The 72,089-nt window shown below is 36.1% G+C and overlaps 4 protein-coding genes and 1 long non-coding RNA gene across 7 annotated transcripts; 2 read left to right on the forward strand and 3 right to left on the reverse strand.

Annotated features, from left to right (window-relative positions):
* Positions 1-308: 308 nt before the first annotated feature.
* On the reverse strand, positions 309-746 carry LOC306855741. Its single transcript, XR_013782955.1, has 3 exons — positions 652-746; positions 513-551; positions 309-405 (listed from the first exon to the last, which is right to left on the reverse strand). It is a non-coding gene; the product is annotated as an uncharacterized lncRNA (long non-coding RNA).
* A 3,747-nt stretch (positions 747-4,493) lies between these two features.
* LOC306855731 (nuclear protein AMMECR1-like) lies at positions 4,494-34,177 on the forward strand. 2 transcript variants are annotated; one of them, XM_079394561.1, is made up of 7 exons: positions 4,494-4,544; positions 4,651-6,002; positions 11,428-11,538; positions 16,414-16,528; positions 25,884-25,974; positions 26,468-26,564; positions 29,896-34,177. In XM_079394561.1, the coding sequence occupies exons 2-7, from the start codon at positions 5,572-5,574 to the stop codon at positions 30,008-30,010; spliced, it is 960 nt and encodes a 319-aa protein (XP_079250687.1). In that variant the 5' UTR covers positions 4,494-4,544; positions 4,651-5,571; the 3' UTR covers positions 30,011-34,177. The 2 variants fall into 2 exon arrangements, with proteins under 2 accessions (XP_079250687.1, XP_079250688.1); XM_079394562.1 differs by lacking the exon at positions 4,494-4,544 and having other exon boundaries at positions 4,555-6,002.
* Positions 34,178-34,256: 79 nt separating this feature from the next.
* On the reverse strand, positions 34,257-52,500 carry LOC306855734 (transmembrane protein 164-like). The gene is made up of 6 exons (XM_079394565.1): positions 51,506-52,500; positions 45,850-45,899; positions 40,866-40,932; positions 40,691-40,769; positions 38,339-38,439; positions 34,257-35,613 (listed from the first exon to the last, which is right to left on the reverse strand). Exons 1-6 carry the CDS (start codon positions 51,941-51,943, stop codon positions 35,407-35,409), a joined length of 942 nt encoding a protein of 313 aa, XP_079250691.1. The 5' UTR covers positions 51,944-52,500; the 3' UTR covers positions 34,257-35,406.
* Positions 52,501-65,504: 13,004 nt separating this feature from the next.
* LOC306855739 (FUN14 domain-containing protein 2-like) lies at positions 65,505-71,498 on the forward strand. 2 transcript variants are annotated; one of them, XM_079394571.1, is made up of 5 exons: positions 65,505-65,592; positions 67,395-67,542; positions 67,623-67,698; positions 67,794-67,922; positions 70,027-71,498. In XM_079394571.1, the coding sequence occupies exons 1-5, from the start codon at positions 65,580-65,582 to the stop codon at positions 70,102-70,104; spliced, it is 444 nt and encodes a 147-aa protein (XP_079250697.1). In that variant the 5' UTR covers positions 65,505-65,579; the 3' UTR covers positions 70,105-71,498. The 2 variants fall into 2 exon arrangements, with proteins under 2 accessions (XP_079250697.1, XP_079250698.1); XM_079394572.1 differs by having other exon boundaries at positions 65,511-65,592; positions 67,428-67,542.
* Positions 70,853-71,217, reverse strand: LOC306855531 (cx9C motif-containing protein 4-like; the record flags this gene model as incomplete). The annotated part of the gene is made up of 2 exons (XM_079394286.1): positions 70,853-71,064; positions 71,160-71,217. The coding sequence occupies 2 exons, from the start codon at positions 71,215-71,217 to the stop codon at positions 70,853-70,855; spliced, it is 270 nt and encodes an 89-aa protein (XP_079250412.1).
* Positions 71,499-72,089: the final 591 nt, after the last annotated feature.

Consider the following 72,089-nt stretch of genomic DNA (forward strand, 5'->3'; position numbering starts at 1 on the left):
AAGGATCTTCCCCAAAACGAGCCGCCGCTTGGTGGAGGAGCCTCAAACGGCAGCATTCTGTGCAGAATCATGGGAGAGACATCTGATTATGACCTGAAGCATTTACAGTTGCAAGATCTAATTTTGGAAGAACATTTGTATGATGATTGGAATCAGACCTTTTTAAATGAAGATCTCACCTTTTGACCATCCAGGCTCTGGCATCCCCAAGCGAGCAGTACCACCAGACTCAAGTACTGCTGCTTCAAGCCATGGCGCAAGACGCAACCATGGGCCGCCAGCCCCGCAAGACACAGAGGCTTCACGGAGGGATGGAAAGTCTCAGACCGCATGACGCAAAGCTGACAGGAGACTGGGAAAATGTCTGGGGTTGGAGCTCCTTTTCTCCATGACTTTTATGGAGACCTGAGACAACACACCATACAAAACATTAGCCTAAAAACATTACATTACAAAAGCAAATGTGGCTGATCCTAAGCTCAGTTCCTGAAACCAGATTTAGCCCTGCTTACGTTTATGCTGCAGGAGGCTACAGATCAAACGGCAGCAGACTGTGCAGAAACACAGAAGCAGTATCTGATTATGACCTGAGGATTGAGCAGTTGTTTGATAAATGGATTCAGATTTATTTTCTTGTGATGAAGAGCTCACCTTTTGACAATCCAGGCTCTGACCAAAGGTTTAGTTCAGTTTTGGGTAGGTCCTCGCCAGTTGGAAAACGGCCACACAGCATTGTGAACAAGATGACCCCAAGAGACCACGTCATTACAGACTTGCCCTGCATGGTACTTGCCCTTGACTCTTTACTCAGGAGGGTAGAACTCCATGGTGCCTGGAAGAAAGAGATTTCATCTCGTATGCAAGTTTGCATTACCAAAGCATTTTCTCTGTCAGCTTTGAGGAATAATACATACCATACAATATTGCGTAGGCAGACTTTCTCATGAGATCTCCACACCCAAAGTCAATCAATCTGACCTGCTGGGTGTCCTTGCTCACGTTGAAGTTTTCCAACTTTATGTCCCCATGGAATATGCCACGGAGACAAGACGGCCCCAGATCTACTATTTAAGCTTCTTCTTCTTATTATTATTCTTATGAGACTAAAATTTCCGAACGCTCCTCCTCCTAGAGCTTTCAAGCTAGAACCACCAAACTCAGACTGATCTGACATGTGTGCTTTATCTTTTCTAACTGATCGGACCTATAGTTTTCATAAAACTGAAGAATATAAATCTAGCAACATGCTAATCATGCTAGAAACATGCTAGCAAACATGCTAGTAACTTGCTAATCATGCTAACAACATGCTAATCATGATAGAAACAGGCTAGTGACATGCTAGTCATGCTAGCAGCATGCTAGTCACTTGCTAATCATACTAGAAACATGCTAGTGACGCGCTATTCACTTGTTAATCATGCTAGTAACATACTAATCATGCTAGAAACATACTAGTGACATGCTAGTCATGCTAGCAACATGCTAGTCACATGCTAGCAACATGCTAGTCACATGCTAGCAACATGCTAATCATGCCAGCAATATGTTAGTAACAGGCTAATCATGCTAAAACATGCTAGAAACATTATCAACATCTATCTAAATTTTCAAACTTCAGGCTTTTAACAACTGCTTTAAACTTTCAGGCTAGGCTTTCTCAAGCAAACCTAAAGTTTGTCTTGACAACATTTCTATCTAGTTGATACTGCACTGTCTTGATGATTTCCTTTCAGGAGAAATTTCTATATTAAAAGTATATTTAAAAATTATATTAAAATTATTATTATTATTCATTTTTTTCTGGCACAGATAGATTTTAAAACGTTGTACATATGTTGAAAGTATGTAGGCCTATGATATGTCTCTTATTTGCTTCTCCCTGGAAAAATAATAGGATAATATGATAAAAAAAAGTAATGCAGGCAGCATCTGTTTGGGTGTTTCCACATATTTTTTCTTAACCAACAAAGTAAAACATTTCTTACCAAATATTTTACAAACAGCCTACCCTGCAAACTGTTATGCCTATATGAGAAAGTTTTAAAACAATATTTCCTCTTTCCTCCTTTTGTGATGATTCTGTTGAAATTGTCTTTCATCATTTTTTTGGATTTGTCCATTTATCAGAAGTTTTTGGCTAGATATTTTAGGATTTATCCGATATATCCTACAGCTTAATGAGAGGTAAAATCTGGAAATCGTCTCAAAAACGATCACTGTATGCATCTATAAGGGATCTGCAGCATTTTAGTGGTTAAACAATGACATTACGTTTGACTTTGAATTTTTACCCCACCAGATGGCACCACGTTGTAAATTTGGCATGTTTTAAAGGGATAGTTCACCCAAAAATGAAAATTGTGTCATTATTTACTCACCCTCAAGTAGTTCCAGACATGTATGAATGTCTTTGTTCTGCTGAACACAAAGGAAGATATTCTGAAGAATGTGGGAAACAGAGCAGTTCTGGGGCACCATTGACTTCAGTAGGAAAAACAAAATACTATGGAAGTCAATGGTGCCCCAGAACTGCTCTGTTTCCCACATTCTTCAGAATATCTTCCTTTGTGTTCAGCAGAACAAAGACATTCATACATGTCTGGAACTACTTGAGGGTGAGTAAATGATGACACAATTTTCATTTTTGGGTGAACTATCCCTTTAACTTAATTTTATACTTAACTTTAACTTAATGCATTAAGTATTAATAATACATCTTTAAATATATTTTAAATACAATTATAAAAGCTTCTCTGAACACTGTACAACTCCCTTAGCAACATAATCCATGTGCTACAGTCAAAACCGTTTATTATGTATTTCAGTAAAAGGTTACTGTTCGTTAGTTATTTGATGAAGTGATGAGTGACCGCTGCTGGTGTTTTGTCTGTCATTCACCTTTCATTTTGAGGCTGTGTGAAAGCCCACAGTTTAAATACATTATGTGTAGTTTAGAGGTTAATATAGTCTAAATACCATAATTGTTGTAGTTACATATTACATTTTTTTTTCTAAAAATAATATTATTGTAAGATTATAGTTTCTAGTTATATTTAGCCACAAACAACACATGATTTTTAAACATAGATTTTAATACTTAACAGATTATTAGTTCAAATAGTTCATAATTTCATCGCTATTCATTTTGGATGTTCATGAACTATTTTAATATAATGCATACTGTGTTAAGTTATAAACTAATTTACAAAAACAGAAATATATATTTTTGTTTTCTTTATTTTCACTTTTTGGGAATAGCTAAGTATTTCAATTTTTTATTTTTTTTTAGATTAGTTTGAGAATAAAAGTTTTTTTTTCATATGAAGTATTTGCTTATTTTTTTTCTTTTATTTTTATTATTATTTAAGAAAACAAATATCACGGGTTTCTAGACCAATTCATGGCTGTCTGGGTTTTCTGATTTTCCAGTCTGTGCACCTCAGCTTGACAAAACAACTCAAGAAATGGAAGGACATCTGCATAATGTTTTCTTAGTGCTTTAAATGTCTTTCCTTGTCAGCATTTTCAAAAAATGTCAGGTAGCTCAGTTTCATAAGTAGCCTAGTTTGTTTTGTTTGTGCTTTGCTGCTTTCATACAACAAAAATCATTTTATGGCCTACATAATCATAAAGATATAACATTCTCTTATTTTTTTTTGGCTCTAGCAGTAATGCATTTATTTATAAATGGTCTACCTATAGACTGTTGTGATCACCAAAAACCACTACATCCTCCCTTCTTCATCGTCACTATCATAATATAATCAATGTAATAAACAGTGACACGTAGATTTTTGGCATAACAAACAGGTCACTTCAGTATTATAGCAGTGTGCCAAATGATTTTTAATAGGCTACAAATATAGCTTATCTGTAGGTGTCCAACACAGAAGCTGCAGAAAACCTTTTTTGTGTTTGTTCTGATTTTCTTAATGACATTTTCTGCCAGGTGTTTGATAAAAACAAATGTGACCCTGGAGCACAAAACCAGTCTTGAGTCGCTGGGGTATATTTGTAGCAATAGCCGATAATACATTGTATGGGTCAAAATGATCGATTTTTCTTTTATGCCAAAAATCATAATATTAAGTAAAGATAATGTTCCATTAAGCTATTCCATAAATATATTAAAACTTAATTTTTGATTAGTAGGGCCTAATATGCATTGCTAAGAACTTAATTTGAACAATTTTAAAGGTGATTTTCTCAATATTTTGTTTTTCAGATTCCAGATTTTCAAATATATCAGCCAAATAGTGTCCTATCATAACAAACCATACACCAATGGAAAGCTTATTCAGCTTTCAGATTATATATAAATATATTTTATTTTATTTTTATTTTAAATGACCCTTATGGCTGGTTTTGAGGTCCAGGGCCACAAATGTTTTAGATAAAATAAAGACATTTTTACGTAGTACTAAATTCCATTATTTTTTTCTGGAAAAATAGTCGTCATTTTAAAATCCCCTAATATTTCCAAGGTTTCCATTGCCGTGGGTGTACGCGTTTAGACAGGGTGAGGACATTCCCATTGTCTGGTGAGTTTGGAAATAAAAAAAAAACAGAAATGAGTGCAGACTCTAGACATCACTTCGGCTTGCTCGGTCACGGTGCTCTCTAACAGCTCCATTCTTTCTCCATCAGGACGAAGACTTGAAGCAAGGATGACGAGACCATAAACCGATTTATGCGAATAACACATGCGGGGTGTCTGCGTCCCTCGGCGGAGAAACGGCGCCGTGATAACGTAGTTCGTGAATAGGGAGAGATGCGTATGACACGCAGGAATCTGTCGTAAACTACGTCCTGGGCTCTGTACTCCGGCGTGAAAGTAGAGAATACTAGTCTGAGCGCTTCAGATGATCGCATAGGATATTTTCTCCACCGCAACCGAGCTAATGTTAGCAGCCGCGAGCGAGACCGCGTCTGACGGAGGCCATGCTATCATGCCGCGACAAAATGCACCCAAATAATCGGATGACAGCGCTCCGATCCGTCGAAGGAAAACTTTTGGGCTCGGTTTACGCGGCGGGCTTGCATTAAAGCAGGTCGTGTGGCTATGGTGCTATCACGCACGCAGCCGAACCGCATCGACTGAAAGCCGCTCTGACTGCGTCGCTTCTCGGGTGAGGCGTGTATGGGTCCTGCGTACTCGAGGTCCCCACTCCCTCAGAGGGAGACCTGACTCTACAGGCCGTATATTTGCCTGACTGTCGTTTCATGTATGGATGGACGCGTGCATGCTTTGATCGTTGCAGTTGGCACAGCGCATCCCAAGGAGGGGCTGTTAATCTAGCAAACACACTTTGGGTCCGTCGAAGCCTTTAATTTGTCTCCCTAAGAACATTACGTAAGGCTGCAGCGTACGCTACGTCTTTTCGAAGGAAAAACATCGGGTGACATTGCAGTCTCTCCCCTCGCAGAGATATATATAACGTAAGCTCCTCTCGGTTATTACGTCCGTCAAAGCAAGGGAAGGTGGAGCATTGTCCGTCGTACGTGCTGACGCAGTGGGATTTCTACGTGTGGTCTGCGTTTCGGCCCGCCCTTCCCGCGGTGACGGTGATGGGTCGGAAGCGGTGTGTCGGTGCAGATTGTTCGAAGATGGCGGCAGGGTGCTGCGGGGTGAAGAAGCAGAAGTTGTCGGGATCCCCCGGGGCTGGGGGTCCCGGCGGGGCGGGCAGCGGAGTAGCCGGGACCGGACATTGTGGATCGGAATTGGGGATCGGGTCGTCGTCGACTGTTGTGGCCGTGAATCGGATGAACGGCCTGGGGGGTCCGGGGGGTAGTAGTAGTAGCAGCAACAACACCAATGGTCTGTCCCCAGCTCCAGGAGGCTACAACTCCACCGGCCTCTCCCCGACTCCCAGCCCCGGCTCCGGAGGCAGGAAAATGGTCGTTTCGGCGGAGATGTGTTGCTTTTGCTTCGACGTGCTTTATTGCCATCTATACGGATACCAGCCTCCTCGAACACCCAGGTTTACAAACGACCCCTAGTAAGTAGCAAGATGGCTATTTTGACCCGCTTTGCTACAACAACAGACGGTGTGTTTCCTGTTCGCTGTGCTCGAACCGTGAAGTTTGGTCTTCGTGATCACGGGCGAAGTTTTGCTCGTGTCTTTCTAACGTTAACGCCGCCGTTGTCACGATAGTGACTTTGTTTTTGTGTCTAACGTTATACCAAATGCAGTAACGTTAAATAATAGTTGACTCGCTAATCCAAGCCCTCTCGATTGAAAAAAAATATTTATATATAAAAAGAGCTAATGTCATATTTCCAAACTGAAAATTTCGAATCTTTTCTGTAAAATGCATGTTAATTAATACATACTCTCTCAAATATAATTGTATATATAAATTTTATTAATCGTTAAATTACCGTTGGCGGTATACATATTCGATAAAAAAATGTGGGTTTTTAAAAGTTTTTTTTAAATGTATAATTTCGAAGACCGAGAGTAAAATGAATCCATCATTAATGCGCTCGTTAATTAGGTAAAGCTGCGGTTTCTCTGAAAGAGATTAAATGGGTGTTAGCTTGCTCTTCTTTATTCAAGCTTCTCTGCAAGCTAACATGCTAACCAACAAACACATTCTCATTCGCTGAATATGTGCCTTTTTTCTATTTAGCTCTGTTCTCTTTCTTTTCCTATTTAGTGAATTTGTCCTAAAACACCGAGTGATATTTCTTTTTTATTCAATTTGAAGCTGCTTTCAATGATTAACGTAGCTGAAGCGAGCTAGTAAGCTAACAAAGCCCAAGAGTTGTTTACTTTTCCCACAGATATTTTCATTCGAAACCTCTTACACAATTAATTTAATTTACAGTCACAAGCTTATTTGAAGGTACAACAGTAAAGTGACACGAAATAATATTTGCATGTAAAGTGTTAAAAATACAATGGTTTAATTTTCTGTTATTTTGTCGCTCGCTAAACACTGATTCTGTGTTATGTAGGACATTTTCAGGTAACCTTCTCAATGACATCCGGTGTGTTGTAAATGATTATGTATTTGTACGGACAAACAAAGCGATTTACTCGAGCCACAGTTTGAGTTCTGGGTTATAAGAGCGTTAAATAGATCTTTATCTGATCTGGTTAGTCAGGGTTTGTCGAATTAGGCAATGAATTAATGTCTTCACTGCAGTTTTATAGTAACACTGCCCCTATTCGGACTGTGCACACATATATATTTAGGCAATGTATGCAATTGTTTTGTTAACACAGTGGTGTTGGCCATTTATGGACCCCTGCCATGTTATAATATACCTTTTTTGTTTGTTTTCACAAATGCGAATAACTAACATTGATAATTTTACATGTATTAATTTAGCTGACACCTTTTTTCAACGTTTTACAAATCATGAAATAGAAATTAGTCATAAGAGCCAACGATATGCATTCCAACTTACAAACAATATAATTTCCTATAGATTAAAAGAGAAGAATCTAGCACTTTATAATAACTTCATTGATAATTCATTAACAAACATTATATAATGCAGATCATTTGTTAATATAAATTTAAATTGCTACAAGTATGAAATAATATGCTTGTAAACTTATTGAACATTACACAATTAACAAATCATTTATAGTTTTCATGAACAAACATTATATAATGCTTTAGAAGATCACTAGTGACTTGCTTTTTAGAATGCTTATAGCTTTCTACATGTTTAACATTTTTTATTTGCCATCCCATTGGTTTTGTCACTACTCCGTTGCTACAAATACAATGCATTTATTGTTTCCTGCAGCCTCATATACTTGTGTGTTCATATCAATGCATAAAAAAGAATGGGCTGAATGAAAATACAAATTCACTTGCTGTCAGTGGGGCACTTACAGAAAAGCAGAAATACCTTAAACAAAGCTGTATGCATCTTTCCAGTTCTAACACCTGCTTGTTGCGATGGAGATTAAAGCGGAAAAGTAATTACATGTTTTCAAACGGCCATTCTTTTCTCTCTTCTTTTTTTTGCTCAAACAACACCACATACGAAATGGTCACCGGTTTGAAGACAAACCACGTTAAAAAGTCAGTATTACGTTTAAAATTTTAAATGATCATTAAAACAGTATTTAATTATCCCAATTTGAAAAAAACTTAGGTTACTGCTCACTTTGTAGGAAATTGGCCCCCGAGGGCCAGAGTTGAGAACCTGCCCATTTGTGTTTAGTGTGTGTAACGGATAGTGCTAATTGATTTAACACACACAGAAGGTATATTGTAGGGTGTTTTTGTTTTGCAACATGCTGGAGTATTTCTGAGGAACTGTCACTGATCCGTCCTGCTATAACGAGCTCAAGAATTTAAAGCAACAGATGCATGTACGCTTAGAATAAACACACAATATTGTTCGCTGGTGTGAACGCAATTCTGCAATTACATTTATAGAAAGCTCAGGACACACCTCCTTGCACACAACTAAATAAAAGCCTTTATATCTGCAATAAAACACGCTTATTATGGCATCTTGATGCTATTCTAGTTTTGCAAGGCACCAATACATTTAATTTCCTCAGTTATGCCCACTGATTCAGAATAAATGCTTGGGATGTCCAGGAAAAAGTGCTGCTCAGAGCTGACGTGTCACTGTCCCTGGATTTAAGGGTCAGGAGAGGAAACCTGATGCTGGCAAATGTGACTGAAAATCCAAGTGTGGATGCCAGATGGTTAGGTGGGATTGTGTTTATGCAACAAAACTCCTCTTTCCGTCCAAGGGAATCATTTTTAGGGATTCTTAGCTATTCTTTGATGATTTTTTTTTTTTTATTATATGCTAAATGGGTAAAAACTGATTTTAGTAGTTGTTTGTGTATTTGTGTGCGTGCAAATGTGCTCACTGAGTTTAGACTTTACCCTGATTTTTCCAGCACATTAAAAGACTGTTGCCAGCTTGTTCCTGGCCAAAGGGCTTAGTCCTTACATTTCCATCATGGTCAACTGATATTCAACTGGTGCTTTAAACAGTGGCCTAAATGTTCTGTCATGGGAGCAGTTAAATATTCACAGTGACCGTAGGCCATATATTGTTAATCCTTTCTCATTAACTCCACTTTAATGTTAAAGGTACGATTAGAAGTCTTACTAGGATAGTAACCATTGGATAGATTGTAAATGTACAGAAGAGTGAGTTAGAATCAGTTGTTTGTTTAATATCAATAGTCCAAGTTTGCATCTCCTGAGAGTATTGTGAGGTATGTCTGGAATTATAGCTCAGTAGGGAAGTGACCAGTATGTCAACAGCCTGAAACTGACTGTTTGGCCTGGTGCATACAATCATCTTGGCTAATATAATCAATAACATTGTAAAAGTGTTCTCTGTCTATATTGTGCCTTTTACTTTTACAAGTTAATGAGTTGCATCAAAATGTACAGAAATTTTGTGATCTACATTTAAAACATTGAAATTTTTCTGTTGTTAAAGGGGTTAATTGCATTTTTCTGTATTTTGTAATGTTCCCTGAGGTCCTCCTCAAGATTTTTTTGGTCATACTTTAAGGTCCAATTCTGACTACTAACTATGACCTTTCCTCAATAATAAACTCTTAATGTGCTGCTTATTAATAATTAGTAATGTAGTTAAGTTTAGGTATGGGGTAGGATTAAGGGATTTAAAATATGGTCATGCAGAAAAGACAATATGTTGTAAAAACAGCCATCATGCTAGTAATATGCATGCTAATAAGCAACTAGTTAGTAGTGAGAAGTGGTCCTTAAAATAAGGTAAGTTTTTTTTTTTTTGCCACAATATCGCCGCCTTGCAATACTATAACCTGTGACGTCTCGGGGTTGGTTGAGTTCAGCAGATAACAGTAGAGACGGTAAGTCAGACAGTAGAAGACAGATGGAAACTGGAGAGCCACAGGGCTAGGGCTGAGCCTGTTAGCATAACAGTCGCATACGGTTGAGAGTACCACCGGCAGTTTATACTCGTTTTGCAAAAAAAACAAATGTTTGCTCATACAATGCCTTTTTTACATTAATCTCTGGACGCCAGTGAAGTACAAAGCTTTGTTTACAATATAATTGGTTAGCAGCCAAATGTTACATTGAGGCCATTTCTATTTTTGCTGAAGAAAAGCGGTATGTGAGCGCATACATTTTAATTAAGTCATACACTGCTTGGTTTTGTTTTGCTGGCTGGGCACTCGTTTTTTTTCGTTTTCCTTCAGTAAGTTTCAGCCTATTCAAGTAATTTGTTGACACATTAGACCTTAATGTGCACACTATTCACAGGAACTGATACCTTGTGTCATTGGTTTCAGTCTTTATCTCTTGAGGCATTTATAGTTTGTACTTGTTAAGCCCAAAACACTCTACACTATTTTCTGCTGTCCCAGACGAAAGATTGGCATAGTGAAACAATCGTGGCGATTTCTGTGATCGTGGCTCCTAATCGGTGGTCCTGTGTCGTACAGTGAGAGATTGCCTGTGATACATCATGATCACAACACGGTGTGTTTGCTGGTACGACCCTCGTTTACAGACCAGCCAATCAAAATGCGATATGAAACCAGAGCGACATGGTGCTGCTTACCTCAAGCTCTAATGCCTTCCTCTTTTGCTGCTTCCACATTTTTTTTAGCGCACACAAAAACTACACCTGCTAAAGTGGGATTTATCATGCTCTTTTTATTTACCACTAGCGCATGCTGATGTTTTATTCTTCAATAGAATCGTGTGTCGTATCGTACGAGTCGGTAGGTGCCATCATCGTACAGTCTACACACACGTCGTAGCCAAGTTTATTAGATCCATGTGTGACATGCAATGATCTTATAGGATTTCTAAAACTGTGCAGTGTATCTCAGGCTTTAGACAAGGAAAGGCAGTCGAGTTTATTTGTACGGAGCCCTAGACATGACGTGGGGGGAAAATGAAAGCTAATGTGGCCACAGATTAAGAATTTGTTCCCTCGTTTTATTTAAATCATGGTCGAACTATGAATTAGAAATGCGATGAGTATGCGTTTATGGATGCATCCCATGTCTTTATGAACGGATCACTGAATCATTTGCTCACTCGATTAGTTCAAAAACAGATTCATTTAGGAACAAAACACCAAAGTGTTTCCCTGAGATGCACAAATACTCTGCTTCATTTTCAACACTTTATTTTACAGTTACATCTATTAGTTGCTTATTAGCATGCATATTAGTGTTAATTAAGCACATATTAATTGTGCTTAAAATGTAACTCACTCAATATTAACTACTTGTTTGGTGAACTGTTATACTCGTGCTTATATTTAGGAAAACTGCACTCTTGTTTGTGTGTTAGTACTTAATTATATCATATCTAATATATATAAAATACAAAAACCTTTACAGGGATATTTTTGCTTTCATAACTTGAATTATATGCGCATTCTCACTACCTTCTAATAGATGTTCTTTTCTTTTCCAACAGCCCACTGTTTGTCACTTGGAAAATCGGCCGGGACAAGCGGTTAAGGGGTTGTATAGGTACATTTTCTGCCATGAACCTGCACTCAGGACTCAGGGAGTACACCCTTACCAGGTATGCCACATCCCTCTTTGAAATTCTGCTTTTTGTTTTCTAATGTGTCTTCTAATGTGACATTTATGATATTTAATACCCAAATATTAGGATTTCCTGTTTTAACGCACATTACTACATATTAATTTCACTTTTCTTGAAAAGAGTTCACTCAAAAACAAAATACTAATTAAAAGTAGTGTTTTTTTTACTGCACCTCAAGTGGCATCAAATGGAATTGCAAAAAATAAAGAAATACAAAAAATAATTAAAAGTGTCTCTAAACAGGTTTCCTACAGTTTTTAAATTTTTCCAATCCATCTCCCTTTCTATTATTCAGTTAACACATTGTCCCACCCAAAACTCACACCACTGGTTGACCCAGAATTTCATTTTTAAAATGTTTTGAAGGCACCACAGTGTCTATACCAGGGCTGTTAAAGGCTGTGTTGGGACTGCAGGCAAAGGTGGCCCAAATCTGAATTTTGTGAGTCACAAATGTGACTTGGATAAATGTGAATAGCACAAACCACATGAAATCTGACATTTTCTTTTCTTTTGATTAGTTAGAATTTGAAACCTAAATTTAACATGCAACAAATATTGTAGCTACGTGATTTTTTTTTGTTTGGTTTTGAGGTTTGAGTCTACTTTAAAGTTTTCAGATTTAGGCATTACACTTGTAAACTCGATTTAAAACAATTGCGAGTCTCGTATCCAACATGCCATTTGTTTTTTGTTTTTGCTTTTTTTTTGTAATTTGAGCAAAATTGCAGTCTGTACTGGATTGACACCAGTTTACACTTTTCCGGAAGAAGTCAGGCCTGCTTGAAGTTGCCTATGCATTTTAACACTTATGCATTGCCTGTAAAGAACATAGATGTCTCTTTCTCAAGCAGTCGCTTGACCTTGCTTCCAGGCTAGTCATCCATCTCTAGAACTACAGCCACATTCTTCCCTCAGCAGGAACGGAGACACCAGAACAGATGCTTGGGTCTTGGCTCGGCTCAACCCAGCATTCGCTGCCAAAATCCCACTTCTCCATCCTCTCGTTAACTTTGAAGCAGCTTATGTAACCAATAAAATGTTGTTAACCTCCACATTCGGTTTGTGAATCAGTCTGATATCAAAGGTGGTAATGAGTATAGTAATGCGTTGTTGTGTATAGAATTAAGCATCACGAGTGCTGCTGCCATAAACTTTTTAATCCATACAATACAAGTCATTTTGGTGCATGCAAATAAAATGTTGAAATTCTCTGTAATAATCATTTACAAAATAAATTCCATAAGGCCATCAATTGGCCAATCAGAACTAAGTATTATAACAAGTCTTGCACAAGCTCATGCATGCATTTCATATCCAGATAGTATTTAGATATTTTTATTTAAGATGACTTTAATGTGGTCTTATTTGATCCGATCACAAAAATGCATGATAATTCCAGTCGCAAATGAGGTCAATAAGTGCAATTCCATGTTCAATTCCATTGTCAAATTCTTAGAATTTTTTCCAAGGCCTGTTGGATATTTGTCAGTCATTCATGAGGAAATGTTTTGTTTTTATATCCTGCATGCCTTTTTCCTGAATATGCCTAAATGTGCCAAGAGCTTTCCAAACAGAACATGACAAGGCACTAAAATGTTTTTCAGTTTTTGTAGACTGTGCACACACTGACACAGAAATAGTGAAGCTTTAATCAGCTTAATTGCTTCTCATGGGTAATAAGTAGTGGTGAAAAACACAAGCAACGTCCCTACGGGTGCTTATACACACAAATGCATTTTTTTTTTAGAGTGGCTGGTTCGTTCTGTTCCCAAAATCAGTCACTAATCTTGAAAAATGCAAGCGTTGAATCAGACTTGTCATTAATGCTATTAATCTTCAGTCATTTATTCCAAGATTGATGATCAACCCACAGACATAATAGAGCACATCAAATGTGTGATATCTGGCAACCAAAAAGCTGAATCTTGTATCATGGTATGAATAATTTCTGATAATAGTTTATATTGCAATAGTTAATTTGTTGTAAATTTAAATGTTAATAAATAAATACTTGCGTAATAATAATCCTAATAAATGTAATATATGGGTAGTTGACATAGACAGTAAAAAATGCTTTTTTTGTAAAATACCATTTTTGAAGAAGAAATACATATGTAGTGTTAAGTCTGATCTTTGAGAAAATTTAAAGAGTCACTAAATTCGTCAATTCTTTCATTGTTTTTTTTTTTACATTTATACTGAACTAAATTTGTCCTATGGTGTGACATAGCAAACATTAAGGGAAGAAAAATGTATAGATAATTATTTTCTTATTTCATTTGAAATTATTATTAACATAATTTTTTACCCATGACTTTGACAACAAGATAAACTTTGCTGTCATCCATTTAAAACTGCTGAAAATTAAACCATTAAGTTTTTTTTTTAAAGATATTTTGAGATAAAAACAAATCATAATGTGTGTCACACCATAGGACATTACATCCCACTAAAGGACAGAAATGCTAGTTAAAGTATTTCTATTTAACTTTGAACATGTCAAGAAGAAAGCAAGGAGAACGAAAGCTTCATTTTGATATAAACCATATCAGCATGTTTTTTAAACAAAACAAAATAATTTTCATCATCAAAATTCAGTCTCTTTCAATCAGTATGTTACTAAAACTCTTCTAGCCCCCCTGCATGTGCGGCACAGCTAAATATGATTGATATGCCAATTATTTTCATTAAGATGTGAATCAATTTTTTAACACTATGTAGCTACTCATTTTAATGCATCATTTTTGTTCTATTTACTTTCTGCATTGATCTCCTCCCTTCAAGTGGATCCCTGTTAATTTTCTGTCTATATTTCCGTGTCCACTCTCTTCCACTAATTTCTCTCCCTCAATTCTTTCTGTTTCAAAAACAGATAACATTTTATAATTATCATGACACTTTCAGTGTATAACATCAGAAAATAGTTGTTGAAAATGTAATTATTGCATTTAAGAACACTGAAAAAAAGAATAAAATCTTATTTAATTATTTAAAATGCTTTTTAAAGAGACCTTGTCCTGTGGTGTGAAACCTGTAAAACCGAACAGTAAAATGAATTAAAATAAATGAGTTTTCACTCAAATAATAATGAAAGTTCATTGGACTTAGCCGAGATAAGTTCTGTAAACTCAATGTCGTTGTAGTAAGGGGAACTTAAAATTATTGCGTTTTCTAGTTCCCAGCATGCTTTGCATCAGACAACAAGGAAAATAAATGTAGAAATTAAGTGTTATTTTGTGGGTTTTTGCACAAGATTAACATAGAGAGACATGAGTATTCTGAGACAAAAGAATTCTGAGACAATTTGACCATGTGTACGTGTGATGGGCTTGACGGGGGGCTTCAGTAACATGATCATGAATGGGGTCCTTCAACTAATTACAAATCAGGATATGATGTCACACCATAGGACATGGTTTTCAGAGACAAAATGTTTTAAATTCCTACACTTTCAGAAATACATAGATTAAAAAAATGATTGGCGTTTACTAAAGTAGACACTTGCACATTTATGCTGGAGGTATTTATTAACATTTTTATGCTTTTTCATTTATAAAAGTTGTAATTTACTGAACCATGCTTGAGACCTCATAGGACAATTTTGATATTTGGCTCAAAAATTAAACAAATCGAATAACACCGCAGCTTTTTTAACAACCGTTCCATGTAGGACGGAGAAATGTTTAACGATTTACAGCAACGACAATATTATTTATATAAATTTTTATCCTGTGGGACAGTGAAAATGCCATGTCACGTCAACAACCCATGTGTGTATAATAGTAATAGTAGTAGTTAATAATAATAGCAAATTAATAATTAATGATTTCAAACAAGTATTTCATTTTTTTTTTCAACAATCAGTCAATCCTGGATTCCAGAAAAAAATATAAAATATGTGGTCTCAATTTTTTTTTCCCATATCGTACGGTATTTATACTTATATTAATTTATCATTAATGGGAAAGTTGAGAATGAAGGCAATGAAAGCATCAGTAATGGTGTCTAATGAAATAATAACACTTTACCAATTTAATCAGTCATTTTGGCCTAAATGAAAATCAGTTTACAATTGCATTTTTATTTTGTCAGGTAAGATGCTGCACAACAGAACTGTATAAATTCATAATAAAAAAAATAACTTGGTTGTCATGAAGGTCTTTAAGTTTTAGTGTGTGTTTGAAGGTATTGTTTCTAAAATGAAATGGTGTAAAGCTGGTGAAATGACTTTCAGAGCCGCTCTGGAGACGAAGTTCATGTGTGTTTGAGTTTGTGTATCAGTCGAAACCGTGCCATTCATTCACACGCAGAACATGCAGACACTGTTTGTTTCTGCTGTGTGATAGGATGTTAGGATTAATCCAGTTATTGAGTAAAAATGTCCAGAGCTTTTCATAGTTATCCACATATTTATCGTGATCTTGATATGACATTGTTTATCGCCCAGCACTAATTCAGGCTATTTATAGAACGTGCTTGGCGGCCGACTCCGAGACTCCAGGAAGGCTACCTGACTTACGAAGCTTGCCAAAGGAAACCCACTTCCTTATTCCTTCTCTATTTTGATCTTTCTTTGGTGATGGGTTTTCCTTATGGAGTCTTCTATTTCTGAGACGACATCACCTCATCTTTTGTGTCTATGAATCTAGATCAACTCACTAGTCACCATCACAACTACAATACCTATTCATACTCATAAATACTTGTTCATTGCAATTTTCTTTTAACTGTATCAGGCTGCTAAATTTATACCTGAATTTTTATTTTATTTTCTTCATTAAATGGTGTTTCACACTGTACCCATGGTATGGCTTTGTCCTAAATCTTGCCTTCATGTCGTCCTCACAGTGCCCTTAAAGACAGTCGCTTTCCCCCCATGACGAGGGACGAGCTGCCGCGTCTCTTCTGCTCAGTGTCTCTGCTCACCAACTTTGAGGATGTTGGTGATTACCTAGACTGGGAGGTAAGAGCGCAGAAGCTATTACCATCTGTTATTTCCAAAATTAAACACTCTCTGTACACTTAAGGGGTTTTTCCCCTGCAAACGTTTTAGTAATAAATGCCACTTACCACTAAATCACTGTTCCCTGAAGAGGTAAACAGGTGTCTATTCACTGAATTATTTGCTTGGGTTTTTTTAAACCGTTTACGGTTAGTCTTATGTGGTCCAACAGAGACCACCATTTGAAATGGGAAGTCTGAACCGCTAACCTGACCAGGCCACTAGAAAAAAACTATTTAGCGTTAAACACTAACATGGAATTTCACAGGGCTGGGTGATTTTACCGATATTACCGATTAATTTGAATTTAATGTTTTGCCGTGATTTTATTTTTCATAAAACAAGTATTCGTGATTTTTAATAGAACTATTACCAAACAGTAGAATTAGACGCATTGATATGTTAATGATAACCCGACCTCATGGTCAAACGCTTCCATCATGCACATTTTCACATAGAAGAAAAACAATGAAAATAACTAAACTACTACTGAATGTCTGATATTTCATGTTTGCATGATAGTGACAGGCTGAAACTGATGATGTTTTGTTTGTACAAAACATTTAATAATAGTCTAAAACTATTATAGTTTGTTTTATATTCTAAACTACTATTAAAAGTTTTACTTTTAGTCGTTTTGAAATCGAATTTCCTTTACTTGAGGCTTTTTTTAGCATTATTTGATATTTCTGAACATATGTTTGAACAATATGTGCCTTCATATTGCATGAATCTTTTCTGCTAAATATTTAACAACTGAGTCGAGTTACATTTAGACCATGTTGAGCACTTGGAATAGAACTTTCTTCAACTAGATGGTTAATAAAGCAAGTGTTAATTGAAAAATGTTGCAATTGCATTTTTAAGATGACTAGATAAATGTAAAAAAATTAATGCAAATTGAAACGAGAATCTGTCCAATGTTCTATTTTTAATTAAATAAAAGCTGCTTAGTTGAACAAGTAACACTTACAAATGTTATGCTGATTTAAAGAGTATATATATATATATAGCAATGATGGGCACAAGCATGGCTTTAGGAAACAATGCACAGTGGGCACATGTATTTAACCCTCTGGCAGTTTTTGGTTGTTAGTGATGAAAAAACATATTTTATTTACATTTTTCTAATAATCAGAATGGTATGATACTTTTATGATTTTAGTCACACTTGGGAAAAGGCTAATTGGTCTATTATTGTTATTATTGCTAATTGGTCTATTATCTATAGTATTGCCATACCTGTATTCTCATAGGTTTAACATATACCCCAATAGGAAATGAAAGGAAATGTATAAACTTATGTTTAAACATATAAACAAATCAGGAAAGCAAGTGTTCACCACAGAGTGCACCGCAGCTCAGTGTGGAGCTCAAAACAACTTCAGAGGTGAGACCCTTTCACGATCTGCCCACATACACACAAGCACAGCTCTCAGCCTACAATGTAGACAAATGTTCTGGCCACTGCAGGACAGCTTGCAAATTGCGTGATCAGAGAGCGAATCTGGGATGTGCGGAATTAGCTACTCACTGCATACTTTTAAATGTTAAATTTTTTTGCCTGGCTTTATACTGTGCAAGCTTGATGATTCAGGCCGTGCAAACATGCACATGGGCACATACTGTCCTTAGTGACCTACAACAGCGCAGACAGAAATATGCCCTGGGTGAGGAGTGACGAAGATGTATTGTGTTTTTTTAGTAGTGTTAGCAGTGTTTTTCCTTACTGTTAGCTGACTGAGACTCTCATGCAGAGTGGCTTGCAGGCATTTAACAGCGACATCCAGATAATAGACAGTCCAACCTTAGGGTCACACTTTAGTTGTTTAGAAAAACTAATCTGGCTTAAGCCGCGTCTTCCTCTTAAAATAGTTTGATAGGATGTGTGTCATTCAGATAGCAGTCACTAATCCTCTTGCCACATCTATTCTGAGTTCTTTTCCTGTCTGTTCACATAACCATCTTTTGTTCAGATCCTGGAGATCAGATAGCAGGTCTTTATATTATGTAGTTCTGCTGCCATTCTATGTGCGTTCATCCTTTTTGTCAGCAGTGACCCAGTTCGAGCTAGACTGTGTTTACACAAGCCCAGAGGCAAAGTAGTGAACCGGAAGTGTGTCTCTGCTTTAGGAATCCTTCACTAGGTGTTTGTCAGTGCAAGCATCACTATTGCTCATACCTAGGGTTAGAGATTTAAACAGTCTGGTTTCTTTAAGTGATGAAACAGACGAAAAATCCAATAGAAATACACTGGCTGCATATTTACTGATTATGTAAACATCATGTAAAAGCGTTAACCTGATTGTCATAACCAGATTAATCCAATATTCCAATTTCTATCTGAATAAGACAGCAGGTTTATATTTATTAGGGATGGGCATTTCAAGCAAAAATAATATTCGAAGATCGCTGGTAATTATTCGATTATTATTCGCACCCCTCCTCCACATGAATGCGATTAGGCTACACACCCATAAACGGAGAGAGAGAAACCATTTATACTTTCAATCTGCGATAACAACGTGCTGAAACATATTGATATAGTAAACATAACCGAATGACTGTACTTGATAACATAACAGTCCGTCGATTAGCATAAATCAACCGCTCATAAGTCTAGGGCTAGGACATTTCCATAAAATAAAAAATAAAAAAAGGAACCCCTAAAGGGAATAAATACGAGATATGAGGACAAATATATATTTCAATATTTTCTCTCGCAATGGACTACTTGCACTGAGCCTCGTGACGCACTTCCGTTTTTAAATATTACGGCTTAGTTATTTCCGGTTATGTATATTTTCAGTGAGCTGTAATCATCTAGCTGACTTAAAACGTCTAATAAAATGAGAGTTCGCGGGATGCTTTCAAAATACGGATATTTTCAGAGACAGGAGAAGACATATTCTGATGATTATTGTGTACAGCATTTTCCAAACTCAACGAAACGGGACGTTTAATCCAACATAAACCGATCTGAAGAAGCAGTGGCTGGTAATCAAACGTGATTGTTTCACCACAGGGTGCCAGTGCTTTAAACTAGTGGCCTAATCGCAACGCTGCAGTGTTTGTGAGATCTGATGAATAAGATCAGAATGAACCTTTATTTATCTGTATTAAATACGTTAGCCACTATTGTGTCATCATTTCACTGTATGTAGCCTAATGCCAAAATATGAATATACAAAGCATATTCACTGAATATACACTTTCAACGTGTTACTGTTTAAAAATGATTCAAATGTTTAACATCGCTAAATAAGTCAGTTACTGCACATTCATTCAGCCATTTTTGTACATTGGAATAAGCAGTAAGGGGCTCGGAAAAAGAGCACCAACGCACAAACAATACAAACTAGCTATGGTTTTACTACAAATAAAACCTAAAATTGCAATTGAAGTTAAACCATAACCACAAATTAACTCGGGTTTTACTACACTGACCATAGTTTAACTATGGTAGGCTATTTGTAGTAAAAGTGTTGTTCTACAAATGGTAAAACGGGAAAAACATGGCACCTTTACTATAGTAAAAACATGCTTAATTTTCGTAAGGGTGTTTATCAGCCAAATTCATTTAAAATTGTACATTCAACAGGTATAAAATATGATCTGTAAAAAAAAATATGATTTATGAGAAGACAAGCGCTGATGCTGCAGGTTAGTGGGTAAATATATTTATGATTCAGAAAACACATTTGGAAGGGAAATATATTTATAGGAACATTTCAGCAGGTTGAAGATAATTCATGTTAACGCAGAGAATATGATTGTTTTTTTTAAATAAATACCAGCCCTAAAATGATAATCTAGCAATAATCTGCATTCTCATGAGAAACTGTTTGTATGTAGATGCGCTGAACGTTAACCGGAAACTCCCGAGCCGTAATAAGTAGTTGTGCAAGTAGTCCATTATATCGTTGGGTAATTATACTGTAGCCTATATAAACAGCGAGCATTAGGGAGGCACTATTAATATGCGGGTCATTGAATGCGTGCTTTTTTACGTTCAGTTTTGAGATTGGCGATTGTACTGTGTGTAAACTTCAGAGCGGCAGAATTTACCACACATTTTACAAGATTAGATGTTTGTCAGTAGTGCTCGGGATCTGCAAATCATTTTCAGTCATCTCTCCTTACTCCGTTTATGTGATGCAAGTTAACTTTTATGTAGGCCTACTGTAATGTAACAGGCTACCGCTAGAAAAGCTAACCATGTCCCTTTAGTGGCTCCGTAGAACTGGTTCTTCGTTTTCCGTGCATGTTTTTCCGAATACAGGTCCCAGTCGGGGTATTTGTGGTGCACACAGAACTCTTATTTGACATCGTCCCAAATTACCATAACCGTTATTTGCCATTCAAGTCTATAGTGTGCACGTGAGACAGTGTTCTTCTGTTGTCTTTGACAGCTTTTAGGTGCGTTATTGGCAGCTGCTTACATGAATGCGTCACCATCGCATCTGCACCGAAAACATGCTGAAATAGACAATCGCACAACCTATTCGATATTCTATCATTAAATCAACTAATCGAAAATCGTGACCCATCCCTAATATTTATATATATACACACACACACACACGTCTGTTAGTGTTGTCAAAAGTATAGACCGCGATACCATTTGGTATTGAAATTTTAAAAATATTTCCCGCTAAGATTTGAGCGTTTTTCAACAGCGCTCAAATCTTAGCAGGAAACGGACGCTTTTAAAATTTCAGTACCGAATGATATCGCAGGCGGTACTTTTGACAACACTAGTGTCTGTATGCATGTATAATAATGTAGACGTATATTGAATGAAGAGACTGGTAAATGTAAACATCTGTTACAATGGCAGACGCTGTAAACCAGTGTTACTCATTGCGCGGCTCGCCAAGCTTCAATTTGTGGCTCGCATGACAGTAAATAATACGATGATATGATCATGCAGTCAATATAGATATTTCATAAAAACATTAAAAACAAGCAGGGCTATAACATGACCCAGGAAACAACTCACGCCGAATACCCCTGCCATAGATTCCTTACCTCGAAAGTAAGGGTACAAAGCTTCCATCACAAATAACTATTAAAGACTAATCAATTGACCAGGTGAGAGTTGCCTTTTCTGAACCTTTTTTTTTTTTTTCAAGTTATATATATGTAGATGAATAATTTCTGCTTTCATTTCTGGGGCTTGATTGTGCCTCCTCTGGGCTTCTAAAGTCTGTCCAGAGTAGAATTTAAGGTGTGATCATGGTCCGAAGCAAAGATTATGAAGGAGAGGGGGATAGTGCTGCTGCTCATTTCTCATTTTTTCATATACAATTACCAGCTAATATCAACACTTAATATATTTAAAACCATTTTCAGCTAAAAACAGACAATGAGTGTTTGAAATGACTTGCAATCCAGTCAGCTTGTGAGAAATGTTTTTATGCAATGCTAAATGTTATGTGTTAACCATTGCTATAATACTAGAGATGCACCGATTGAAATTTTCTTGGCCGATTCCGATTTAAAAAAATTTGTAAGTGTGACCTGCTGATACCGATTTTTGCAAATTCCAATTTTCTAAGAATTATAATTGACAGCACATACAAACAAAAATCTACTTTTTTCAATGCGCAAAAAAAATAAACATTACAATTCCCCCAATTTGGACAAAGTTACAGATGCTCTCTCACTTAAGCAACTGCTGTATACAACAAAACAGATGTCATTTCCCACTTGGGTTGGTCATATTTTCCCCCTAACCTTATCAAATGTAATCTTTCACACATCTTTGGATTTAAAATACAAATTAAGAAAGGTTGGAAAAATACAACAATACGTTTTTACAGTGGTGGTCAAAATGATTAGAACACTAGTATTTTCAACAGCTAAAAATAGTTTTAAGTGAGTTATTTCTATATTTTGCTGTAATGTATCTGTAGAAAATATCAATTTACATTTCCAAATATTCATTTGTTTGCACAAGGAGTCTAACAGCCAGTGCTCCACACAGAGATCTGATCTCATCATCATCCAGTCTGTCTGGAATGTAGGGCTGCTCCCTAATTGTCGACTAACCGTTAGTCGATCAAAAGAGGCTCGGTCGACCAAAATGTTATTCGTGGCTTAGTCGCAGAAAAAGAAAAATCCACAGGCAAAGTCATACAGTACATGAATATACAGTACATCCAAACGCTCACCAATCATTCATCAACCTCAAATATGGCTTATCTGATATATGTATGTATTAGCAGCTTTACGTGGCCGCTCAATCTAATGTTAACCTAGAGAAATGTGCGTTATTCACTTGTGTGGAAGCTGAACAGTAGCGCAGTCACTTGCTCTTAAAATACTCCCTCATTTTTGGTCATACAGATTGAGTAATACATCTTTCGACTCTGTAAAGACTACGTTTATTTGTGTGCACTCAAAGTAACAAACATTGTGCTTTTGTAAAATAGCCTAATGAAAGCAAACAGGATGCGCTTGAGCTTGAAATCCATGCAGGTTATGCTTGCCTTACAGATATGAAAAACATCTCTATAGAGAGCGAAATGTCTACTTTCAAATGAACCAATTCAAATGGATTACAAATATCTTCCGATTATGTAATCCGTATGAAACAAACATACAGGTTGTCCACTACTGCGGAGATGAGTCAGTGTCGCTGACTTCATATTTAATCTAAAACCCAAGAAAGCACTAGTGTATCAATACATTAAAATGTTAATGCAGCCTCCTTACTGTTTTTCCCTGACGCATTCATAATCATTACTTCTGCCAGTGTGCTGTGGCAAGCTATATCCGTGTGCTTCAGTGCTTATGAGGTTCTGTAGGCAATTAAAGGCTTATTATATAGGCAATTAAGGCTAATTATTTAAATGGTTTATTAAATGAATGAAACCAGAAAAATCATTAGTCGAGGGCAGCCCTACTGGAATGACATGAAGAAACCGAACAAACTGAGACAGACTAAATCCAGAAGAACTGTGGCTACGTCTCCAAGACGATTCTAGAAAGCTACCTGCAAATCTCCCTGAGAAACTCAGATCTCTGTGTGGAGCACTGGCTGTTATCAGACAAACATCTCACTGGATTATTACAATAAATGGCAAAATGAATGTTTGGAAATGTAAACCGATATTTCCTACAGACACACTACAGCAAAAGATGGAAATAACTGACTCAAAACCATTTTTAGCTGCTGAAAATTAAGTTCATTTTGTCAGCAATGTTGTTAATTTCAAATTTAGTCTTAATCCCGTGTTAAAATGTCCTTGTTAGTTTTTATCATATTTAGTCAACCTTATCCTATTTAGTTTGTCAAGTTTTAGTCGACTAAAAGTATCAACATTTTAGTCTAGTTTTAGTCAGAGAAAACCTGAAGTATTTTAGTCTAGTTTTAGTCAATGACAACTTGACATTTTAGCAATAAGATTATTATTAATTAACCATACAAGAGTATTAATTTTGGCAGCTATTTTTAATTTAGTCTTAGTCTTACTCAAATGTACATTTTAGTTATCATATTTAGACAGCCTTGTCCCGTTTAGTCAATGAAATCTTAGTCACATTTTGGTCATTCTGTATAACGGTTAAACTGAAAAAAATAATAATTTTGGCTCAAAATTATAATCGTAATGAAGCGAGAAGCGAGAAGCGAGAAGCGAGCTCGTGGTTGCGAGATTGCTTAAAATAAGCAAACCACCGGGCAGAAAATGTAACAGCGAATCTCTGATTCGGGGATTTGAACTTTTGATATCTGGCAACCACACTCCTGAAAGCTCGCGTAGTAGAGGCGTGTACAGCAGTCTGCAATAACATTTTGTCTCCTTTTTTTGACAAAAATAGAGGTTTTTGGTAAAGTTTTTATTTTTTTGAATACATTTTAGTCTCGTCTTATTTCGTCGACGAAATTGCATGTTGATATAGTCATAGTTATCGTTTATTGACCTCATTATCGTCTCGTCTTAGTCATAGGAAAAAAAAGCTAGTCAACGATTATTTTTCATTATAGTCTTCGTTAACGAAATTAACACTAGTGAAAATACAAATGTTCTAATCATTTTGGCCACTACTGTATATGAAACCAAACCCACCTGTAAGTGGCGGCAAATGACTGTTTTAATGAGTCAGTCATTTAGTCATTCATTCGACCTATTTGTTCAAATGCCTCGATTCTGAATGAATCAGCCAAGTGACTTTATGAATCAGTGACTCACTCGATTCATTCAAAAACATGGATTCATTAAGTAACAAAACACCGCCGTGTGTTGCTTTGATTGGAACTATTTTCAGCGAAATTGACCAAAAACAGTCAGTATTGGTTCTAAAATGTAAGTCACTTAATTTTAACTTCTTGTTTATTGAATTTAAGATTGTATCAAATCAGTATCACATTGCAATCATTTTGATATTTGGGGAAACATCTTGGTTGTGTAAATCAAATATTATAAATATTTTTTTTTTCTACCGCAGTAAGCATTTATAACTTTGTGTGCACTATTGCGCTCATTTGTTTTTATTTCTGCACGAGTCTTTCACACACTCACTCAGCCTGCGTGAGCCACATGGCACAACATAAATACACTATCAGTCTCAGTTTACACTGAATGCAATAGAATCAGAATCACTCTCGCGTAAAAAAAAATGGTGGCCAAGTTTCAGTGCTTCCCTAGTTATTTTTGTTATTGACATTTTCATCAGGCTTCTTGTCCAGTCGGGCAAGTAAAATTCTCTCTCACTTGCCCCTTTAAAAAATCTACTCTACTTGTCCCAGACAAGCGTTAATCGAGCCCTGTGGTTCCTCCATGGTATACTCTGGCCCTACACGTATTACAAATTGCGAACTTTGTTTCTTCTTCACTCACAGTGAAGAACTTCCATCTCGACGACGTGTTTACATGCAGATGTGAGCATAGGTGTGATGTCAAAACAGACCGGCTCGGAATCGGCAGACTGACCGGCCGGTCACCGGTCCGGGCCGATCATGCGGAAAATCTGCTAATTCCGGTCCCTGGCCGGTCGATCGGTGCATCTCTACATAATACAGTAAATACACATCATTATAAAAATACCTAAGCTTGCTTGAAGATATATGATAGATTATTCTAATTGTGTTTATTTGGTTTCATATTTCATTTGTCAATATGTCTGTCTCTTCCCTTGTGCCTCTGAAAGAGAGCGGGAGCGGAACTGATTGCAGTAAACGGATGACATTTTTCCTCTCTCAACAAGCTTTAATGTCATTATTAGCACCAAAGTAACTATTTGTCAATTACATGTAGGTCAGGTATGGAAAGGAATAAATATGATTATTCAAAATGTCTTTGTTTTCTAGGTGGGTGTTCACGGCATTAGGATAGAATTTTTTAGTGAAAAAGGATCAAAGCGCACCGCCACCTACCTGCCAGAGGTTGCGAAGGAGCAAGGTGAGAATAAGGGTGTATTCACACCAGGAAAGTCCGCTAGTTCACTTGCTTTGGTCCGGACCAAATACGATGTTGATTTTTGTTTGTTTGTTTGGTGCGGTTCGCTTTCACACTGCCCTTTTTGCAAGTGAACCAGAAACTGTAAACAAAACCACACGTGTGCTTAAGGTCATCCATTCATTGGTTCATCCATTCAACGTACCAGAGTTTGTTTGGAACCGGACCGAGACCACCACCTCAGCTGGGTCTCGGTATGGTTGTTTGGTCCGCACTTGAGTGCGATTGCTGTATTCACACCTGCCCAAAAGAGGCGGAACGAACTAAACGAGTTCAATTGAACCAAACGAGACAGGTGTGAATACACCCTAAAATACACTTGCCTGATTTCTTTCCATGATGTCTTCAGTTACACTGTAACAGCAGAAATAAGACGCAGACCAAAAAGTAACAATCAGTATGAAAGAACATAATTGAATTTGTTCTGTCTCTATAGGATGGGACCACATTCAGACCATAGATTCCTTACTTCGAAAGGGAGGTTACAAAGCTCCCATCACAAATGACTTCAGGAAGACTATTAAATTGACCAGGTGAGAGAATTGCCTTTTCTGAATTTCTTTTTAAATCACTGGCTATTTATAAGTGGATGAATATTTTAGTACTCGAGTCCAGTGCCACAAGACAGCGTTGGGGAAAGTTATTTTTAAAAGTTATGCATTACGATATTGTGTTACTTCCTAAGAAAATAACTAAGTGCGTTACTTAGTTACTTCCTATGGAAAGTAATGCACTATGATACTTTTGCATTGCTTTTTCTCATCTGGTCTGTGCTTGCTTGTTTATAATATTAAAAAAAAGGTCTATTTTTGGAAAATGTCAGGCTGAAGAAAATTAAAAGTTCAACACTTCATCAATAAAAATATTAAACACAAATGTCTTTTTTTTTTAATCTAAAGTCTTTTTTGCTTTTTAGTGTGGTTGAATTGGATCATCGAAGGTCAGCAGCAGACAGTGGTTAATAAAATGTGCTTAAATACATGAGGGATATTTGTGCTATTTAACTTATTTAATTATTGCGGGTTTGTGTCATATTCTGAGTTTGCATTTCAATGAATTTATTCATTTTGAGAAATACTGAATCTGTTTTTGTTCAAGGGAGATGAGTAAATGCATGCTGACATTTAGTCTAGAACTACAGTAAGCATCATGTTCACACACAGCCTCTGCACTTACCCCCGATTTCTGTCAGTCAGTAAATAAGCACGTAACTGGCTTTACTTATTTGAAAATTAACTCAGATATTTTCTTGTAAATGAAAAAGTAATGTAACTTTACTAGTTACTTGAAAATATAAAGTGATTTATATAATGTTACTCAAAACTAGGCACGTGACGGTATAAAATTTTCATGTTGCGATAATTGCTGAAGCTTTTATCCCAGTATACGGTATTATCACGATACTGAAATAAGTTTCTAAAAAAGTGTTCGTAACGAGGCGGCGGGAACCGGCGAACATTTAAACGCTTTAATAATAAAATAAACAATAAAATGAAAATAAGCGGCAGTGCCTCAAGGATGACTGCCGCACACGAAACACAAAATAAAGTCCAGGCCTGGTCCTCTCTCGGCTTCCACTGTCGTCACTTTTTTATTTGTTACAGAAGTAATTTTTTTGCTAAATGTTAGCTTGGGTCCATTAAATTATAGTACAGTTACAACTTTTGATTTTAATGTTTTTACATTTTTAAATCAAGTGATGAATGTTTTCGAAGAAAATTTAATTGGTAGTTTAACTAATAAATTAACTAACGCTAACTAATGTAACTACACATGTAAAGTGTGACCAAGCAATAAAGAATCAAAACATTTTCAAACAATATCTAGGGAATGTTGTAGTCTAGATTCAAATGTAAAAAAAAAGTTAATAGTTAAATAGCCTATTAAGTCTAAGTTTGTAAGCATTTGGCACTGTGATGAGCAGCATTGCGAAAAAAAAAAAAGATTTAAATCCTGTTCAGAAACAGAAATTAGGGCAGCTGTTTTGTTTATGGGGTTTCCAGGGTTACGGCTGCATTTTTGCTGTTCTATCAGCGCCATCTGCTGTTAGACAGTGAATGTGCGCTTTCATCCAAAGTGTCTCGCGTGTTCTGCCTTGTGCTTCTCATCCGTCTTGGGCTTGTTTACATCAGTGCGCGCATTCGTCTTTGACACAGCATACAGCGGTGTTGTGCATTTTAATCAGTTGATGGAAAAAGTACTCTTAAAATCTGTTAAAAAAATCGGAATAATTTGTAATAAATGACAACTCGTGGCATTTTGAAGTGCCCACGATAACAATATCGTGCATGTTCATAATCGTGATGTATGTCATATTACCGAATACTGGCACATGTCTACTCCCAACACTACAAGACTGTCTTACGGGTATTTGACACAGGATGTTATAAGCAGCATCTTTCGTTTCCATCACACACATTTATTTAAAGCCTCAAAAAGATACAATTTTTACACAGTCTGTGTGCAATGAAAGATTTTGGCAAGCATTGCCACTTTCAGTCTTTTGATACCCATTAAAACAATTGATTAACAAACAAAATAAATAAGGCAGACATTCTGTAGTTTGTAGTGCTTTCTCTGTTCTCTCATTATTTCACATATATAACTGAAATCACAACACAGCCATTGTCTTTAATTTTTATGTATAGTGGCTTTGTTAAATGTCTTGTTTATAAGTCTTTATTATAGCAGTGCAGAGCAGCAGATTGGAAGTGACAGCTTGTAGTTTTAACTACGTGCCTGAACCCTAAAGTTTCTTTGACTTATTCTATGTATTTTCCATGCACCAGAACTATATAATGGCTGAAGCTGTTGTGCTCCAAAAATGACAACGCACCAGTAGTTCTTATAACTCATACACTATATTAATAGTTAGGGGTGTAACGGTACACAAACCATGGCGGTTCAGTACATGATGGAGATTTACTACTAATCACAGAACCGGCTTTTACTGACGAGATGCACATGACAATCGCATGCGATTTATCGTGTAGCCCTAACTAAAATAATGAACACTCAAAAATGTGTATGCAAACATGTAAATTGCGCACAGTGCAGTTTTTAAATTAACTTCTAAATTATAGAATTTCTTTTTGTTGTTGAAATATAATAATTTACACAGTGGCTGTCATAACTTGTTTAATAAAAGATTGATTTGAACACATTAAATAATTAAGACATCACTAACATATGAAGTATATAGTCTAATATTTTACGAAATGCTCTTCTCTAGACTTTTTTTCTCTAGTCTAGCAAATTAAAAAGTCAAGCTGTTTTAATGACGTCTTTCCGCTATTGAAACACTGAGTGATTACATGAGATGTGAAAACATTAAAACTAATAGTGAAGATGAAGGGATGATCGTGCTCCGTGCTGCTGTTAGAACTAAGGCTTCTATACAGCGATCTCTCGCCACATCAACGAGCGCCAAAACAGCATTGATTGTCTGGATTTCCTGAAAAAACTGAATGATTTGTTACCAAACCAAAAGACCTGTACTGAACATTTTCGGTATGAAATTGAATATGTCTACCATTACACCCCTAATAATAATGTAAATCATTTAAAGACAGCTTTTTGCGAGGCGGCTCCATATTTAATTTGCTGTTGACTAATAATCATCCACTCTGCCATAGCTCTTCAGCATATTCAATCACTCATGACATGCAAATGATTAATGACATAATTAGTTTTTGAAGACACGTACATTTACCTTTAACTTCTTTCATATAAAATTTACTGCAGCGTATAAAATTGGGAAAGATGCAGTCAATTACACATCGTTGTCAGTGCATCACTTTTGTATCTTTACATGGAGTCTTTCACTGTTCTGATGCTTACCCCCTTTTTTCACCATTGCTTTAGGTACCGTAGTGAAAAGATGACCATGAGCTACGCAGAATACATCGCCCACCGCCAGCATCATCACTACCAGAATGGCATCGGGCACCCTCTCCCGCCATACAACCATTATTCCTGACAGCGAGCCGCATGATCAGTCACTGGACCTCTCGGCGGACATCTTCCCGGGAGAGCCCGCCCCCTCGTGGTCTAGCTATCTGTACTACTGTACCATTTTATGATGATAGTTTCCGTTGCCATGTCGACAGTCCGTTGGAGGCATGGCAGCGGGTGGCAAATAAGCATTAGGTGATTATAAAGCGAAAAAATACAATTCATTTATTTTGTCATTTTTATTCTTTGTATTAATTTAGTTTTTGCAGCATATATATATATATCTCAACCCTTTCCCTTTTTTTTATTTTTTACAAATTTCCTAAAATCAGGTCTCTCAGTCTGTGGATGGAAATAAGTCATATTAAATGATGGGCTAGTTTTGAAGATGCTTTTTATGTACGCTCAGCTATAGTGACTTGCGCAAATTTTTTTTCGTCTTTTATTGTTTCTTATTAGTTTGACTTTTATATCATATAGGCAACCACAGGGTTTAAGGGATTCTCTTTCCTCTCTGTGCAGTTCCTCTGATCATTTTCTTTTGTGAGTGGTGATTTTGTTTTCCTTTCTCGTTTTATCGTGAGCATTGTTGTGGGTTGTAGGGATATGCAGTGTAGCCGAGTTAGAACTAGTCAAGTCTTGTTTTTGTTTTCCTCAAATTGTCAGATTATTGAAACCACTATCTTAAATGAGTTTTTGGGTATCGCAGAATACTTTCCCCGATAATGCAATAGCCGGTTGCTCTTAGCATTACTGGAGTTGATTTGAACTGAATTTACTTGGATAAACAGTTAGGCCCTTTTTTGTATTAATCCACGTGTCTCTTCTTTTGTTGATGTTGTGCTAGTGTCGTTTGTGAGGTTAAAAGTATAGGTCTGTACTAAGGGTGTAATTGGATGAAGGCTTTTCTAGTCAGTTGAGTTCACAACTGAAATTTGTCTGTTTCGTATCGCTCCTATTTTGTCACACAGAGAGGAAAACCTTTGTGAGAGACCAAGGTCAAATGACAGGGACAAGTAAAAAAAAAAAAAAAGCCATACTGTTTTTAACGCATGCTGTGGCAGGGTGGTTGCTCTAAATGGCTGTTTTTAATTCATTTCTCTCCTGGTCTGTTTACCTGGCACGGGAATCTTCACTCTCAGGAGGATGCTTCAGTTTGTTTTGTTTTTAATGATCTGGTCTTACGGATGAATATGTCCATTTCTGTCTCGCATGGCAGCAATGTTTACACCTCCATACGGACGCGTGAACTTTACAGTGGCTGTAATCGAGAAGATAACTTACGGACCCTCAAGTCAAGCTGCTCTGGTGGCGTCTGAACCCCTCCACATCTCGCGGTGAAGCTTGTTACAAATAATGTCGTCATGTCACACCAGGGAGTTTTTTAAACTACGGTTGTAAGTGTTTTCATAGTTTTCTCACAGACAGTTTATTAGGCCCATTTTAAACTCTTGCTCTGAAAGGTGTCAGTGTTATTTTTTCCCAAAGACCAGGATGTAGACTGCTTCTACGGACAATATGACACGTGATATTCAGTGGACTCGCTTTTGAAAGGAAAATCGGGAACGATTTCTGTCTTTTGTTTTCATATGCAAGATGTTAAGGGCTTTTGGGGTTCCATCCACAGTCATTATCCAGCTCACTAAAACCTATAAAAAAAACCTGATTTCAGTTGTTTTGCCTTAAAATGGTTATGAAGTGGACCAGCAAATGTTTCCCTGAGTGTTCAACTACTTTGAGACTGATCATTTCACAACGTGAAGGTTTTGCGTGAAATTTTAATTTTTTTTGCCTGTTACCAGACAAGACTGTTTCTCATCCGTTTAATCTATATACTAAACCCCACCTACCAGAAAGTAGGTCACAGTTGTAAAAAGTGACACATTTGTTGTCTCGGTCTTAAACAACCCTTTAAATATCGAATTTTTTGGCCTCAGTTTTAAGCCCAATTTTTGTTTTTCTAGTTGGACGCTCAGGGCTTTGTTTGTTGGTCCATTAAAACAGCACAAACTGAACATTTTTTCTGCTGCAAAACCAACTCTTTGCATTTGAAATCGGATGTATTGACATTTCCAATACATTTGTTGCATGAATAGGAGGCCTCCTGTTAAACATGGCATGCTTGTTTTACAGCTATATAGATATGAGAAAAAAAAAGACTATATAAAATGGTGCTATCGGACCTCATGTCGGGGGTGGTCGCAGTAAATGTGACTGGTCATGCGGACTCATTGATCATATCAGACTTTATTATTATCCTCAATATATGCAGATCTGTTTTACAGGTGTTTTTTTTTTCCTAACAGTGTAACAAACTCTCCTGCAGGTTTGAAAGGACAAGTAGTGACGAGTCTAACCCCATCTTTCCCTCATGGCCTGGGGGATTTGGGCATATGCTTAACATCTCATCTGTTATAGACGTGCACATTTACGCAATACCCTGGAGTCTCACTCTTTGTTTCCGTCGTTAAATGCTGTGGATGTTCTCGTTCATGTACATTGCCATTTTGAACGACGGCCGGCTTAACTAACCGAACGCCGTTGTTTAAATATGGCCAAAACTACAGCGATAACGATGTGCCGAGTTTACTTGGCTAACAACATTTGTTCAAACATCATCGGTTCATTCGGTCGCGAAGCGACGCTGTCCCCTGAAAGACATGTCGGTTCTTTAATTTTTTTGGGGGGTTCTGTCAGATACGTCTGTACATTAAGGTTTTCTGTCTAATTGTGAAAAGACTGCAAATGGATCAAAGTATTTTCATGATTCCTAGAGTAGTTTGAACATGCACTATGAGGACATTCGCAATCCCAGGCACATTTGAACACTGTTGAAACTCTCAGAACCTGTCCTGCAGTTCAAGACGAGTTCAAAAACCATTTCACGCTATGTCATCGAGTTTCTGTCATTTCAACGCAACTGGGATTAGTGTTTGGTATGCATAGCAAATGCTCATTTAGGCATAAATGTTGGGTTGTAACACCTACGGACGAGCTTCGCGCTCGCTGTCGAACCCATCGTCGTTTGGCTCATGTTACCTTTGTGTGTTCAACCGAACCAAAGATGCCTCCAGCCATGTCCAAATGCTGCTCTACAGACCTGCCTTCCTGTCCTTCCAAAAACCTTCCCTGCAAGAGAAATGTCTTCTGTTTCTGTGTGTTTTTTTTCTTTTGTACAATTTCTAATATTGTTTTAGGTTTTAAGTTGAATGAATTTTCATTGTAGCCGTCTTTGAGACCTTGCATGGTGTCATTGACCGTAATGTTAGGTTGCACTTTTTTTATTTTGTTTTCATCATTGTTGTTGTTATTATATATTTTTGTAAAGAAAGAAAACCCCATAGCGTGCCTCTTAGATTTATGGGTTTCTTAATGTTTTTTTTCCTAAGACCAGCAGTTATACTTTCTACAAAAGATGAGTTAATCCTTATTTTTAAATGCCATTTAAAGAAAAAAACAAAAAAAAAGCCTCTTTTCTTTACTCTGGACCCAGTAGCTGCACTGGCATACAATCACACTGATAGATATGGGGGAAAAACGTATAAATAATAATAATAATAATGATGATGATAAAAAAATAATGTAAGAACTACAATAAATTTGTTTGAAAACTTTTTTTGTAAAAAAAAGAAAAGTAAAAAAATGTTAAAAGTAAACACAATGACTGTTTTTGTATATCGAGTTAATTCTTAAAAAAAAAAAAATATTTTGGACCTAGTTTCTAAATTATTTTAGTGGTTTTCTATGTTCTGGAACTTTGAGAAGATGAGTTTTGAACGACTGACAGCTTGCAGTGTTGTCATTGCAGGCATCGGGGTCGCCTGGTGTTGCCCCGTATGCCCACCACTTTTTGTTTCTCTTTTTCAGCTTGGATACTTTCTTCCTTTCAGAACTTAAAATTGTTAAAAGTAACGACTTGGCGAAAAAAAGAAAAACACCTCTGTAGAACTAGATCCTTTACCCCACTGAATTGCTGTTAGTGTGATGAGACTTGAAATGGGCATTTATTATGAATATGGTAGTATGGCTCCAAAAAAAAAGACAAAAATAAAAAAATAATGTGTTGGGGAGGGGGGAGGGGGGTGGCAAATAGATGGGTTATATGTGAGCTATGGCTGTGGCAATGATAATGTAGTTTCAAAACATTATTGTTATTACCTTTGAAATCATTTATCCAATAAAAATAAATTCTGAAAGAAGCACTGGGTGTCTTTTTATGCTTCACAGACAAACCTTTGATTTTTTTTTTTTGATAGACCAAGACAATCTTCATCAATGTTACATGTTGGAGAAGACCTTTAATATATAGACCATAAAAACATATGTCCAAAAATGACACCAAGACAGACAGGTTTCCCTTTCAGTCAAGTAACTTGCATTGAAATGAGTGATCCCATAATTCATTAGAATGCTCAAATCAGACTGCAACAACCACGAAATGGTTCAGCAAATCTTAGTTTCTGGGTTTGACATGCAAACAACTGACTACACTTGAAACAGAGCAGTTTTGGGGATTGGACAAAAGATGCAGCCCTCGTGTGGCTGGTAATAGAACTTATTTTTCCTTCATTTGACTACATACTGGAATTGCTTGTGTATGTTTATTCACCCATTTCTAGATAATAGTGTTAAGCTTAAAATTGAGATTTAAAAAAAATTAAGCGAAAAGAACCTTTTTAACTTCCCCTAATAATAAACATCAAAAGAGTATCTCGAACAAATAACCTTTAAAATGGTCAATTTGTTATGACAGGACACTGCCCATTCCCTTAGATAATATCATCAGTAGTGTGTGTGTGTGTGTGTACTTGATCAAATGGAATCAAACGGATACTTTAAGCCAACAGAAAATATTCTGTGGATGGGACCACAGCTAATAACTTCAGCTACAATTTTAGTTCTATTTACATACAAAAGAAAGAGACTGCCATGGGCTGGAAACACTAGAAAATCTCCTAGACGTACAGAACCACTACATTTACACTTTCAACAACAGGTCTACAACATTAACAAAATGTCATTTTGCGAGTCTTTAAAAACCGCCCCACCAGCAAGCAAGGAAATGCAGTGTTTTTAACCGCGCATCAGCCATTCGGCTGTAAAAGGAACTGGCTTGGCCCCCAGTTGAATGTAACTAAAGAAGGCAACTTGAGAAGAAAGGTTACGTGTGTTCAGAGTCCAGTGAGTGTTCAATTTGCTAAACACTAAAACTAAAAAAAAACAAGGCAAGGTTAATGTTGCTCGAGTCCTGCTCCTATGGTGTTAAAACAGTCTTTCGATCTAATGATCCAGCTTTGAGAAACCAGGTTTGGACCAAACAAACGTTGTATAGTTGTATCTCTCTATGTACTACACTTTAGTCTAGAATGCTGGACAAGTTCCAGTTGAGGTTTTGTCCATGCAAGACTGCTGATAAAAACACTAGTCCAACTTCTTGTTGCGTAGACGTACTATATCCAGTAAATAGCGGCACGTGGGAGCGGTGTGCTGCGAGAGGATGGTCAGAGCCTTGCCGTGCACTAACGTCAGGGCCGTCTGGTGGCCCGTCGCCCACACTCGGTACCATGGTCCATAGAAGGGGTCAGAGACAGCAGGACACAGCATGTTATTCAGATTCACTTCTGTCAACTGGCAGGAAGCAAAATACAAGACTGAGTTAGCATAAGGCAACAATAGTGATAGCAAAACATGCATGTGTGAAACAGAACGGCAACACTTTAGGGATCAATTCTCACTATTAACTAGCATGCACATTACTAGCATATTGACTGTTTATTAGTATTTATAAAGCACATACAAATGCCTTAATCTGCATGATCATATTTTAGATCCCTTAACCTAAACTTAAATTACCTTCCTAACGATTAATAAGCAGCAAATTAGGAGTCTATTGAGGCAAAATTGTTCATTGGACCTTAAAGTGTGAGCGCAACAACAGAATGCACACATTTCTTATTTAAGAATTGAAGTTATCCATCAAATAAAACATTAAAGAGTAAAGACTGTGCAAATTGCATGCATGCACTTTAGTTTTTGATTCAGTCAGGAGCCAATTCCGGTCCATAGAGGATTATTCAAATATAACTGGTTTGATCATCTAAAACAAGTCGTGTACTCCCGGTTTGGGTGCAGTTAAACTGACAAGCCACCACAACATTAAAATGACCTGCCTAATATTGTGTAGGTCCCCCTCATGCTGTCAAAACAGCTCTGATGCATATGAACTCCATAAGACATCAGAATGTGTCCTGTGGTATCTAACACCAAGACATTAGCAGCAGATCCTGCAAGTTGTGAGGTGGTGCCTCCATGGACCAAATTTGTTGGTCCAGCACATCCCATAGATGCTCAATCGGATTGAGATCTGGAGAATTTGGAGGCTTAGGCAACACAATAATCTCTATGTCATGTTCCTCAAACCATTCCTGAACACTTTTTGCATTGTGGCAGGTGCATTATAGAGCTGAAAGAGGCCACAGCCATGAAGTAAAACCATTGCCATGAAGAGATGAACGTGGTCTGTAACAGTTTGTAGGTAGGTGGTGCCCAAGGTTTCCCAGCAGAACACTGCCTCCACCAGCCAGCCTCCATAGGCATAGACATCATGGTGCCAGCTCTTCTAGGTTAATGATGTTAACACACCCAACCATTTACATGATTCATCAGACCAGTCTCCTTCCACTGTTTTTTTGGTCCAGCTGCTCACTTGCCCATTACGGGCCAGATTTACTAACAGCTTGCGCCAGTGCTAACCATCTCTAACCATCTTTTGACCTTTCAGTGGTTTTAATGTCGTGGTTGATCAGTGTATATTGTAGCCAAAAACTGGAGATTAGTCAGAACAAACATGTCATGTAATAACAAATGTAAAAAGCACACACTTGGGGTATCACACTAGGCTAAATAAACCATTTGAAATATAGACAAGATTGATTGTGAAGTTCCAACAAGTTTAATTTTCTCGTCAAAACTGGCGACCACGCATCGACAGTAATGCAAGTGGAAATTTGATTACAGTACTGAACAGAGCCTGATGTGATGACTTGCGGATTGTATTAAAGGTCTATTAGCAACACTGTCAGCTTTTACTGAGAGTTTTATCTTGAGGTTGTAATACTGTCACAAAGCACCAGGAGTCTAAAAACAATCCCTCAGTAAACACACCCATAACCCTGTAATGCCTGACATATGAAATAAGTTCAAGAAAAAGATACATTTTAAGTAACAAGAATATTACGTAAAAATCTATAAACATTTAATAATACTACGGTCTCTCTCTCTCTAGGCATATTGCTATTCTCTAGTATTCCCATACATTCTATTGAATTATTAGGAAATTGTATGTTTTTAATGAGAAAAATCATCTAACGAGTCAGTCGTTTTTTTAACTATGCAAATGTCCTAATGTAAATGCTTATTTGTTTAATGTCTGGAGCTTTCATTACAGTAGCAAACATCATTTTGTTAGCAGCATACATTTTGAAGCAGTTCATGTCTAAAGATTAAACAATGGTTAAATTAATATTTCAGCGGCACTGAATAAAAAAATTTAAAAAAGTTAACTTTCTCATACTTCTGATTTATTTCTCAGACTTTCATGATATAAACTCACAACTGTGAGAAATACAATCTGAATTTTGAGATATATACTTTTTTCACAGTTGCTTGTTTTTTTCCCTCACAATTGGTAGTTTATATCTCACAATTCTGATCATTCTGACTAATTGTGAGATATAAAGTCCGATTCTGAGAAGGAAAAATCTATTTTCTTGCAATTCGAAGTTTATATATCTAATTCAGACTTTATTTCTCAGAACTGCGTTTATATCATGCAGACTTTATAACTTGCAATTTTTTTTTTCCCCTCAGAATTGCGAGTTTAAATCTTACAATTCTGGCTTTTTTTCCTCGCAGTTGTGAGTTTACATAACAGTTCTGAGAAAAAAATAAATAAATTGCGAGAATAAAAAAAAACGAATGATAAGAAAGTTGCAATTACCTTTTTTATTCAGTGGCAGAAATGGGCTTCCATGTATAAACTTAACTATGAAAGCTGGAGAAAAATGCGATAGAATGTGCGCTGCTTAATGTACTGCTTACTGTACCACTTAATTAAACACACAATGCGATGAGGTCATGTGACAAAGCAGTGAAATGTTGTAGAACAATGCCTACCGTTTCACTTAAAAACAGTGGGAAGCATGCAGTGTATATTCAGTAAGCTAGCATTCCATTTCTAACACAGTCATAAGCTACTAACTCTGTATTCCTGCCATACAAATATGGAAGAAATAGAAAAAGTAGAATACTAGTATGCTATTCTGATTTTCATAATAGTGTTTGATTGTCGTACCATTCCAAGGCCCTGGAGGAACACAAAGTGGTAGAGGAAGAGGATGCCCGTGGACAGCAGTGCCCACCACATGTCTCCGAGCGGCTCTGGCTTATACACACCTGACAAACGAGACACATGACACAGTCTTTAAAGATGCATGTGGAGCCCAGATCTCTAAGTCAGGGAGCATTTCTTTTAAAGGAATATGCTGGGTTCAGCAGAATTTCAACTCGTCCTTCAAACTAACAAAAAATTGTGATTACAGGAAAGCACTTACAATGGGGGCAAGACAATGCACCTGGATAAACATTAGTATCACCACAAAACTTGAGCATTATAGGGTAAGATGGGATATAATGGTAACAAATACTGCTTTATTTTGTTGTGATAAGTTAAAGAGAGGTTATAAATCTCTGACAGAATTAGGCCTTTTCATGATTTTACTATAAAAATGCTATTACAGCTAAATTTGCAAATGTCGTTATTTTCCTTAATAATATATTAAATGACATCATTATTTTGTATTTAGCAAAACCTTATTTTTTTTGTGAATGCACACTTAAAGGGGACGTTTAGTAATACAACTGCACTGTAACACTAAAAGAAATATTCAATAATATTAACGTTAATAATTTTACGTCACATGACAGTAGTGAAATTACAACAGTTCTGTTCATGTCTTTACTCGCCAGCATTAAACCCTCAAGCCTTTTGAGATTTTTCAGAGACCTTTACATTTGTCTGTGGTGTAGGAAATGGATACCTGCATTATTATTGTGGATAAACCATTTCATAAATCATTTCAGGCCAGTTTTGGTCAGTTCTTGGCCATAATAAGCTGTAAAGATGGACTAGTCATCATGAAGATATTCAGTAAGCCACGTCCCCCTTAGTTTCTGTTGCTCCCTCGGACAAACAAACAGAGTTGCTAACTGTCGTATAGTGACAGCTGCAGTGTGAAAACCTCGTCCCATGATGTTTTTGAACAGTTTTGGACACAGAAGGGCCACCATTCAAGTAGGAATGAAATGTTCCATGGAGGGATGCATCAAATATTTGAAAATAAATACGGTGGGTGACTCGAAGCGATCAACTATGCAGGATCAACACTGTTCATGTATCGCAGGGTACGATTAAATTAATGCACATTTAACCAGTTTCGTTTGGAGAGTTACTGAAATGTAGACATTAGCTAGTTAGCTAGTTTTAGCCAGAGATACCTTGCTGGAACGCAAGAGGACATTAATGTTGTGCTTGAGCAACTGAAAATGTGTAGGACAACCAGAAAATGAACGTTTTTGCCTTCATTTGTATTGGGGTTGAATACTTAGGGACATTTTGCTCTGTTTTGTTTGGGTTTAGGAAATGTAATAAATAAATGATATTGCCCATCCTCTCAGGATACCTGGAATTAGTGTTTCGAGTACCCCAGGCACATCGTTTTTCCATTTTTATAGCATAAACACCATCAAACCGATGGTGTCTTCGGATCATACAATGTTTCTCTATGGCGCTGAAACCTACAGACGTCCGAGTTCCGCTCCCTGTGAAACTGATACTCGACTGCCATTGGCTCATCTGCATTCGAGGGGAGGGGCTTACCGATAGGTCAATTGTCTAGATACACTTATATAAAAAATATATATTTTTCTTAGTATTTTTGCCTTGTTTTCCAATACAAATATCTAATTCTTGAATCTAGAAAAAAATATCTGCCAATGGGGCGAGAAAAACTCTTGAGTCAAAATAACTTTTCTTACCCAACTGGCAGATATTTTTTCTTATTTTAATCAAAAATGAACAATATTTTGATGAAGTATTAAGTGTTTTCTGAAAACTTTAAGTCATTTTGCTTCTCGAGTAAATATATCTACTTTCAAGAATATGTAGATATTTGTTTTGGAAAACGAGGCAAATTGGTTTATTTTTTTGCAGTGATGCACAAACCTTGCCACCTTTTGAAACACATTTTGGTACTACTAGAGCAGATCCTTACAGCCAACAAACAAACAAACAAAAAAAAACTAGACACGTTAATAATTGTCCTTGTCAAGTTTATATAGGCCAATGAGGAGCTGTAGTAATCCTTTCTGAACATTTGATGACACTGGGTTTACTCATATCAGCGTCATTGCTGTTCTGATATATACTTTACTGAAGTGTCCTTCTGACGTCAACATAACTGTCGTTTCACAACTGAAATATCGGTTGGATGAGCTCTATAAATAACAGCACTGATTTCACGAGTACTATTGTTCACTTTTCAACATGGAAGCTGAAATGATATTGTGCACGTGGACAACGGCAGATATGATGATGTGCGGTAAAAGCTCCAGGACTACGACTGTTTGGCGAACTTCAGGAACTCACCTCCTTTTCTGAAGAGGTAGACTGGCACAAGATACAGCATGGAGTGCTGAATATAATAGATCTCCTTCTCAAATGGAAGCTGTGATGGAAGAAAAAAAAATATGTTCCAGCCTTATTTGGTGTCAGCATGATTTGACCAATCACGTATAAATACTAGAGATGGGAATACACTCACCAGTCGAGTGTTGACTACTGGGAAGAGAAGAGCTAGAAGGGCTCCATTCAGCATATGGACCTGAAGCCTTCAAAACAAAAAAAGAAAGAAAGCTCACAGCAACGATATATCTGAAACTGATCTAAATATCACCTGAACAAGGGAAAACAGTGACATTCTATTAAACTGACAGATATCAAATCATGAAGCTATTATAGGTCAAAGGCAAAAATACTTTAATCAAAAACATACCTATTAATCGTATGCTGCTTTAAAGCAACAATATATGCATCCTGAACAGAGAAGGCAATCTCTAAAAATATATTTAAGTTGATGGTATGAAACGAAAAATGGTGATATATACACATTACTGAAATCTAATTCATGCAATACTGAAAAGTATCAATAAACAATATCAATTTATATAGATGGTAACACTTTAGTATAGGGAGGGACCAATTCTCTCGTACATTTTAACAAGAATATAAACATAAATAACAAACGACATAGTAAACATTCTGCAATCAAACTTATGAATAGGCACAGCTGAAAAATACAATGATTCGGTTTACTATTGTCCTTTTGCATTATCGACACTATTTTCCTGTTCATCACTGTAAAGCTGTTTTGTATGAAGTGCTATATAAATAAAGAGATTTGGGAGCAGAGCAGGGTCGGAAATTGATGGTGGCTTGTGATAAAAATGCCACCAAAATGAACAAAAATGCGGCACATATTCAAGACAAATGGGCAAAAATTGCCCCTGTCACGATTAAAATGCAATGTGAAAGTGAATGAAAAGTGACGCATTGAGATCTGCATGTTGCATCAGATTGCTTCTTATGCATTGTGTTTGTACCGTTGAGCATTATAAATCAAATCACAAACATTTCTGTTGAGCTTCTGAATGTAATGGCCAATACTGGAAAAATTATGACTCTCCTCATCCCCATGATCATGTTTCAGATTAGACAATTTGGGTAGTGGCTTCGACGAGCGGAGTGATGAATCGACAATTCTACACTGGCTCAAATTTAACAGCAGCCCCCTGATCCAGAACTCCCTGATTCTCCCGATGGTCACTCTGGGCCTGATAACAGATACCAGTTAAACCGCTGTGCTATCTGGACCAGTTTACAGCATCAATCAGCATATCAGACTCTTTCTGCACAGCTAAAATAAGTGGAAGTGGCTGACACGGGAAGCCTTGAAAAAAATACTTGTTAAAAGTAAAGTGGATAGAAATGAACTGTGTCCATGAGGAGTGCTGTTTGTATGACACCTTCTGCTGCCTATATGTAGAGCATTCGATAACTTATCAGATTCCATTACAATCAGGATGCTGCTTTAAAAAGGCAACTGCTTTCTGATTTTGGTCTTTGCTTCTAAATGCGACTAGATTCATACCTTTGTGTTGTTTGGTTCATTGTGTTAAAATTTCACACACTTAAGATGTATATTTTGCAACCAAGTGATTGCATTGTCTTCTGTCAGTGCATGTCCATGCTGCCTGTGTAATTCTGATGCATTGAAAAATTATATTTTTACCATTTCAGAATCTTCCAATTGTTTAGCTATTCATATATCGGTGCATGACATTTCATTAGTGTTTTTACCAGCTTTTCCCAAATCTTATTCTGCATAACAATGCCACAACAGACATTTTTAATGGGACCTTTTTATATTTATGTTTGTATTTGATAAAGTTACCCCAAATTTCCAATTAATTCCTGTAAATTCCTAAATTCGCCAGTTTAACTTCCCATGGAAAGTTTCCGGAAATGTCCAGGAAATTGTCCACCCCTTGGCACCCCTAATTGTAAATGTTAGAGAGAGAGAAAGATTCAAACCCACCAACTGCCTCTGATATTTTCTAAGAAAACAGAAGTTGTTTTCCAGTTAGACAGGAAATTATTTTAGCTGGGTGTTGAATCACTAGAGCCATTAAAATACCTCACTTCCAAGAGACATGACCACGTCACTGACACCCTCTGCTTGCTTAGTGACCATAAATTACATCTATAGTTCAAAAGTTACAGCTACAAAGAACAACAATCATGAAAGTCATCCTTTCTCACAGTCTTTAAATTGAGAAGAGTATAATGGCAATAGTGGATTGGTAGATAAAGCTGTAAAAGGAGTGGAAATGAGTGGAGCGAGAAAAAGGGAACAACAGTAAACTTACAAGACTAACATTTATGACTGCCTTCATTTCTTTGCATTCAAACATTAGACCATTGAGCTTTTATTGTGGCGGAAAACCACTTAAAACTTCTCATGTTGCCAACAAATTAATAAATTATTCTCATTATACATTTGAAAAGATTGCTGGCACGTTGCATTCCCAAATGCAAATTATAAGCGAGTTCATGAGGAGTAGGATTTACTGACAGAAAAAAATATGTGTCATTTAAGGGGAGACACTGCAGGCAAAAACAGTTTTTTCGGGCTTTTTTTCAGAGATTTTGGGCTTTTTGGTTTTTCATAAAGTATTTTTTCAGACTAGTGGAAAGAAAACATCCAAAAGACACTGTTAAGTGTTTCGTTTACAGCACTTTATCTATTTGTGTCAACAGAGTTCAATTACAATACATATTTTTAAAGGCCGTTTTCTCAAAATGAGATTTCTCTCCTACATTGAGCCATATATCTCCACTTCAGTAGCACTTACACACACCAACCTTTACATCTTTATTCCCATCTATACCCTGAAGGTTTTTACAGAGGGATTTGTTCATATATAATTTGCTTGGTTATATACAACATTTTATTCCCCCAAAAAATTGTGAATATTTATTGTTTTCTGTCTGTTCTAAGTATTTTCTGAGTGTCAAAAAGAGATTCCCTCTGTAAAACTTTGGACTCTAATGCGTCAATAAAATGAAATAAGAATTTTGAAACCAACTTCATCCAGTGTTTAGATTTTTCTTCTAGAAATGTATGCAAATTAGCACATATTTCATTAAATAATGCATCATTTGCATATTTAAACTTAACATTTTAGGAAGCTTTTACAAACTTAGCAATGTAATCAATCAACTAGGTAAGTAAGGTGATAACTATTAGTTAGTTTTTTTACCCTGTTCACCTGAAAAAATAAATAAAAAATAGCTTGATTGACGCTCCCTGACCGCCCAGCGGCTGACTCTTGACTTGATGTGTCCCGGCCTTTAGATAGAATTGATGACTACAATGTAAAACAGTATGTTCTCAATAGGGTTGGGCGATAGCTACAAAATTGGCATCGGACGATGTCTATAGTGAAACATCGCGATGGACAATGGCATCGGCAGGGGGCTGTCGAAGCCTGAATCCGTATTCAGAAAGGCACAGAAAACAAATAACGATTGCTAACGGTTGCCTGTTACATTACAGTACATACATTTCTCGTTCATCAGCGATGGACGATGGCATCGTCTATCGGCCCAACCCTAGTTCTCAATAAAACATCGTGCTGAAGAGATACCGAAGTCTCCTGGTCTTAGTTTCGCACGAAGCACTACATTTGTTCAAGTGTATAGAGAAAAGTAATATTATTAAACTTTAAAGCAGTTAGGCCTATATTATTTTCAGCTATAATCAGTTGGACTTTTCTGAAACACGTTAGGAACATGAACAGCATTGCTCATGTTGAATTCAAGTCGGATCTAATGTGCTGGTCTAAAACAGGCCATCACTGCTCAAAGCTTACCTCATTAGCACTTATTGGAAACAGGCGTCTGATGTCATGGCCACTAGTTCACACAGTAATCTCTGAGGTATAGGATGGTGTTTTGGTGAATGAATGGCGAGTTACATCACGCTCACCTAAGAGTTGAGAGTCACAATCTGTTCTGAAAAACTACAGCAGCAAACATCTCCAAAAAACAGCTTTGCTAGCAGTTTTTCACATTAAAATGTATAAAACCAAGGATTCATTTTGAAAGAAATCAATTTATGTGATGAATCTAAAATTCAGGTCATCTCTTGGGTTGTTTATAATTCATTGCCATCTGGTGACATTACCAATTCAGCATGTCTCGCATTCAGGACATTAACAGCTCCTGTGAGGAATTTCGCCCCATCCTGTCACTTCGTCAAAACACGGACATTAGCACCACTCTGTTAAAATTACAAAGGATTTACAAAAGGCCTTATGTTTATGATTTCATATTAGAGAGCATGCATCATTGCAACTATTCACTACTTATTAAGCATGTGGTATAATATTAATTATCAAGTCAAGTTCATTTATATATCGCTTTATACAATAATGATTGTTTAGATGTCCTAATTAGATGCATGTGATAAAATTCCATTGACATGCAACATTTAGATCTTACACTTAGATCAACTGCCCAGTTAGTTATGTCAACAAAAATGATTCATGCATCTCAAGAATTGTTTCATTACGTTTCATTTTGATGTGATCATGCATTTGTGGACAACAAACAGATGCCTTTTGCATTCAGACGAAACATGAATCCAGAATAAGGTTTATTACTTCCAGAGAATCTACAGTTTATCTTATCAATAAGAAAATATGTAACTGCTATAGTAACATCCAACTCAGTCACTTGCATTTTTAATCTTCTGCACTTTATCCATCCATGATATCCATCTAGTAGTTGTTAGTTACTCTCATCTATCATTTTGTAAATGGAATCGCTTTTATTACACTTGTGCCTTCCTTGTGTTGATTATATAGCAATAGGCTAGAAGTTAATGATGACTTGGAAAAAGTAACCTGATTACACAACTCCCGTTACTTGTAATGCGTTACCCCCCCCCCCCCCCCCCAATACTGCTCATCATGAGTACCCTAATAACTCACAGAAAAAGGTGTTGAAAGGTTATTTTAGAAAGAGTCTGGTGATATGCATAGGTTTGCATTCCTCATATGCTGAAGAGGCCAAACACTATAGTAGTTACTGTCACTAGACTTAAATTGCACATGAAGACCAAGAATGAAGGTAACAAGAAATCCCACAGCTCTCTAGAGTGCAACCTGTTACTGAGTACTTACCTAAAGATAACCATGGCAGTTTTACAAGGGGGACATGCAAGCAGGAAGATCTGCAAAACATAAAGTGATAGGCTCAATAACAATGACTCTTTTGGACAAAGCACATATTACATCAAGCAGTGAAACTAGTAATGCAAACTACTTGTCATGAGAGTAACTGATAATAGAAATTTTACTAAGTCAACAAGAGGACAGCAATTCCAAATAAATGCTGGAATACAACTCTTAAAATAGAACAGAACAACTATTGCTGCAAAGAGACGGCTGCTCATTCAAGCCATTATAACTGCTGTAAATGTCACATGCTGTGTACCTATGTATCGGTATATAAATGCAGTCTTTTTATCTTATCAGAACAAGTTTATCACATTTTCAGTGGCGGAGCGTCAATCAAACTCATTCAGCTATTGAAAAATGGAGACCTGGAGAAAACACGACAATTTTGGACCAGTTCGGTGTTGCAACTACTCCCAAATCAACACTTTTTTCTCTGATTGTCTTTATTTTCCTTATTTATTCTATGTAATGCAAACACACCATTTATGTCAAAACTATTTTGTACTCTGCTGTTGTTTTGATCACTAGTGAAAATGTTCTCTCGGTAGTGATGAAGGCAACTAAGGACAGCCACAAGCCATATCTAATCTAGGGTTAAAGAGATCACTAATTGACATAATTTAGTATCTGTTGGGAGGGTAGCCAGGATTTCTCTCTTTGGACAGAAAGAGCATTCTGGGAGCAGTACACAACAAGGAAGGAAGTTGAATCCTGTCAGCAGATATCCTTATCCCACTGAGTCAAATCAGAGAAAAATCTGACATGGAGTAAGAAGATGAGAACACGTTCAGTCTCGTGTAATATACTCACTCCAAGGCAGAGTGAACAATATGTGAGTGGTGTTTGCCCATACAAAATCTGCTTAATATGATGAACAGATTTAATTTAGCTGTTTATTCACATATAAACACATATACATAGAGTGAATCAGATATGGTGAACATGGAAGCTAGTGCACAAACTTCACTAGTCTGTGTTTATCATGCAGGCACGAGAACCAGTGAAGTTTATTCCAGTACAGGATGCTATGGGATGCACTCACAAAGCCCAAATCAAATCTGTAGGCCTATATCATATAAAGCGATCACATCGCTTGTATTAACCCCCTTGATTGATATGGATTCATTTCACAATGCCTTTATAAACTTTTTGAATCTTGAAAGTTTGGAATCCCTGGATTTTCAATGGATGGACAGAATATGTTAATTTGGAATGACATGAGGGTGAAAATATAAACAGCTTTTTATTATTATTATTTTATATTCGTTAATAGTTATTAGATCTTATTCTGATTGTGTAAATAAACTTTGTTCGCTATGCCTCACCAGGTAATAAAAGCATGCAACAGTGATTAGTGCAATGTGATGTAAGAATGTGATGTGGATAACTACTAATGTACCAATATAACATAACTCCGGAGACATGTTATGAATTAAAAAAGGAGAAAAAGTGAGTGTACAAACACTGAAGTGAGTCATGTCCACATTAGCACAAGAAAAAAAGCATGTTATTCAGTCTAAAAAAAAGATCTCCCTCATAAATCAGAATCTTCTCAATACCAAAATTACTGCACAAATCATTTTAAAGATATTACATTTTAAAGAAACATTAAAACTCTTTTCTGCTGGTTGAAGGAATTGTTAACCCAAAATTAAAATCTGGTAATGCATTTCTCACTCTCATGTTGTTTCTAACCATGTTTGTTTTGTCCTGGAAAGCACAAGAGCGCATGCTCTTTTTCATACACCAGGCCTATTAATAACCTTGCCAGAAACGGAGAAGATTAGGAGTTAATAATAACTTGCATTTCAGTCTATCAAATCCTGTTCAAATAAATGCAAACACCACTGGTGTGTCATCTCATGTCTCCTAACTGATCATGGCATTGACATTCAACACAAATTTCAGGATATCTGGGCAACAAACCAGTTTTATGTTTGTATTTATTTAACTGAACAGCTGGATGAACTCTGCTGAGCATTATATTGATCTCATCCTACAAGACAACACATAGCAATTATCTTTATTACTTGTCCTTGTATCTCCTGTACATCAATGTCTTCTTAATGCTGCTCCATTTGGCATTTATTGAGGCTAAAGTAATTCTTCCTAATGTGTCAAACAAGTTTGTTTTTCGCAAGGCAGAGGAGAAAATATTGCAACAATAAGGTTTGTAGGAAAGATGTACTTGCATTAAAAACCTGCTATTTAGCTATTGTCGTTTCATTACATTCTGTATGCACTGAACGATTTAGAAAGCATGTTACTTTTCACATATCTCCCTGTTATTATTGGTTTTGCACTCAAATTGTGTGAGTTCCATTCAGGCTGTTTACAATTCCCAACTATTCCAGCTTTAATATTTACCAAATGATAAGCCTGTTACCTTGTTCAAATACTGTAATACTTGCACAAATAAGTTTAGTGACATAAGTGGAGCCATCGAGTTACTACGGCATACCGCGCTTGAGAACACATGCTGAGTTTGCATATTTGAAGCCCGGTAGAGTGGCATCATAGCATGCCATAAAAGACAGGTAATCTCAGGCTGGACTCCGCAAATGAAGCAAGGATTTATTTAGTTGCTTATTATGGGAAAGGCTCACCTTGAGAACAGGAACCTTCTCAGAAACCTGTCATGTTATAATAAAAAATATGATTATGCCTGAGTAGGTTGGGTAATATATCAAGATTTAGAAGGTGATTAAGCAACACTGACGATTTCATGGTGCTTATTTGACCATTAACTTTCACAGATTTGAGACCTGTGCTTCTCTTCACCTTTATTTGTATAGTGCTTTATACAGTTTCAAAGCAGTGTTTACAGTAAACAGAGAAGCCACAGAAGCAATGATGCGAACTTTATCAAATATGTGACAAATCAAAATCCTGTTGTTAAGAAGCTCTAAAACAATAGTCTCATAGGTTGAAACATGAAGGTCATTTGGCTAGTAACACACCACTGGCTTATTAATGTCCATGAACGTGCAACAAGTATGATAACATCAAGACAGAGAGATGGTCCAAAGGTTTACAATTTTCAGATATTTATTATTATATATAATAATATAATGTAGTTATTTTATTAGTGTTTTATTAATAATTAAAAGTATTTTAACCAAAAAAAAAAAAAAAATACTTATTTTAAAATATTTTTTTTCTTTTCTTTTTTTATTTAAAAATATCAAATATTTTTTGTGCAAAATTGTTCGCATAAAGTGCCATTATTCATGTTAAAATATTTAAGTATAGAAAATGTTTCGGTAATAATTTGGTTGCAAAATACCACAACTATTCACAAATGTCGGCATATAAAAAGTACAGATAAAAATGTATGTAGGTAAATGTTGTTTATTAGTAGTTTTACTGTATAGTTATATAGGTGCATTTAACGGTAACTAACAATTATGTAACTATGTTTTTTTGTAACTGTGTTTAAAACCACATTGATTCATCTAGGTCAAGGGTTCCTAAACTTTTTTTGTCAGTGGAAACCCTTAGAAGCTAAATATTTACTGGACGTACTCCCTGTAATTAAGTTAATCCCAGGCATATATTGAGATTTGAACTTTGATATGACTTAATTCTTATGAAAAGTCTTGCTACTGCTGTGATGAGACATCCAAACACAAAGGATATTCATACATCAGTCTTCACAAATACTAACAAGCTTAAATTTTTAAATTTAAAAAATTTAAAGTCTTAAATTTGTCACTTTCAAACATTCAAACTCTTAATTTTTAACATGCCAAATCCTTCAGCTTTCATTTTGGCTGAAGTTCAAATGCTGAGCTGCAAATTTCTGTCAACAAATATGTTGGAAATGATGCGAAAGTGAATGTTAATCAATCACAGATATTTAGCAGAATATTGGTTACCAAACTTTAGAGATTGGCTTCCATAGTATCCATATTACCATAAACAATTTAGTTACCAACGTTTTTCAAAATGTCTTATTTTGTGTTCAACAAAGAAGAAACTCATATGGGTTTGGTTCAAGGTGAGTAAATTATAAAATTTTTGGGGTGAACTGTCCCTTTAATGCATTTGCTTAAAGTAAGCTTTAATAGAATTTGTGTCTTCAACATTTTACCATGTAATAACCACTTTCAGAAATCAATAAGGCACTAAAGACCTAACTATATTAGTGCACACTGTGCTTAAGCATGGCTTTAACTGTGACTAAATTCATCATACAAAACTGCCTCTCGTTCCTTCTTACTGAAATATTACACTTTACTTTGATTTTTTTTTTTCATCTAAAATCTTTATGGTGAAATAAAAGTTAATGTTATTAGTTAAATACCCAAACAACCTCTGTAATTATTTTTGCCAAACATATATGATTTTCTTGTGTAAATGCCATGAGGAGATGATGAAGGTGGACTAATATACTAAGAAAATTGACCATCTAATGTGTTGTCAACTACAGGTCTATATTTATAGGCTCCCAGCACAACACAATAATTTGCCTGCAGTCCTTTCTGGCATCTGTGTAGAATTAATTTTAAACTATTCAACATAATGGCTCTACCTGATGCACACAACATTCAAAAATAAGTCTTTTTAATTGCATTTGTAACTGTTAAATCCATAAACAAGAAAATGCTTTTTAGCTTCTCCCTTTGTACTATACTCACCTTCAACTGTCTGAAAAAAAACATCATAAAAAAAAAACTTCTCAAAAAGTTATAGCAAGTAAAATAAAGCATTGTCAATCACAACTGGCTTTTAAATGAGTCTCTTTCAAATTTATGGCTCATATCAGTTCAGATGTTTGGTTGCTGACTCTTTTTTTAAGACCTTAATTTCCAAAGCTCCCACCATTATGCATGCTTTAAATATAAAAATATTAATAAATATTAAAATATATATAAAGTTCATTTTACTCACCCTCCATCCCAGATGGCCGTTAGAAGTGATGCACAAACACAAAGGACCTTCACAGCGCTTTTACATAACGCTTCATAATGTGAGTAAATTATAGAATTTTCATTTTTGGGTGAAGCATACCTTTTAAGGACCAGTATTTTTAATTTTGGGATGTAATATGACATGTTTTGGAAAATTCAATTGTATAAGTTTTCTTGTCAATAATAATAAAAAAAGACTATATGACTGAATGTGAAACATTACTCTAATTCATCTAAACTGTACATTGATTTAAACAGCTGCAAAAAAAAAGGGGTACAACACATTTCAATACTTCCTCCTTTTCAGAACTGATCTCTCTTTTTAAATGTGGTGACAGCTCTCATTTCCTTCCTATGTTTGAGAGCCAGCTAACTGCAGAGAGGAACCACAAATGATAACAAGTTCAGAATTGCACCTATGTGTTGTGCAATGTTTCTTAAATTAGCAGGGCATGCACTGACATTCAATGCTTGCAAAAAACAAAACTATGTATTGCTTCAAAAACTAGCTCACCCAAAGCAACTTACTCACTATATACAGATGCTGCTCAATGAAGTAATCTGAAGTTGAATGCTTTGTTCAAAGGATTTTGTAACTACAGAGCTTTTCAGTTATCAGCCCATATCTTGTCAGAACCACATCCGCACAATATATATCTATTTTTTTTTATCAGAAATATACTTACTTGCACCATTGTGACCACATGACATGGATTGAGGAGGTAGATGACAGTCTTTGTAGCAAACTTAAACCCAACCTCAACTCCAAAAGTCATGCACAGAGCCACAAGCAACAGGTTCTTGCCCCAGGTGTCTTCCTTACTCCTCCTGCCATCTTTCCCCACATCTCTGACCTCTTTAGGGACATTCAGCTTTTTCATGGCTACCACCACTTCCAGGATAGAAAAGAACACAATGATCAGAGTCTCAAATATTCTCTGGCGCGGAGAGAGGAAGGCTGCGCACTCTGGGCCTCCATTGCCCTCAAACATGGGGTCCACCCCTCCATACATCCAGTCCAGCAGACTGTAGATATTATACCGAGACATGTTCCTCTGCTCGTATTGGAAAAGGTACGAACAAGACGGAATAAAAGACAGGACACCGACCTCCTGGCGAAACATTAACGTCAAATCTGTCTTCGGTGAGCGAATGATGAAATGACCGAGGAGCTGTTTAATCAGATCCACATCCTTTATGTCAAAGACACCTGTGGGAGAGCTCTGGAGACTATATGATGCGATGGATTATTCACAGATGGTCAAGTTGTAGCTATCCAAGGAGGACGACGCATCTCCAAAGTGACGTCTTGACTGGAAACCGATTCTCAGCTAAAACAAGAGTCCAGAATATTCCTTGCCAGAGCGGATCATTACATAAAAGCTTCAAAGAGACCCTTGATCAGCGCCGAGAGGCCTTCAATTTATAAACACAACTAAAAAACCCGACTGCGACCGATGCGTAAGAGATGTTGCAATGTATCACCCGAAAAATGCGATAAAAGCAGACGCAGAAGGTGCGATGTGTCTGGGTCCATGTGGCGTATTAAAGACCTCCTCACCATAGAAACGCCGCCCTGTTCACGAGGGCCCCCAAATCCTCCCACACAGCAACACGCGTGCGCGTTTAGTTTCTCCAGAAAACCATCAGCAGCATATTGATATGCCTTTCATTTCCGGGAAAAGGGCCAGAGCGCGAGGCCCCGCCTTCTTTGCGCAAGACAAGTATGTACTTGTTAACTTCCTCACTGCCGGTGTAGCTGTACATGTGATAGTTACATTTTCGTAAATGAGAAAGCCCACTGCCCAGTCTAGAAAAGAGATTTAGACGAGTAAAACTTTTCTTATAATAGACTAATAAATTAGCCTGTATCAACGAAAGCTGAAGGAGCCTAACGAAATACAGACATGTTTTCTCTCCACTTGAAGGAATATTTTTTATCCTTCTTGCAGGGATAGTTCATCCAGGAATATATAATATAATATAATATAATATAATATACCGGTAATATAAGATAATAAATTATTATTTAAGTAATAATCTCATATTACTAGACCTCAATTCGCCTTCAAAACCATTTGTCATTATTTACTTCTCTTCCACCTCACAGATGTCACAGGTGTTGCTATTTCTTGGTTTTCCACCTGCCTCTCTGATAGAGAGATCTACATCTCAGAGCTTACTTTTCAGTTGCCCACTGTCTCTCTGAAGCAAGGTGTTCCTCAAGGATCTGTTCTTGGACCGTTTCTATTTGTATCTATACACAACCCCTAGATCAGTTTATACATCAACCTGTTCAGGGCTCGCAACATTTCTAAATCCCTGGTAGCCCTTCGGGCAGGTACTCTTCCGATTTTGGTAGCCCGAAAATTAATTTAACTAGCCCAAATAAAATAAAGACCATAAATGTCAATCAAAAACATTTTCAATACACAAATATCAACGAATATCAAGGAAAGAGTTTTATTTTACTATTTACAAGGTATCTGCAGAATTCTTAAAAATCTATTTAAGGCAATTTGAAAAATTATTTCTTATACCATTTAACGTATTTAAAACTGTCTAGGGCCTTACAAACTCTTCAATTTAATTGTATGAAATTTAAGGACCCGTGGGAGCAATGTTCCCTCTAATTTGTTTTCTTGCTGAGCAAAACTTTTCTCTATTGGGCGGACATTTCTGGCACCTGAGCAAAAGCATTCTTTATACCAGACCTGTACAGCATGCACACAAGAAAGTGTTTAACTTTTAACATTAATGTGCTATTTATATTTGATTTGGCCCTTGATGTAACTAAAGTATGTACATTTTAGGTTACCTGAGATTTTTTTTTTCTGTACAATACACTGCAGTTCAACAGTTTGGATCAATACATTTTTTAAAAGAAGTTTCTTATGCTCATCAAGGCTGTATCTATTTGATAAAAAATACTGAATATTATTTCACAAAATAATATTGTGAAATATTATTGCAATTTAAAATAAATGTTTTCTATTTTAATATACTTTAAAATGTAATTAATTCCTGTGAAGCAAAGCAGTATTTTCAGAGTCACATGATTCTTTAAGTCATTTTAATATGCTGATTTTTAATCAATGTTAGAAACAGTTGTACTGCTTTTTTATTTTATTTTTTTATACTGTATTTTTTGGGACCTGTGATATTAATTTTTTTTTTTTAAAAAGAACAGTGTTTAGTCAAAATAGAGATTTTGTGTTACAATATAAACTCTTCAAAAGTTTGCGGTCAGAAATTTTTTTCTTTCTTTTTTAAAGATACTTTAAAAAAGGTTTAAAGAAAGTTAAATAAATTTTATTCAGCAAGGATGTGTTAAATGGATAAAATTGATGGCTTCTATTGTTAGAAAATATTTATATTTTGAATAAATGCTGTTCTATTTTTTTATTAATCAAAGAATCAAAGAAAAAAGAAACACAGGTTCCAGAAAAATATTATAAGCAGCACAACAGTTTCAACACTGATAATAAATCAGCATCTTAGAAAGATTTCTGAAGGATCATGGGACACTTAAGACTGGAGTAATGATGCTGAAAATATAGCTTTGATCACAGGAATAAATAATATTTTAAAGTATAGATATTAAAATAGGAAACCAATATTAGAAATTGCAATAATATTTCACTATATAACAGTTTTTCCTGTATTTTTGAAATTAATACAGCCTTGATGAGCAAGAGACTCAAAGTCAAAGACTCAAAAACAAGGTCAATTATTTATCAGGTTTATAATATAGCCCTAACATAATATATTATCAAAACAAACTATTTAAACTGATATAATAGAATACAATAGAATAGAATAGAATAGAAAGTGAAGCAAAACTTTAGCTGAGATCTGTAAGTTAAATATAAAAACCGTGAACATATGAATTCTTGTATAGCTGTCTAAACATCATTATGATGTACAGTTTTTACAATACTCTTGTGTGTGACTGAACATGTTTCAGAGTTGTGTTACCCATCCTCCGTTATTTCCAGCACTTAATCAAGCCACTCTTCTTTAATACATGAGTATGTTTTATTTCACATGTCATTGTGTTTGTGTTGTCTCTGGTGTTGAGTGCACCGCAACCATTGAAGTATTCAGTTTCTACAGCGACTCGTTTGGTGCATATAGTTCTCTTTCTATGAAACCGGTTCTAACTCTGTCGTGACATCAGCTCTAGAGCGGTTTGCCCGAGCATTGCTATTCTTTCCCTTTTACTGCAGCATTCAATCAAATGGCTTCCCAGCTCATTTTTGTGTGCGCGAGGCACATTATTTCTTCTGCGCGCTCAGTTTAGAGGGAACACTGCGTGGGAGCCCTGTATTTAAGGTAGCCCGTCGGGCAGGGCAGTGATACATTTTGGTAGCCCGACTGGAAAACACAATAGCCCCGGGACGTTTTAACTACCACTGTTATGCAGATGACATTCACTGCCTGTAAACCTGTCATCTTTCACTCACCCTCATGTTTTCAGAAACCCCGATGACTTCATTTGTAAAGCACAACATAAAATATTTTACATCTAAAATGAAAATGAACACCAAATTAAAATTTACTAGAACTGGAACTAGGCTGGAATTCAAAAGACATTTTTAATTCAATTCTGAAATATGTGCAACTCTTAAATGAAAAAGAAAAAAAAAACAATAAATGAAAAACAAAATAATAATAATAATGAAAAAAGACCCAAAGAGAAACAAACAGTTATAGAAAGTTGTACACGTACGTCTTAACATTCTAGCTAAAATATCTTAAACTAGCCTAAACTAGACTGATGGTCAAGATGGTCTCCCAGCCTTGTTATAGACGGTATTTGACCAGACTGTGACCTCCTATCTAGGATACTACCAGCTAGGATACTGCTTAAGATCGAGATGATTTCATCTTATTCATCATCACAATTGATGATAAGCTTTGGTTTTTAACATAATGAATCATGAATTAAAACACTCATTCTTATTCATCATCATTATTGGTGATAAGCTTTAATATTTAACATATTGAATCATGAATTAAAACACGCAGCACACATTGGTTCCTTAAGTAGTTTATTTGCATAAACGCTGACTGTTATGAGAGAAGACCATTCCTTTTACGTTAGATGTGTTTGGGGCGTTTTACAAAGAACAATCCTAATAGATTCATGATACATTGATTCAAAAGTGACCCCTTGTGGTAAATGTTGTAACGACACTTCAGTCCAATATTTTGTCTAATGTTTTTTATTTTTTCATTGTAATTTTATTGTCGATAAATGGGGTTTTCAAGGATTGATATTCTTATATTACTAGACCAACTGTATTCTGTATTTTTATAATACTATACCATACTATACTAACCATATGTCATTATTTAATTCTCTCCCACCTCACAGATGTAGATGTCACAGGTGTTGCTCTTTCTTGGTTTTCCACCTGCCTCTCTGATAGAGAGATCTACATCTCAGTGTATACTTTTCAGTTACCTACTGTCTCTCTGAAGCAAGGTGTTCCTCAAGGATCTGTTCTCAGGCCGTTAATATTTTTATCTATATACTACCCCATTAACGCTGTTTCAACTACCACTGTTATTCAGATAACATTCAGATTTGCACTCCCTGTAAATCTGCCCCATCCACTCAAACTGATTCAGTCTCTGCTTGCATAAATGGAGTAAAAATATATATTGTTAATGAAGGCAGCATAGATGTATTCTCCGCTGCCTATGATTTCCCACAATCTTGTGCATTCCCACAATTCCGTGACAGTTGAGCTAAAAATAAAAAAGGCATTTTAAAGTTGGGGTTGGTGGCCAGTTTGTGTGTAAAAGTTGTTTTTTTGACCAATTTGTTCCCCCCAATTTTTTTTTTTTCACTTTAAGCAGTAATTTCTACCAACAAATTAGTATGAAATGTTCATTTAGTTATCGCCAAAGCTCTCTCATAATTTATTGTCGCTCTTTAATGTGTTTGTAATAAATATCAAACCCGAGTTTAACGTATTTATTTATTTACTTATTTCAATTTGGCGAAGTTTTAACATGAAAGGTGTAGCTATATTTTCCAACCTCTATGCAACAAAAATCCCAAACTGATCATACTGCTATTCAATCATTCAAAACTCTTATGCTTTCATTAAAGTTATGTATATTTCAACCCACATAATCCTTAATTTTAAAACAAACAAACAAAAAAATCTTTGCAATATGTAGGCTAATGAGAACAGTTCAGTACTTAACAATCCATTAATTAAACAGCAAACAAGCAAGCGAGTACATTGTAATCTGTGGGAGTTCAGTTTCTTCAACAGTAAATATGACCAGCATTGAGTTTACTGGCATTGGCTCCTCTTGGGTGGGGAGAATACTGTGTTATTGTTTTTTTCTTTCTTTCTTCTTGTAGATTTCATTGAAACCACAAATCTACCCCTTGAGCTGGGAAAGTCTGGGGGGAGAGAGTTGTCCACTGCACTGATGAATCTTCTTGATTGTGTTGGTTTTAGCCTATACTGTCAATGAATACCACTGATGCATATATGCTAAAGAAAATACATATATGCTAAATCTAAAAAGTCTGTCAAGAGTCTTAACGAGATTTGACCAGATAAACATTTTATTATTAAATCTGATTCACTTGATGCCTTTCAGGTTTATAACAGTCAGTCATTCTTTTTCTAATGACATAAAAATACAATTTAAGTTAAAATAAAATGACATTTTCTGAGACTTCTTTTATGAAACAGTTTATATTTGTACACACTGTCATTTCCAAATAGTGTTTAAACACACTGAAGATTAGACAGGCTGTCAATTCATAGTGTTTACTCACAAAAGTATACCGAAGTTTTTTTTTTTTTTTCTTTGTCAGAATTCACAAATATAGCTACCCGGATGACTTACTGATTACTACTTTTTAGATTTAGATTGACTCTCTCTACTTTATTCCCACATGAGGTTACAATAGAGGATAATGAGCACATGAAGAATGTAGTATGTTTGGATTATATTACATGCATTCATACTAGAATTTAGATATATATATATATATATATATTTTTAATGCTTGTGATATAATTTTTACAAATTAAAATATATATATATATGAATTACCTATTTTAAAACGTAAAAATAAGTCCCTATTTAAAGAATGCATGTGCAATTTGATGCCTGTATAAAATAGAAATACATCATTTATCTTTTTTTTTTTTTTTGGAGGGGGTGCTTGCCACGATTGCCTCTGGTTCGCTAGGGGACTAAATAATTATGGAATTACTTTCTTATAGAAAGCTGGTCACAAGATCACGGTAATGATGCGTACAGTATTACACTATAGAAATCCAATCTGTAAATCTGCCTTGAAACTATGTGTATTGTGAAATGCATTAGGCTATCTAAATAAACCTGACTTGAAATCTGTCCAGGCAACATCAAAGACAATACGCAAATAAACAAAAAAGGCCCCACCTGCAAGTTAGGATGACGGGTGGTGATGAACATTGCGCTGATTTCCTGTACGCCGTACTCACAAACTTTGCTCTGACTTCCTGTATGCCACACTCCCTCTTTTAGATGGCAAGGAACTTTATGATTCACCAAAATGTTTATGCAAATAGAAGCCATTTTGGGGACAGTTAAGGTTAGATTTTTTTAAGCAGAATGATGGCATCAGTGCAGAACCCACAGAAGGTCAAATAAGTACAGAATGATGAGATACAGAATGATGTCATGGTCTCACACAAGACATATACATTTGACAGTACATATAATTGTTTCTCATGCTTTTGTTTTTTATTACCTTCGGTATGGGTTCATTCTTTGTTCTGTTGTCTCAAAGTAATAAAAGAATGAAATATTGATTAATCTCATACCAACATTTGATAAAATTATCATATGAAAATAGTTTATTGTAATTAAAAAGAGAATGTCTTTCATTTCAATTTGTTTATTCATAATCATTTTTGTACATTTATTTTTTATTTATTTAATGATATGCAATTCTTGTCTTTTGTTAAAATGATCGTATAAAATAGTTTATTGTATGTAAATAGATCATCTTTCATTTCAATTGGTTTGTTTATTCGTAATCAGCCTATTTTTGTACATTTATTTTTTATTTAATATGAGACAATTCTTGTCTTCTTTCGGTAAATTATCATATGGAAATAATTTATTGTATTTAAAAATGGGAATGTCTTTCATTTTAATGAGTTTGTTTCTTCATCCAAATAAATAAATACATACATACATATAAAAACAAAATAAATACTCTTCACTCATCGACCTCCAGATGTAATAAATTAGAAAAAAAGAGATGGAATTATTTTTAGAATAGCAATATTTTGCTAAAACTCTGCGACTCTTTTGTTGATAACTCTTGCAAGAGGTATCTCAGCAGGGACCCCGGGGTCCATTCATCTTTAGAAGTTTGCAAGAGTCCCTGTCCAAGGTATTGCCTGCCATGCTTATTGAAAGTGTTGCTATCGAAAGGGACTGTCCCTTGTAAGGTGACTAACACACACACAATTCCCAGCCAGGTGTAGGGAGAGACCCAGGGGAAATTTATAGAGGGCATATAAACTCTGGCCACCCGCACACACGACACGCTCTCAGAAGACGAACAGACAAGCACTAAGCTCTGCCATGTGCAGACACTACACGCTGTCAAGCTCTTCTGCAACCAAGGAAGTCGCTTTTTCCGTATTCTTAGAATTCGGAGTAGACTAAAGCAGAGGAAGGATGTGGAGCAATAGACAGTTTGCATGAGACGTCAAGTGAGGAGTTCAGTGGAAATCGGTATGGTGGTAAAAGGTAGGATTCTGAGCCAACAAATGTCTTTGTTATAGCGCTTGAACAAGCAGTTAAGAGCTCAGAGACGTGCAGCGCTGCAGGAACAAGACGTCGCAACACTGGATGACTCACTGAGATGAAGTAAGTCATTATAGAGGGACTTAAAAGACCTCATCTACTATCCTCAGAAAATGAACTACTAAATACAATTTAAAATTTAGTTGCTAGTCATCAAATTGCAGTTTTACCTTTTTGAGAGCTCTGTTGATTATAGCTGCACAAACTACCTGCAATTGTATCTTTGTTAACTTCCTACACAACCATTTCTGGAAACAGACACTGTTAGTTTGTGAACAAAGAAAAGAGTTTTCCATCATTTGAGCAATGTTTCCTCTGCATAAAATCTCCATGTCACAAGTATTGTGACAGACCCATGAAGAAAACTTTTTCAGTTCAGTTTGCATTAAGCGTGGATGCTTTTGGGAAATAACCTTATATGCATGCATAATAAGGACATGGTATTCCCCCTAACAGACACCATCAGTTTCATTTTTTCTGAACAGCTCTCTCAAAAAGAGAAAAAAAAAAAAAAACGAGAACAGCCACAGAAGAATATGTGAGACTTCAATAGCTGTCGAGGTGGATTATTATTAGCGGACCTGTTAATTATTCACAGATACATTTGTTGCATGATTAAAGGACATTTTTGTGGAATACACAGCTATCTAATGGAGAAATGAATATGAGCTGGATATGATCAAGGATTGCACTGACATCATTTGCTTACTCAGTACTCAGTGTAGAGTCTGTCTGATATCAAGATGCAGCTACATCTGATTACTGGGTCAGTAAAGATTTCACACGCTTCAATCAAACGTTCTTCAAGAAATCTACAAACTATATTTTGCATTGATGAATTTCTATTTCTTTTTTAAACATATTTCAACATGAATAAAGTGACCAGGACTGCTTTCGTAAAGTTATTATGTTTTATATTCCATGATGTAGTACACAGTTCATGTAAAATAAAATAAAATTTTGACAAAAACGAGTCTTATACAGTCATTTCCATAGACTCAAATGTTGATTCTAAATTTCACAATCACAATTAAACACATAAATGTTCAAGGAACTCTTATCATGGTTTTAGAAGCATACTTTTACATTTAAAACCACATCTCTGAAAGAAAAAAGTAAACTACTAAATCAAACAAGCAAATTAAGAAATGATTTGATTGAGAATACAAGGAAATTGTTGATTGACAAGCCAGATGATCATATGGCAATTTTAGACTGCTTTGTAGTCGAAGTTGAAAAAGAAATAATATTAATAACAGCAAGTGTTTCATTCCCTCATTGTGTGACTGATATGGAAGCCTCTCTGAAAACGGAAAAACTGATCACGAAGGGTCAAAGATGAGACGTCCCATTTTTTGAATACACAGAAAGCATATTAAATGCAAGTACCGTGTCTGCTTTAATGTCTCAAGTAACTTTTGTGAAAATATAATGTCAAAATATGGATGAAATAGTTCCTTCATCCATTCAATGTAACTGATATATTTGTAAAAACGAAGCAACATCGTTCTGACCTGTACTTATTAAAATAAATGATTAAAAACCACTTGCTGATGGGTAAAACCTAGTGATTTGAAGGATAGTTGTAAAGACTGACAAAAATTAGTTTTTAGGGGTTGCTCTGCGATCCTGAAATAGAGACGTTGTCTTCTAATGATTCTGGTTCAAATATGCCTGAGTTTTTGCCAGAGTCTGTGTCTTCTGCAAATCATGGTAAAAATGTGTGATGGTCATTATTTTTGCACAGGAAAAAATTAATCAAACAGGACACATTGTAATGTTAAAGCTGTATTAAACTTTTATTGCTTTGATGCTTGAAAACTCATTTTGGTGTTTGGTGCTTGACTTTGTGATTAAATCTTTGAACCCAAACAATATGGTTACGTTATTATAGACATGGTGAATGTACATTCTGCAAACCAACCATGACAGTATCATGATGTAAAACTAGGGAAATAGTGGACATGAATGTAGCAAAGGGAATTCCCACAACGCCAGCAGGTTCATAATAGAGCTGCAAGGGGTTTGAGAGATTGCGACAAATTTACATTTATTCATTTAGCTGACGCTTTTATCCAAAGCGACTTACAATTGCTATATATGTCAGCGGTCGCACGCCTCTGGAGCAACTAGGGGTTAAGTGTCTTGCTCAGGGACACATTGGTGTCTCACAGTGGATTCGAACCCGGGTCTGTCACACCAAAGGCATGTGTCTTATCCACTGTGCCATCACCACCCAGATAGATAAATAAATAACACATACAATCAAAACAAAATATAACTCTTGAATAATATTACTCTTTAATCTTAAATGCAAAGCTATTACATATACTTTTGATATGTAATAGGGTGAATTCATGTAGTGGGCCTTTAAACAATGGGTTTGCACTTTCAGAGTATAACAATGGTCTTTAATTAAATGGACACTATTTCTTTAAATGATAAAATAAATTTGGCTGAAGCAATATGACTCTGGTGATTGTGGCTACACCTCAAAGAAGGACTCCCTCATCATGAAAGGATGTGAGCCCTCCGATGTTCATATTTTCATTTCTAGATTATAAGGTTGATCACTATATGTAAACCAGTATTCCTGTAACCTTGAACCTTACTCATATTCATTCAATAAACCGACAAAAAGCAGAAAGGAAGGCAAGGCATGAAGTTGAAGGAGTAGACTCGTTCAATCATCTGGCTTTATCAATTGTTTATTTGTTGAACATCAATGAAATTGTTGATAAAGTGGTACCTAATAAAGTGAATGTTCAACTTGTTAGATTAAATCACTTTGGCCTAAATTCATATTGGCCTAAACCAACTAAATCGTGTTGACTCAACTAAACAGATTTATTTTGCCTTAACTAAATTAAATGTGTACTAAACTTTTTTCAGTTAAATGAATTAAGGGTAATTACTAGTCACTCTTTCAGAACCTTATCTCATGCATTCATTGCAGTTAGATATATATTCAGGCCACATTATAATTGTTTCAAAGCACAAGATCTTTGTAATACGTAGTGAGAACATTTGGTTTATTCACCAAAACGATATTATTTTAGTTTAGTACTTTTAATCATATTGCACACCATGCAGTTCTACAGGATCTGCAGTTAGGTCCATATTCAGGTGCATCTCAAAAAGTTTGCATATCGTGAAAAAGTTCATTTCTTTTTGTAACTTATTTAAAAAAGTGAAACTTTCATGTATTCTAGATTCATTACATGTAAAGTAAAACATTTCAAAAGTGTTTTTGTTTCAGTTTTGATGATTAGACCTTACAGCTCATGAAAGTCAAAAATGACCATCACTACAGTATAAATTCAGGGTATCTCTTGTTCTTTGAAACCACAATAATGGGGAAGACTGCTGACTTGGCAATGGTCCAGAAGATGATCATTGACGCCCTCCATAAAGAGTGTAAGTGACAGGGTGTCATTACTGAACGGTGTGGCTGTTCACAGAGTGCTATATCTGTCACACTTCTCCAGGAAGCAAGGAACCAGGAACAACGGAGCGAGGAGTACTTTCAAAGCACGATCTTTAACGGTCCAAACACATACGGCAGGGAAACACAGGGCTTATGAACACAGGATAATGAGGGAACTAAGGGGACACACCTGGGATCAAATTAACAATTAACATGAGGAAGAAACTGGGTCACAGAACACATGGGGAGCAAAAACACAACAAAAACAGGTCCATGATCCTGACAGTATCAAAGCATATTAAATGCAAAGTTGACTGGAAGGAAGAAATTGGGTAGGAAAAGGTGCACAAGCAACAGGGATGACTGCAAGCTTGAGAATACTGTCAAGCAACGCTGATTCAAACACTTGGGAGAGTTTCACAAGGACTGGACTGAAGCTGGAGTCAGTGCATCAAGAGTCACCACGCTCAGACGTCTTCAGGAAAAGGGCTACCAAGCCACTTCTGAACCAGAAACATGGTCAGAAGCACCTGGGCTAAGGAGAAAAAGAACTGGACTGTTGATCAGTGGTCCAAAGTCCTCTTTTCAGATAAAAGTAAATTTTGCATTTGATTTGGAAATCAAGGTCTGGAGTCTGGAGGAAGACTGGAGAGGCACAGAATCAAAGCTGCTTAAAGTCCAGTGTGAAGTTTATGAAGTCAGAGATGATTTGGGGTGCCGTGACGTCTGCTGGTGTTGGTCCATTGTGTTTTATCAAGTCTAAAGTCAATGCAGCCGTCTACCAGGAGATTTTGAGGCACTTTATGCTTCCATCTGCTGACAAGCTTTATGAAGATGCTGATTTGCTTTTCCAGCAGGACTTTAGCACCTGCACACAGTACATAACCACTTCCAAGTGGTTTGCTGACTGTTAAATTACATCATGCTCTCTGCCAGATGTTTCTGTGAGTTTGCCTCTCTGCAATCCCTCCTCCCTTCTCACTCCTTTTCTTCTGTCTCGCTCCCTCCTCCCTTCTGTGTTCTTTCTCCTCTGGATATCTTTGCTCTTTTATGAGTGCATGCGCATATATCTCCACATGAGTTCAAATGGTGATTGCATTCTTTGGACGGTTGAAATGAAGATTAACCTGTACCAGAATGACGGGAGGAAAAAAGTATGGAGAAGGCTTGGAGCAGCTCATGATCCAAAGCTCACTACAACATCTGTGAAGCACGGTGGAGCAGCGTGATGCATGAGCATGGCTTCCAGAGCATGCATGGCACTGGGTTACTGGTGTTTAGTGATGATGTGAAAGAGGACAGGATGGTGACCCAAAACATACAGCAAAAGCAACCTGCAAAGGATTCTCAACAAAATATTCAAATATTTTATTTATTATTTTATTTATTTGTCCAATTACATTTGAGCCCCTGAAAATGGGGGGGACTGTGTATAAAAATGGTTGTAATTCCTAAGCATTTTATGTTATATTTTTGTTCAACCCAATGAATTAAATCTTAAAGTCTGCACTTCAGTTTCATCTTGATTGTTTTATTTTAATTCTATTCCGGTGGCATACAGAGCCAAAATTATGGATATTGTGTCAGTCTCCAAATATATATGGACCTAACTGTATATCTATAAAAATGTACAGATTCACTAAATAATGGAACACTTTTATAGACAAACATTAAACTGTATGAGAAGAGAGCTAAATTAAAAGTTTGATAGCAATAGCATTTACATTTACAAAGGCGTGAATGAAAAGTTTGCGTAGATGAAACCCTTTTTTGTGTTGTGATAAGGAAACTTGAGATTAGTACTAAGAGTTTTGAAAACTTACAACTTATAAATAATAAATAAAGAATGTAACAGACTCAATACATCTGATCATATCGCTGCAAAGCGCTTATAGTGGATCCTCATATTTTTGAATAGCATAGCAGTTTCTACCAACAAATCATTGTAAATAAGACATTTTATATAAAATGACACTTTGACAATTTGCCCACATGCCATTTATGAGCAAGGACATTTAGTTTGGACAGTTTAATGTTTATTTTTATTTATTTCGATTTTCTGGCAACATTTGTGCAATTGAACTTTGACTCAAAACCTTAGAAAAACTTGATCCCGCTATTCCAATTAGATAAAACAAATAAATTAATGAATGAAATCATATATAACTTTCTGAATTTCAAGACAGCCAACTTGCAGATACAATATAAATGAATGAAGTAGTGCCCTAAACTGAATATTATCTATTGCGAAACTTTTCAATATATAGCTCACTCCAAAATAAACATGTAACGGCGCAGACCGATCGGTGTTTGACATCAAAGCACCGCGAGAGCATGCGGCTCATTTGAAGCGTTCGAATCGCTCTCGCGGTGCTTTGATGTCAAACACCGATCGCCGCTTCAAGCCGAACACGCCTACTGTAAAGATCACGTGACGCAGAGGATGCGCACGAAAATTATCGTCCGGCTAGAAAACACGCAGGAAAATGTCTGAGAAGGGTAAGCACCATGCCTTTCATGTTTTATCACTTAATGCACATTTAAATAAAACTGCATATTACCAAATTTCTCTGTTTGACGTTATAACAAGCCTACTCCTCACGAAAGGACCTTCAGAGTAGCTGAATTATGATGACACACATGTAAACACACGTCCTTCAGTAGGCTATGTAGTACAGTTTACATTAAAACACATGTTTTATCCGCGTATAGAAGCAGTTTAAACGACAAAGAGAGATTCTTTTAATTGTATAGCATTTAAAACGCTGTAACTCGCATATTCACAACACTAGCAAAGCACAGAAAGTCACATGCAAAACCAATTCATGTTTGAGTCATAATTCATGTTACCCACACACCCCTCGTCCTTTATATGCGATTATATGTGACCCTTGACCACAAAACCAGTCTTAAGTGTCAATTTTTAGAAATTGAGATTCATGCATCATCTGAAAGCTGAATAAATAATATTTCCATTGATGTATGGTTTGTTAGTATAGGACAATATTTGGCTGAGATACAACTATTTGAAAATCTGGAATCTGAGGGTGCAAAAAAATCAAAAATCACCTTTAAAGTTGTCCAAATGAAGTTCTTAGCTATGTATATTACTGATCAAAGTAAAGTATAGATATATTTACGATAGGACGTTTACTAAATATCTTCATGGAACATGATCTCTACTTAATATCCTGATTATTTTTGGCATAAAAGTAAAATTGATCATTTTTACCCACACAATGTATTTTTGACTATTGCTGCAAATATACCCCAGTGACGTAAGACTGGTTTTGTGCTCCAGGGTCACATGTAAGAGAAACCTTGGATGTGTCTACTAAAACAGCAAAAATATTGAGCTGTTGGAATTATCCTGTGAAGGACAGAGAAACATTTGCTTGACACCCAAAAAGATCAGTATACAAAAACAAAATCTCCTTTTTTGAGTTCAGCAGAGTTCAGGCTTTGCATGATTAGCAGGATATATACACACCATGTGAGTGTGCCAGGTCATACTCGGGACATATCAAACTCGTCTATCTGTACTTCAGATGCGTGTGAAAGCGATACTGTGGTCCGTCTGGCTGTTGGCTGCAGTCGTGTGCTATTTCTGTGTCTGGCTTATGTCTGGAATCCAGCAAGGTTACATCATTAGCCAGGGTTATCATGTAAAGATGCTGAGTGCTCACAGTGATAGTTCTCTCTGGGAGATCCTGTATCCCACCTGGATGGAGAACAGAGCCATTGCATTTAATCTGCTTGTTTTTCTGGTTCTTCTAACTGCTTTTCTCCTTGACCTTGTGTTGTATCCGCCAGTGTCTCTACCCAAAACAGTAAATTAAAGTAGACTTAATGCTTACTTGCTTCTGCGCCTTCAGGTATGACTCAACATAACAGAAACAATGACACGCATGCACACGTTTTTAATTTCTGTTTTAAAATGGATTGTGATCATTTTATTTAAGGCATAAAGTAAAAAAAAGTAGCATAATAAAGAATAAAAGTACTAACAAATTCAATTCTTTAAAAGAAAACCTTGCTAAGTAGTTTGGTATAGTCTTTTGCAAACAAATAAATGCAACTACAAAAAAGTGCTAAATGAAAATATTAAATTAATAAAATGTATTTACTTTTTTAAAGAACATTTGCGCTCAAAATCAAAGCGAGGCAAGAAGAAATTGTGGTCTCATATGTCACACTTTTGTAGCATGAAACAGCCTTATATGGAATATTGAAACTTTTGTGTTTCAGTCAGGATTAATTTAAATATGTTATATAAAATGGATCTTACTGTGGTCTGACAGACACCGAAACCTTTGATGTGATGGAACTGGCAGAGCATGTCAAGAAACAAAGGTGGTGGAACAAAATGTTTGGCAAAAATAACTCTGGACCTGCTGCTGAGAAGTACTCCGTTGCAACACAGTTGACCATCGGAGGAGTGAGCGGCTGGTAAGTCATTATGAACATTGATGCGTATCAAAACACTGAGTAGAGTATAAGTAAACGGCTTGCCCTTGTGTTTCTATTAGGTGTGCAGGGTACTTGTTTCGGAAAGTTGGGAAGCTGGCCGCATCAGCTGTAGGAGGCGGCTTCTTTTTGCTCCAGGTAAACTGTAAAACTGTAAAGACCAAGTGCTTATCGTAATTTTGTTGAGAGTGTATATTGTTTAAAGATGTAAGCAATCTCCAATACACTTTCAGATTGCTCATCACACAGGCTACATTCAAGTAGACTGGAAAAGAGTTGAGCGAGATGTGAACAAGGCAAAGCAGCAGCTGAAGCTGAATTCAGACAAGCCTCCTAAGGAAGTGAGAACAAAGTTAAATGAGGTAAGAAAATACTGTTGGAATTTGTATTTGCATTTATGGAATTGTAATATTCTGTTTCCTTCAAAACGCACTCATTGTAAACCACCAAATCACGGTATATCATGGTATTGTAGTTGATATCAAATTGTATATTTGCTTATTCATTGTATTGAGAGAAAAAAATGCAACCGAATGCAGAATATAGTATGCGCTGCTTTTTTCCCCTCAACAACAAGCGCCACACACACACACACACATGAAAATGTCAGAGAGGCTGATGCGAGGTAACTTTAGATACCCCAAAAATACACAGATATTCATTTTAACTTTGTGTCTTGATACCAGTTCTTAAATCCCAAGTCTAATTTTTTAGACTGTGCTTTTTTACACGAGTAAAGCTTCCAGTAATCCAATCCAATATTCGTAATAAGCATTGGTGCTTCCGTTGAGAAACTGTTACATGTACCTCAGAAAAGTTGTCCAATGTTTATAGTCTGTTAATTAGCTAAAACACTAAAGATGAGCTTTTTTACTTAAACTGTTAATTATTTATTTACGTATGTCTTCAGTCATGATAAGTTTCTGAAGAGTACTTTGTGTGCAACTTTAAATGCACTGTAGGCTGTACAGCGTTTTTATTTGAGTGTGAATATACTGTTTATACATACAGTGCTGTTTGTGAACCCTTTAGAATTTTCTAGATTTCTGCATAAATATGACCCAAAACATCACCAAATTTTCATATAAGTCCTGAAAGCAGACAAAGAGAACCCAATCAAACAAGTGAGAGAAAAATATTTGCTTTGTCATTTATTTATTGAGAAAAAATATCCAGTGTTACATATCTGTGCGTTACAAAAGTATGTGAACCTTTGCTTTCAGTATCTGGTGTGACCTTCTTTTGCTGCAGTAACTGAAGTTTCTTGTAACTACTGATCAGTCCTGCACAATAACATTTAGGAGTTTAAGCCCATTCTTTAGTGCAGAACCACTTAAACCTTGTGATGTTTGTGGGTTTCCTCCTATGAACTGCTTGCTTCAGGTCCTTCCACAACATTTTAATTGGATTAAGGACTGGACTTTGCCATTCCAAAACATTAACTTTGCTCTTCTTTAACCATTCTTTGGTAGAATGACTTGTGTGCTTGGGGTTGTTTTCTTGCTGCATGACCCACGTTCTCTTGAGACTCTGTTCTTGAACAGATGTCCTGACGTTTTCCTTTAGAATTTGCTGGTATAATTCAGAATTCAACGATGGCAGGCTGTCCTGGCCAAGATGCAGCAAAACAGGCCCAAACCATGATAACATCACCACCATGTTACACAGATGGGATACGATTCTTAAGCTGGAATGCAGTGTGTTCTTTTCTCCGAAAATAATAGCTTCTCATTTAAACCAATAAGTTCTATTTTGGTTTCATTCATCCATGAAACCTTTCTCCAATAGTCCTCTGGCTTGTCCAGATGATCTTTAGCAAGCGATTTTCTTTTTGGAGAACAGTGGCTTTCTTCTTGCAACTCTGCCATGCACACCATGGTTGCTCATTGTTCTCTTGATGGTGGGTTCATGAACATTAGCCAATGTGAGAAAGGCCTTTAGCTGCTCAGAAGTTACCTGGGAACTTTTGCAACCTCGCAGACTATTACACCTTCTGCTTTAGTCAACCACTTCTCGGGAAGGTAACAGTGGTCTTGAATTTCCACCGTTTGTACCATCTGTTTGACTGTGGATTTCTGGAGTGCAAACTCTTTAGAGATGGTTTTTTTTAACCTTTTCTAGCGTGATGAGCAACTCTTTTGATAGAACCCTGTTCTTTGAATAAAACAGGTCATGTACTGACATTTGATAATCATTGCATTGACCGAAAACACCTCTGCACAGATGGACTCTAATTTCACCTTTAAATTAACTGCTAATCCAAGAGGTTCACATACTTTTGCAACGCACAGATATGTAACATTGGATCATTTTTCTCAATAAATAAATGACAAAGAAAATATTTTAATTTGTTTGATTTGGTTCTCTTTGTCTTTCCGGACTTATATGAAAATCTAAAAAGCATAATGTCATTGATTTTAAGCAGCCCTTGTGTTGAATTGATTTAAATGTTTTCTCTCCACGTAGGTGCAAGGTTTTGTCAAGAACAACATTGTTCTCACAGGAGGTTTCGCTGGCGGATTTCTGCTTGGTCTGGCTTCATAGGATCTCTCTCATTGTTACGTCTTACGCTCTGAGGATGTCATCAAACATCAGATCACAGCTTTTGTGTGATATTGCAGCTTGTATTTAAATCAGCACTCCTTTATTAGATCAAAATTAGATTGTTAGGATGTGATCATAAGGAAACATTTAAGAATGTATGCTTTCAGTTTTTTTTGATTGTGCATTGCTTTACATTTTTGTTTATTTGAACATTTTGCTATATTATTTTGGTACAAACTATTTTTGACACATGACTTGAAAAGTCAGCTTGTTTAAAGATGCAAATAGTTAAAACATTTGAAATTAGCCCTTTAAAAACTCATATCTAAACGTTCAGTTTTATGGTGATTAAGCTAAGTGCATTTAATTGTTCAAACTTTTTGTAATAAATCTGGACATTACTTCAAAGACCGAGGGGTCAATAAAAGTTGTAATTTTAATTAATAATGACTGTAATGTTCAAAGTAAATCAGGTTTTAAACAATTATGGTTTGCCTTTTTGTTTTGATTGTTGTATTGATATTTATGAAATACATATCATCTGTTTTCCTAAATTACAGCTAATGCTCAGCACATCATGATATAATATTCCACCTCTATTAAGTCCAGGTAGTATTCCAGATGTTGAATTCATAACGATATTCTCACTGAACTGTGTTACTAGGTTGAATAAACAGTGAGAGCCAGAGACAGCTTGATGATTTAATGAAAGTTTGATTAATAAGAGACAAGTGAAGGATGACTGTGATCAGTCTTTGAAGAATATGTGTTCTATATGTCCATGAAAGTCTCCTAGGATCTCTTGCAGCAAATATACATGCGTACTGTTTAGCTTTCTATTAAATGATTGACTTTGTGTTCCTTGGCAAATCCAGAGAGAGTTTTCTCCTGCATGGACTTCACAACACTTCCTCATGGCTCGAATCACATCCTCACAAAGGCTTTCAATGTATTTGTTGGCTGTTAAAAATGCAAAAGTCATAAAAAGGTTAAACTGCTAGCCTGTAGTCTTCATGCAAAGCAAGGTTAAACTAACATTGAGATCATAAAGCTACCTTGTAGACATTTCTGTATGGCACATGCCTGTTTTTGGCAAGGCTCTTTCTGTGGCATCTTATTTTAAGATAAGCTGCAGCTTCGAGGAATAATTCCAGTTAAATCTGTCACTTCTTGTAAACACATGACTGTGCAAGTCTAAATGTCTTCCGGTTAGAAAACACCCTCATCTTCAACATGCTTGACATTAGCCATTTCTTTCAGATTGATCTGTTTTTAGAGTTTACAACGAAAAAAAAATGCTGTTTTATAAGAGAAGTCACGGACAGTTTTGCGACATTACAGCCGCAGAAGTTGGTATCACCCAGTAATAAAACCATTTCCTGTCACATGATGTCAAATAGTGATCTTGATTTGTGTTGAGGGAAATCAAAACTCATTTTTGTAGTTTTTTAAGCTTATATGCTTTATTATCAGAAAAATAAATAGAAGATATGGTGGTGGATGAGGAGATACCCGCTGACAATATAGAGCACTTTGAGTGCTTAGAAAAAGCAGAAAAGCGCTATATACATGTAATGACTTATTATTATTATTATTATTCATATCACAACTGCAGGATGTTTCACATTCGGTACAGTGGCTCTGTGTTGTGCTCTAGTGCAGGAGATGCACTACAGCATCATGAACCATGAACAGTGTTAACATCCATAGCATTTTTTAATGAACATAAAAATTATCGGTCACAATAATAACGATAAACTGTAAGAATAGCCTACACTAATAAAGTAAATCAGGGTATAGCCTTCGTGTACTGGATTATATTGAGAGAGAGAAAAAAGCAAAAAAACTTCTGTACCAGTGTTGCTTAAGATTCAGGAAGATGAGTTTTGTGTAATATTTATAGAGGAACTTGTTTGTTGGATACATTAAGTGTAGGCTATAATTTTAAAGTATTTCACTCCAAATCAATTCCTGCTTTAAGTTCT

The sequence above is a fragment of the Barbus barbus genome (genome assembly GCF_936440315.1).
Source record: "Barbus barbus genome assembly, chromosome: 36".
NCBI classification, from domain to species: Eukaryota; Metazoa; Chordata; class Actinopteri; order Cypriniformes; family Cyprinidae; genus Barbus; species Barbus barbus.

Excerpts from the sequence above, each read along its gene's own strand:
- LOC306855731 (XM_079394561.1), top strand. The coding sequence starts at position 5,572 with ATGGGTCGGAAGCGGTGTGTCGGTGCAGATTGTTCGAAGATGGCGGCA. Across the intron at positions 6,003-11,427 it reads AGGTTTACAAACGACCCCTA|CCCACTGTTTGTCACTTGGA; the intron begins GTAAGTAGCAAG and ends CTTTTCCAACAG. Across the intron at positions 25,975-26,467 it reads AGAGGTTGCGAAGGAGCAAG|GATGGGACCACATTCAGACC; the intron begins GTGAGAATAAGG and ends CTGTCTCTATAG.
- LOC306855734 (XM_079394565.1), bottom strand. The coding sequence starts at position 51,943 with ATGTTTCGCCAGGAGGTCGGTGTCCTGTCTTTTATTCCGTCTTGTTCG. Across the intron at positions 45,900-51,505 it reads ATGTGGTCACAATGGTGCAA|ATCTTCCTGCTTGCATGTCC; the intron begins GTAAGTATATTT and ends TATGTTTTGCAG. Across the intron at positions 40,770-40,865 it reads CAGTAGTCAACACTCGACTG|CTTCCATTTGAGAAGGAGAT; the intron begins GTGAGTGTATTC and ends CTTCCATCACAG.
- LOC306855739 (XM_079394571.1), top strand. Across the intron at positions 67,543-67,622 it reads ATCGGAGGAGTGAGCGGCTG|GTGTGCAGGGTACTTGTTTC; the intron begins GTAAGTCATTAT and ends TGTTTCTATTAG. Across the intron at positions 67,699-67,793 it reads GCGGCTTCTTTTTGCTCCAG|ATTGCTCATCACACAGGCTA; the intron begins GTAAACTGTAAA and ends ATACACTTTCAG.